Raw genomic sequence first — 72,089 nt, 5'->3', positions numbered from 1 at the left:
TATTGTAATTACAACCAGCTTCTCAAGACCAAGAAATGATGAAAAAAAGACCATCACATTTAAACACTTGAAACAAGTTATTCAAAGAATAAACCAAGCATCTTTTTTCTAAAATCGGTTATAATTTTTTTTTCGGTTATAATTTTTGAAGTTTAAATGATTGACTGTATTTACATCACAAAACAATTTAACACAGTAATTTAAATATCATACATTTCTGACTAATATGGTGATGCCTTACTTGGTACTGAATTATTTTTAAAATCTTGCTATTTCTTCTAATGTCATGTTTCTTGGATTCAGTACTCCCAATTCTTTGCCAAAGCTATCATGCCAGCCCTCTCCAGGATACCAGTAAATAAAGTGGACAAGCAACTCTACATGAATAATTCTTTCTCATGTTAAAAATTACATAGGAACAGCTCATTCCAAATTACTGCAATTTATGACTGCCGGGGCTAACACAAACCAAAAGGAATTGATGTATCATTTCCCCTCCTTGCAATGATCATCTGCAAAGAAGTAAGCTGCCATTGGTGATGTAAAAGGTGACATTTTCAGCAGTTAATATGAATATTAATATTAGAAAATAAGTATGCTAGTCTCTCTACTTCTCCACATTATTGTTCTATGGGTTTCCATGCATTAGCATAATAGGAAAAAAATAAGGGAGCCTAACTAATTGTGAGAAAAGAGAGATATAAGAGTAAAATAATTAAATTTAATTCATAACTGATTGTGTAACACAGATTAACATAAGCATATTACATATATTACATACTGAATTCTTGAACTAGACAAAGCATTTAATGTTATACTCCTCTTTTCTTGTTAAGGAAATGGAGACTTTGATCTAGCAAAGACAACCATGTTGTAAGTAGCAAAACTCATACCCAAACTATAGTGTGACTCCAAATTCTATGCTTGACCACAGTTTTAATCGGTTGTAAGAAGGTAAATATTTAACAAACTTCTTAGGGAAGAGCCCTGATTTCCAGAATGTCCTAATTGTGCATATCCCTTCACCTTCATTGATTTTAAGCTACCAATGAGTCATTAGTAAATATGATATTGGAAAGAGATACAATTGCTCTGGGAGCCAGTGCAAGCAGGGTCCAAAATACTTAATAAATAGTTGTTGCAGTCCATCAGGATTGAATTTCTTAACCCCTCAACTTAGTGTAAATGATTTGTTTTAATATTTGAAATTAGGGTAGCATTTTTTCCATTTTATTTTATTTTATTTCTTTGCAGTGTTCCAGTAAGTATTCATTGTTTATGCATCACACTCAGTGCTCCATGCAATATGTGTCTTCCACAATACCCACCACCAGTCTCACCCAACCCCCCACTGCCCTCTCCTCCAAAACCCCCAGTTTGTTTCTCAGAATCCACAGTCTCCCATGGTTTGTCTCCCCCTCTGATTTTCCCCAAATCACTTCTCCTCTCCATCTCCCAATGTCCTCTGTGTTATTCCTTATGCTCCACAAGTAAGTGAAACCATATGATACTGGACTCTCTCTGCTTGACTTATTTCACTCAGCATAATCTCTTCCAGTCCCATCCATGTTGATATAAAAGTTGGGTATTCATCCTTTCTGATGGAGGCATAACACTCCATTGTATATATGTACCATATCTTCTTTATTCATTTGTCCATTGAAAGGCATCTTGGCTCTTTCCACAGTTTGGTGACTGTGGCCATTGCTGCTATGAACATTGGGGCACAGACAGCCCTTCTTGTCACTACAGTATCTTTGGGGTAAATGCCCAATAATGCAATTGAAGTGTTATAGGGAAGCTCTATTTTTAATTTCTTAAGGAATCTCTGCACTGTTTTCCATAGTTGCTGCACCAATTTGCTTTCTCACTAACAGTGTAAGAGTGTTCCCTTTCTCCACATCCTCTCCAACAAATTAAGTAGCATTTAAAATGAATGTTTCATATAAATCTGGTGGCAACATTTAATAAAGTCTTCATTCCTTATCCTATTAATTTACTGAAACTGACACTTATCTTTGAACGTGGACTAACATTTTCACCAAAAAGCAAACTGTTTTGTTCACATTTTTCAACAATCTACTTTGGGACTTACTTAAGTATCTATGCCATCCTTCTTATATGTTTGAGAGCTATTCAGCTTATGAATGATAATTCAACAAATGCATATTAATGATAATAGTAGTTTTAAATAAACTGTTTCATAATCAAACTGTTATTTTATCTGATATATAAATATAAAAATGAATAACTTCTGTTTCATAATCAAACAGTTATTTTATCTGATATATAAATATAAAAATGAATAACTTCCTGGTCATTTTTTGATGTAAAGTATTTTTGACAAACTATAACTCTAAGCCTTGTATAACTTATAGACATTTCAATAAAAACGTATTCCTTGATTTTCTCATGTGCCTATATGTCCCCAGGCACATTCTTAAAGTCATTATGGTTTAAGAATATGCATATGGAATCTTCCAAAAATTTCACGCATCTGCCAATACATTTAATCTTTTCAAAAATGGAATCTAATTGTATAGAGCTAGAAAATGATACCATGACTTATTAATAACTGTGGAAACTGTCACATAAGTCCTCTATCAAATAGATGGGTTACAAATTAGCTAACCAGTTCCTCACTGATTAAGTTAAGTTGTTGAAATGTTAATAACATGGAAAACTGTCTAAAATCATAAAACTTCTAGAAGAAAACATGGAAAGAAATCACAATGGCATTGACCTTGACAATGGTATTTTTCGAGTATGACACCAAAAGCACAACCAACAAAGGCAAAAAATAAACAGATGGGACTACATCAAACTAAAAATCATCTGCATAACACAAGAAAGAGTCAAAAAAATTGAACAAAGGCAGACAACCTACACAATGGAAGAAAATATTTGCAAACCATACATCTGATAAGAGGTTAATATCCAAAATATATAAAGAATTCATACAACCCAATGACAAACAAGCAAAAAATCTAATTAAAAAATGGTCAGAAGAACTGAATAGATATTTTTCCAAATAAGACACACAAATGGCCAAGTACATGAAAAGATGTTCAACACCACTAATCACCAGGGAAATACAAATCAAAAGCACAATGAGGTATCACTTCACACCTGTTAGAATGGCTAACATCAAGAAGACAGAGAAATTTTGGCAAGAATGTAGAGAAAAGACTGCTGATAAGAACATAAATTGATACAGCCACTATAGAAAACAGTAAGGGGTTCCTCCAAAAAATAAAAATAGAACTGCCATATGATCCAGCAATCTCTCCTCTGGGCATATATCCAAAGTAAATGAAAAGAGGATATTGAAAATATATCTGCATGCCTATGTTTATTGCAGCATTATTTACAATAGCCAAGATACAAAAACATGTAAGTGCTCACCAATGGATGAATAGACTAAAAAAGATGTGATAGGTATAGAATACACACACACACACACACACACACACACACACTCACTTATAGAAGATTATTCAGCCATCAGAAAGAACGATATCCTTCCATTTGCAACAACATGGACAGAACTTGAGGACACTATATCGAGTGAAATAATTCAGAGAAAGACAAATAGTGTATTATTTGTTTTCCTTCGGCTATTTGTTGGTTTTTTATAAGAGGCAAAAATGTGAAGACTTAGGTAAAGTCAGGCAGATGAGCAACCCCATAGTGTAGATAAACCAAATAAGGTTTTGGTGGTCTCATAAAGCTAATGATAGACGATAAATAGGTAGTTGGGTAACTAGATAGGTAGGTAAGTAGGTAGGTAGGTAAATAAACAGGTAACAAGAATGCCAAATTCTTGGTGAGAAAAAGTGTTAGAGAAACCAACACTGCCACTGATACATTTCCCAAATTCTGAGATCATTAGGGAAGAAGATTCAAAAATTCTACTTCGTTTTCAAATGCCTAGAAGAACACCCAAAAGTTGTCACTTCAGTTATTACTTTTGGAGAGCAAAGCCCTCAGAGAAGTGACAAACTGGTATCAGAAGTGTCAAAACACTAATCATTTCGGACTCTGATTGGATTAAGATGGTTATCTGCCACCTTAACTACTTAAGCAAAAACAGAATAAACTGTCTACAAAACTGTGAAATCAACAGCCTCTAAGTTTTTTCAGTTTCCTATAATACAGGAAAAAATCTGCAGGAATGTGAGGAATCATGATCAAATACATGAAAATCAAGCATTTAATTGATTAATAGGATTTTTAAAAATATGATGAATGTGATCAAGGAAATAAAAAGAAAAGATAGATAATAAATGAAAGGGTTGAGATTTTAATCAGAATAATCTGTAAAAAGAATGATGGTCTAGTCTTAGGCCATCCAAGACTAGTCTTAGACCAACCATTTCATTCTTTTTACAGATTATTCTGATTAAATACACAACTGAATTTGATAAGCCAACTGATAGATTTAACAGCAGGTTATGCATAGAAAAAAGAGGAATGATAAGCAAGGATAAGGTTAAATACAAAATATGGAGACAAAAGAAAAGAAAATTGGAAATAGGGAACAGATTATTTTAAAAAAATTACTCAGCACAAAAGTCTAGCCTATATGTAATTTGAATCTCCAAAGGAGAAATGAGAAATGAAGCAGAAATAATGTTACAAGTAACAACTGTTTATAATATTCCATGACAAAAGATACCAATCCATAGATTTCTTTTTTTATTGTGTGAGAATACATCATTAATTTTTGATGTAGTGCTCTAAGATTCATTGTTTACATAAAACACCCAGTGCTCCGTGTAATACATGCCCTCCTTAATACCCACCACCAGGTTCACCCATAGATTTCAAGAACTCTGCAACTCCACACAGTATGCATCTTTTTATTTATTTATTTATTTTTTTAAGGAACAAAAAAATAAAGAGGAGAGAGAGGGGAAGGAACAGGTGCACCTATGCATCTTTTTTTTTTTTTTTTTTTTTGCACCTATGCATCTTATAACCACTGAAAAGAAAGAAAACAAAAAGCCTGAAAGCAACCAGGGAAAAAAGAAAGAAACATACATTATTTTCAAAGGAACAACAGTAAAACTTAAAACCAATATTTCAACAGTCAAAGAAAACTAGAAGATGATAAAAGGAATTACATAAAGATGTAAAAGAAAAATTTTTGGAAAAAAGTTCTCTACCCAGTCACAGTGCTTATGAAAAATGAGGTTGAAATTAAAATACTTGCAAAATAAATGAAACCTAAAGATCTATCATCTACATTAGAAGGATAAGAGAGAGTTTTTCTAGCAAAAGAGAATACAGACAGAAGCTTAGACAGGACACTGGAAGACCAATGGAAAGGCTAACTAAGATTCTATAAAGTTGTTTTTCTCTTATGATGACATGCACCTCACCTTTATGGCACTTATTTAACTAATTGTCCATCTGGTCCACAGAATTATAACTTCTATTAACACAGGGGCTGTCTGTGTTTTGTTTTGTTTTCTAATTTATGTAACCATTTGGCAACCTTTGTTCATAATTTAGACATTAATGTTCTTTATCACAGTTTCCTCATTTATGCCATGATATGGCAAACGCAGTTAAAGCTAACCAAATACCCAGGTGTTTATATTGTCAGCCTGTTTTGGAATGAGACTGAGATCATGTGACTGATGAGGATCAGTGAACTCTGAGCCGTTATGATATGTTCCATATTCTGGTCAGAGGCAGTTAATAGTTTATTTGTCTACTCAATACCCCTCTCCCGACTGAAAACCTGAGGACCATGGGTTCCAGATGGCATAAATTTGAGATGAGTGAGCAGTGTATAGCTCACCTCAGAATTCCCTTGGCTAAGAAATAAATCTCTAGTATGTTATATTGCTAAGATATGAGTTTGTTAATAATAACAGCACCACCTAACTTAAACTAATAAAAAGGAACATATCATCTCTCTCTTTCTGTCTGAAACTCCACTTCAGAAGTTTAAATAATGGCACCTTCTGAACATAGGAGAATGTTTTCTTCAAAGTATATTATTCTTATATTCTATAAATATTGAAGTAACAATAGCTATTTGCGTACTAAGTAGTCATTAGTAATTATCCCAAGATTTTATGTGTGTGTGTATGTATGTATGTGTATATATATATATATATATATATATATATATATATATCTTTTCTTTAGATTTATTGTATGTTAATACATCTTCAACTGCAAACTTGTTATGATATGGTAAACAGAAAAAAATCCACAATACTATGTTGAAATGAAAGTTTCTACACCACAATAAGAAAAAAGGTAATTATTTTTTGTGAGTTGAGTAGGAGATGACATTTTAGGCATATTATTAACTATATAAATAATTCTGTAGTAAATGAAGTATAAATAGATTCTATATTCAAACTCTTCATGATAGTTTAAGAAGTATGGCTATAAAGTAAGGACATTGATTTTACATATTGCCGTGGAAGCAGAGTTAATGAGTATTAATTACCTATCCATCTATTTATGTATAAATATCTATAGATATGCTAATTTTTGTTAGTCAATAAAATACAAAGGTTTATACACTATAATATGAGGCATAGCAACATATCTGAATCCATAGAAAGAAGTTTTAAAAAGTGTAGAAATAATAAATGTACACTGAGTACTACAAATGTTGACTCCTTCAACAACAAATAGTTCCATTGCCCTCCTTTATTTTATAAAAGGAAAGAAGGTAAATGGTGATAAAATAGTACCATTGTAAAGTGTCACAAAACATGCATAAGCTGCAAGGTCATCACTGTTAGAAAGTTCAAAGAACATTTACTTAGAATTCTTTATATTCCCAATGATATGCTAAATATTTTCCTGGATGCTGAAAGGGATAATGTGAAAGAAAAAAAAATACAGTTTTTAAAAAATTTTTAAAATTTCTTTTCAGTGTACCAGAATTCATTGTTTATGTACCACACCCAGTATTCCATGCAATACGTGCCCTTTATAATTCCCACCACCAGGCTCACCCAACCTCCTACCCACTGCCCCTTTAAAACCCTTAGATTGTTTTTCAGAGTCCATAGTCTCTCGTGGTTCATCTCCCCCTCCAGTTTCCCCCAACGTCCTCTGTGTTATTCCTTATGCTCCACAAATAAGTGAAACCATATGATAATTGACTCTCTCTGCTTGACTTATTTCACTCAGCATAATCTCTTCCAGTCCCATCCATGTTGATACAAAAGTTGGGTATTCATCCTTTCTGATGGAGGCACAACACTCCATAGTATATATGGACCACATCTTCTTTATCCATTTGTCCATTGAAGGGCATCTTGGCTCTTTCCACAGTTTGGTGACTGTGGCCATTGCTGCTGTGAACATTGGGATACAGGTGGCCCTTCTTTCACTACCTCTGTATTTTTTGGGTAAATACCCAGTAGTGAAATTTCAGGGCCATAGGGAAGCTGTATTTTTAATTTTGTAAGGAATCTCCATACTGTTTTCCAAAGTGGCTGCACCAACTTGCATTCCCATCAACAGTATAAGAGGATTCCCCTTTCTCCATATCTTCTCCAACACTTGTTGTTTCTTTCTTATTAATTTTGGCCATTCTAACTGGTGTAAGGTGGTGACTCAGTGTGGTTTTGATTTGAATCTCCCTGATGGCTAGGGATGATGAACATTCTTTCATGTGTCTGTTAGCCATCTGTACGTCTTCATTGCTTCTGTTCATGTATTCCACTCATTTTTTTGACATGATGATCTGTTTTGTGTGTGTTGAGTTTGAGTTCTTTATAGATCCTGGATATCAGTCCTTTGTCTGGATTGTAATTTGCGAATATCTTCTCCCATTCCGTGGGTTGCCTCTTTGTTTTGTTGATTGTTTCCTTTGCTGTGCAGAAGCTTTTGATCTTGATGAAGTCCCAAAAATTCATTTTCACTTTTGTTTCCTGTGCCTTTGGAGACATATATTGAAAGAAGTTGTTGTGGCTGATATCAAAGAGGTTACTGTCTATGTTCTCCTCTATGATTCTGATGGATTCCTGCCTCTATGATTCTGATGGATTCCTGCCTCACATTGATGTCTTTTATCCATTTTGAGTTTATCTTTGTGTATGCTGTAAAAGGATGGTCGAGTTTCATTCTTCTACATATAGTTGTCCAATTTTCCCAGCACCATTTATTGAAGAGACTGTCTTTTTTCCACTGTATATTTTTTCCTGCTTTGTCAAAGACTATTTCACCACAGAGTTGAGGGTCCATGTCTGGACTCTCTACTCTATTCCACTGGTCTATGTGTCTTTTTATACCAGTACCATGCTGTCTTGGTGATCACAGCTTTGTTGTTAATCTTGAAATCAGGCAATGTGGTACCCCCAGTTTTGTTTTTCTTTTTAACATTTCCTTAGCAATTCGGGGTCTCTTATGATTCCATGTAAATTTTAGGATTATTTGCTCCAGCTCTTTGAAAAATGCTGATGCAATTTTGATCAGAATGGCATTGAAAGTATAGATTGCTCTAGGAAGTATAGACATTTTAACAATGTTAATTCTTCTGATCCATGGGCATGAAATGGTCTTCCATCTTTTTGTGTCTTCTTCAGTTTTTTTCATGAGTGTTCTGTAGTTCCTCAAGTACAGATCCTTTACCTCCTTGGTTAGTTTTATTCCCAGGTATCTTATGGTTCTTGATCCTATAGTAAATGGGATGGATTCTCTCATTTCCCTTTCTGTATTTTCATTGTTAGTGTATAAGAAAACAACTGATTTCTGTACATTGACTTTGTATCCTGCCCCATTACTGAATTGATGTATGAGTTCTAGTAGTTTGGGGGTGGAGTCTTTTGGGTTTTCCATATAAAGTATTATGTCATCTGCAAGGAGAGAGAGTCTGACTTCTTCATTGCCAATTTGAATACATTTTATTTCTCTCTGTGGTCTGATTGCTGTTGCTAGGACTTCTAATACTATGTTGAAGAAGAGTGGTGAGAGTAGGCATCCTTGTCGTGTTCCTGATCTCAAAGGGAAGGCTGTCAGTTTTTTTTTCATTGAGGATGATATTCATTGTGGGTTTTTCATAGATAGATTTTATGAAATTGAGGAATGTTCCTCTAGCCCTACACTTTGAAGCATTTTAATCAGGAACGGATGCTGGATTTTGTCAAATGCTTTTTTTTCTGCATCAATTGAGAGGACCATGTGGTTCTTCTCTCTCCTTTTATTGATTTGTTCTATCACATTGATTGATTTGTGAATGTTGAACCACTCTTGCAACTCAGGGATGAATCCCACCTGGTCATAGTGGATAATCTTTTTAATGTGTTGTTGCATCCTATTAGCTAGGATCTTGTTGAGAATCTTAGCATCCATATTCATCAGCAATATTGGTCTGAAATTCTCCTTTTTGGTGCAGTCTTTGCCTGGCTTGGGGATCAGGGTAATGCTGGCTTCATAAAAGAGTCTGGAATTTTTCCTTCTGCTTCAATTTTTGAAACAGCTTCAGGAGACTATGTGTTATTTCTTTAAAAATTTGATAGAATTCCCCAGGGGATCTGTCAGGTCCTGGGCTCTTGTTTTTTGGGAGGTTTTTGATCACTGCTTCAATCTCATTACTAGTTATCAGTTTATTCAGGTTGTCAATTTCTTCCTGGTTCAGTTTTGGAAGTTTATAGTTTTCCAGGAATGCATCCATTTCATCTAGGTTGCTTAAATTATTGGCATATAACTGTTGATAATAATTTCTGAATATCGTTTCTATTTCCTTGCTGTTAGTTGTGATCTCTGATCTCTCCCTTTTCATTCATAATTTTATTAATTTGGGCCTTCTCTCTTTTATTTTGGAGTAGTTTGGCCAATGGTTTATCAACTGTATTGATTCTTTCAAAAAACCAGCTTCTAGTCTCATTGATGCATTCTATTATATCTCTAGTTTCTATCTCATTGATCTCTGCTCTAATCTTGCTCATTTCCCTTCTTGTGTATGGAGTTGGCTTAATTTGCTGCTGATTATCCAGTTCTTTAAGGTATAAAAACAGCTGGTGTATTCTGGATTTTTCCATTTTTTTGAGGGGGGCTTGGATGGTTATGTGTTTCCTCCTTAGGACCACCTTTGCTGTTATCCCACAGGTTTTGGACTGAAGTGCCTTCATTCTCACTGGTTTCCATGAAATGTTTAAGTTCTTCTTTGATTTCTTGGTTGATCCAAGCCTTCTTAAGCAAGGGGGTCTTTAGGTTCCAAGTCTCTGAATTCCTTTCAAACTTTTTTTTTTTTTTCAATTTATTTATTTTCAGAAAAACAGTATTCATTATTTTTTCACCACACCCAGTGCTCCATGCAAGCTGTGCTCTCTATAATACCCACCACCTGGTACCCCAACCTCCCACCCCCCCCGCCACTTCAAACCCCTCAGATTGTTTTCAGAGTCCATAGTCTCTCATGGTTCATCTCCCCTTCCAATTTATCCAAAAGCACATACCCTCCCCAATGTCCATAACCCTACCCCCCTTCTTCCAACCCCCTCCCCCCAGCAACCCACAGTTTGTTTCGTGAGATTAAGAGTCACTTATGGTTTGTCTCCCTCCCTATCCCATCTTGTTTCATGGATTCCTCTCCTACCCACTTAAGCCCCCATGTTGCATCACCACTCCCTCATATCAGGGAGATCATATGATAGTTGTCTTTCTCTGCTTGACTTATTTCGCTAAGCATGATACGCTCTAGTTCCATCCATGTTGTCGCAAATGGCAAGATTTCGTTTCTTTTGATGGCTGCATAGCATTCCATTGTGTATATATACCACATCTTCTTTATCCATTCATCTCTTGATGGACATCTAGGTTCTTTCCATAGTTTGGCTATTGTGGACATTGCTGCTATAAACATTCGGGTGCACGTGCCTCTTTGGATCACTACGTTTGTATCTTTAGGGTAAATTCCCAGTAGTGCAATTGCTGGGTCATAGGGCAGTTCTATTTTCAACATTTTGAGGAACCTCCATGCTGTTTTCCAGAGTGGTTGCACCAGCTTGCATTCCCACCAACAGTGTAGGAGGGTTCCCCTTTCTCCGCATCCTCGCCAGCATCTGTCATTTCCTGACTTGTTGATTTTAGCCATTCTGACTGGTGGTGAGGTGATATCTCATTGTGGTTTTGATTTGTATTTCCCTGATGCCGAGTGATATGGAGCACTTTTTCATGTGTCTGTTGGCCATCTGGATGTCTTCTTTGCAGAAACGTCTGTTCATGTCCTCTGCCCATTTCTTGATTGGATTATTTGTTCTTTGGGTGTTGAGTTTGTTAAGTTCTTTATAGATTTTGGACACTAGTCCTTTATCTGATATGTCGTTTGCAAATATCTTCTCCCATTCTGTCAGTTGTCTTTTGGTTTTGTAACTGTTTCCTTTGCTGTGCAAAAGCTTTTGATTTTGATGAAATCCCAAAAGTTCATTTTTGCCCTTGCTTCCCTTGCCTTTGGCGATGTTCCTAGGAAGATGTTGCTGCGGCTGAGGTCAAAGAGGTTGCTGCCTGTGTTCTCAAGGATTTTGATGGATTCCTTTCTCACATTGAGGTCCTTAATCCATTTTGAATCTATTTTTGTGTGTGGTGTAAGGAAATGGTCCAATTTCATTTTTCTGCACGTGGCTGTCCAATTTTCCCAACACCATTTATTGAAGAGGCTGTCTTTTTTCCATTGGACATTCTTTCCTGCTTTGTCGAAGATTAGTTGACCATAGAGTTGAGGGTCTATTTCTGGGCTCTCTACTGTTCCATTGGTCTATGTGTCTGTTTTTGTGCCAGTACCATGCTGTCTTGATGATGACAGTTTTGTAATAAAGCTTGAAGTCCGGAATTGTGATGCCACCAACTTTGGCTTTGTTTTTCAATATCCCTTTGGCTATTCGAGGTCTTTTCTGGTTCCATATAAATTTTAAAATTATTTGTTCCATTTCTTTGAAAAAGATGGATGGTACTTTGATAGGAATTGCATTAAATGTGTAGATTGCTTTAGGTAGCATAGACATTTTCACAATATTTATTCTTCCAATCCAGGAGCATGGAATATTTTTCCATTTCTTTGTGTCTTCCTCAATTTCTTTCATGAGTACTTTATAGTTTTCTGAGTATAGATTCTGTGCCTCTTTGGTTAGGTTTATTCCTAGGTATCTTATGGTTTGGGGTGCAATTGTAAATGGTATTGACTCCTTAATTTCTCTTTCTTCTGTCTTGTTGTTGGTGTAGAGAAATGCAACTGATTTCTGTGCATTGATCTTATATCCTGACACTTTACTGAATTCCTGTATAAGTTCTAGCAGTTTTGGAGTGGAGTCTTTTGGGTTTTCCACATAGAGTATCATATCATCTGCGAAGAGTGTTAATTTGACTTCTTCTTTGCCGATTTGGATGCCTTTAATTTCCTTTTGTTGTCTGATTGCTGAGGCTAGGACTTCTAGTACTATGTTGAATAGCAGTGGTGATAATGGACATCCCTGCCGTGTTCCTGACCTTAGTGGAAAAACTTTCAGTTTTTCTCCATTGAGAATGATATTTGCAGTGGGTTTTTCATAGATGGCTTTGATGATATTGAGGTATGTGCCCTCTATCCCTACACTTTGAAGGGTTTTGATCAGGAAGGGATGCTGTACTTTGTCAAATGCTTTTTCAGCATCTATTGAGAGTATCATATGGTTCTTGTTCTTTCTTTTATTGATGTGTTGTATCACATTGACTGATTTGCGGATGTTGAACCAACCTTGCAGCCCTGGGATAAATCCCACTTGGTCGTGGTGAATAATCCTTTTAATGTACTGTTGAATCCTATTGGCTAGTATTTTGGTGAGAATTTTTGCATCTGTGTTCATCAAGGATATTGGTCTATAGCTCTCTTTTTTGATGGGATCCTTGTCTGGTTTTGGGATCAAGGTGATGCTGGCCTCATAAAATGAGTTTGGGAGTTTTCCTTCCATTTCTATTTTTTGGAACAGTTTCAGGAGAATAGGAATTAGTTCTTCTTTAAATGTTTGGTAGAATTCCCCCGGGAAGCCATCTGGCCCTGGGCTTTTGTTTGTTTGGAGATTTTTAATGACTGTTTCAATCTCCTTACTGGTTATGGGTCTGTTCAGGCTTTCTATTTCTTCCTGGTTCAATTTTGGTAGTTTATATGTTTCTAGTTAAAAAACGTTAAAAAAGAAAAGGGTAAAAGTTATAAAAAATTTTAGCAGAAGAAGAGAAAAAAAATGAAAAAGAAAAAAAAATAAATTAACTGCAAGACTAAAAAATCACAGGCAGAAAGCCATGAGTTCTGTGGTTTGTTTTCTCCTCCTCTGGAATTCTGCTGCTCTCTCCTTGGTATTGAAACTGCACTCCTTGGTAGGTGAACTTGGTCTTGCCTGGATTTCTTGTTGATCTTCTGGGGGAGGGGCCTGGTGTAGTGATTCTCAAGTGTCTTTGCCCCAGGTGGAATTACATCGCCCTTACCAGGGGCCGGGCTGAGTGATCTGCTCGGCTTTGCTTTCAGGAGCTTTATTTCCCTGAGCGCTTTCCGTAGAGTTCCGGAGGACGGGAATACAAATGGCGGCCTCCTGGTCTCCGGCCCGGAGGAGCCGAGAGCCCGGGGCCCCGCTCCCCTGTGCGCCCTCAGCGAACAGCTCCTAGTAACTCGCGTCTGCCTGACCTCCGGCCGCGCTCCAAGCCCACCGAGCTTGCGACCGGTTCAAGGCAACTCCGAGCTGCGAGCTTACTGTCGGCTCTGTCTCTGCAGCCGGCTTTCCCGTTCCAATATCCGCAAGCTCTGCGACACTCAGACACCCCCGATCCTTCTGTGACCCCGCGGGACCTGAGGTCACGCCGACCCCGTGTGGGCTTCGCCCCGGTTTAGCCTCCGGAGCGATGTCCCTCAGCGGAACAGACTTTTAAAAGTCCTGATTTTGTGCTCCGTTGCTCCGCTGCTTGCCGGGAGCCGGCCCCTCCCCCAGGGGTCTGTCTTCCCGTCGCTTTGGATTCACTTCTCCGCCAGTCCTACCTCAGAAAGTGGTTGTTTTTCTGTTTCTAGAATTGCTGTTCTTCTTCTCTTCGATCTGCCGATGGATTTGCAGGTCTCCTTTCAAACTTTTCCTTGTGGTTGAGCTCCAGGTTCAAAACATTGTGATATGAGAATATGCAGGGAATAAAAATATAATTTAAAAAGTCATCAGGAATACAAGATGCAGAAAATTTTAATAGCTTTTGTTTTAATTTGAATTATTTTAAAATAATACATTCTTAAAAAATAAAAATTATTGACATGCATAAAATAATAGGGTTTCCCTCCCTTGACTAATATTATATCCCAGGACCTCAGAATAAACACTGTTGACAATATAGCACTAATTCTTTGGACCTTTTGCAATGCACCTAAAGTATAAATGGAGACATAGTTAATTAAAAGACACTACACTGAATGATGGGCACCTGAGTGGCTCAGTCTGTTAAGCATCTAACTCTTTATTTTGGCTTAGGTCCTGATCTCAAGGTTGTGAGATTGAGTCCCATGTGGAGTCTGCTTAAGATTCTCTCTCTCCCTCTCCCTCCTCCCTTCCCCCCACCTCTCTAAAAAATTAGAGAAAAAAAAAGACACAACATTGAATGCTATAATTATATTTTCAGTTAAAAATATATCATGAATACTTTTCCTATTTTAGAATATACCTATCTATTTTGTGCTTGATAAACACTGAATATTTCCCATAGCCTGGTCTTATTATGATTTAAGGATTCCTCAGATGGTCGACATTTAAAAAGCCTGTAATTTATTTCTCTTGAAAATACCATAGTATACAGTTATAGTCATTTATTTGCCTACTTATATATTTCTGAAAAGTGTTTTGAGATCAAACTCATGTTCAAGTTTTGATATACATTGGCAAAACACCTTTCAAAAAAACTCAACTCTATATAGGTCATTTCCAGGATCTTCCAGCACTCTTTTGCTTAATCTATGGGACCAATTTCTAGGATAGAGTAGTGCCACAGTATATCACTTACCTCAGCTATCTTGTAGGAAAGTCCTCATTTTTATTTTTCAAAATAATTTGTGCATCAAACTTTATAATAATTTTATCATACCCACAAAACTTCTCAGTGGAACACCAGTTCCAAACCAGTTTTTAACGTTGACAAATAGAAAATTTCACTCAAAAATTTCTTACTTAAAGAGTAGGTATTTTCTCCATATAAAGTGGACAATCATGATAAAGAAAGTAAAAATGATGAGAACAGAGGAGAAAAACTGTCATAATTCTCTTGGGGTGCTTGGGTGGCTCAGTTGTTAAGCATCTGCCTTTGGCCCAGGTCCTGATCCAAGCATCCTGGGTCAGGCCCATATTGTATCTAGCTCCCTGTGCAGCAGGGAATCTGCTTCTCCCTCTCTCATTCCCCTCCCCACCTCTTGTATTCCCTCTCTTGCTGTCTCTCTCTCTCTCTGTGTGTGGCAAATAAATAAATAAAACCTAAAAAAAAAAAAAAAAAGAATTCACTTTACGTGAGAAAAATCCTCCTTGCTCTTTCTGATAATTGAGTTGTTATATTTCTGTTTTAATTTGAAATCAAACATATTCTTAGCTGATAGAAATGTTAATAAATATCTTTCTGAAGTGGAGGAATTTGAACTAGCAACTTGAATAAAAGAACAGAAAAAGATATGCAAATATCGACAGAGGGTGAATACAAATACTCCAGGTAGGAATGAACTGAATGTCTTCAGTGTCTTTAGTGTCTTTAGAGCAACAAGAAGGCCTTTGGGAGAGAGAAGTAGTAACTAAGGAACTATACAGGAAGAATAAGACAGGCAAAAACCAAATCAGGTAGCCATTTCATGTAGATTTTAATTGGTTAGAAACCTTTGGGAGGTTTTGAGCAGGTAAGAAATTGATTAGATTTTTATTTTTACAGTTTTATCGTGATTTTCTGGTAACTGCTCTCTTAATTATATAGAAATAGAAACAAGAGATCAATTTACAAGGCTTTTTGAGTAATCTCTACCAGAGATAATGGTGCATCAACCAGCATATCTGCTGAGATTGTGAGACATTCTTCAATAGGGCAAGATGAGGAATTAGATTAAGAGTAGTGACCAAAGTACTGGCTGGCTGCACTGAAAGTCTAGAATTTTAGTTTCAAACAAATAAATAAATGGTGAGAAAACCCTGGAAATATATTTGGTAGGAGTCCGAAAGAAAGTAATGTGGTGCTTACAAAAACATGGAGAAGTTTGAATTAGCTATTTGACAATCAAGTGACAATATAAGTAGACTGCTGAATATACTAGTCTGGAATTCAGGAGGACCCTTAAAGCCATGGGCTTTGCCTATATCTGACAGGCAGGAGTGTTGGATACAGACTAGAAGCAAGCACAGCCCAAGAGATAGCCATTGTTTAGAGGTCAGGAAAAAAGAGAAAGAGAGAATAAGAAAGAGCAACAGGGGAAAGAAAAAGATGTAATTAAAAAAAAAAATACAACCAACCACTTTAAATAACATTTACTTATAGGACACACAAAACAACAACAATAACAACAACAACAACAATAAAGTTCTCCAATCATTGCCTCCATTTTGTAACATAGTCCAAATATTTAATTGTTTACAAAAGACAACTTATGGGTCTAATGCCATTGGTTTGATCCAACATCAAACCCCCAACAACACTAGATTTCTATGTATGAATTAAATATTTTCTTTCTCAATTTCAAATAGCTGAAGCGTTAAGAAAAAGAAGAACAAAATAGCTTAAAGGGAGATATATTTGGAAATTAGACAGTGGCTACAAAAATATTTGATAAAATATGCAAAGAAGTTTGGAGATACCTGAAGCGGGTGTTTAAAAACATGACAGTGTATGACTTGTAAAGTAATAGGTGATGTTATATAACTCCAAATGCCTAATCTTTTCCCAAGGAGTGACAATTTCAGTTTACTAAGTTTCCAAATAGCAACATAAAATTTGAAAAGAATAACAAAAATTTTTTTTTTCCTGTAGAAGACAAAGGAAAAATGAATAGTTAAAATAGACTAATTCATTCTTAAGGTATGTCTCAAATAAAAAGAGTTTTTTAAAATAGACTTTATTTATTTGAGAGAGTAAGAGAGAGGATGAGAGAGGTGAAGGGCAAGGGGAGAAGGAGATTCCCTTCTGAGCAGGGAGCCCCACGTAGGGCTTTATCACAGGACCCTGGAATCATGACCTGAGCTAAAGGCACGTGTTTAACCAACTGAGCCACCCAGGTGCCCAATTAAAAAGAATTCTTAAAATAAGCAGTCTCAGTCAAAGTTCTTGAGTACAAGAAACCTTGTTCTGGATGCATTTAACAACAACAACAACAACAACAAAAGTACATATAATAATTATTACAACAATTGTTTATAAGAAAGCTCTTGGGAGCCATCACAATCTTCAGAAAACTCAAGATCTAAAACATATGGTGGGGGAAAAAAAGATTCTGAGCTTTTCATAAGCAGCTGTTATTACAAACAGCGACCTGTAAAACAGCTTAATTCACCATAACTTAAAATCCAAAATTTCCAGAACTGTTTCTAATTGTTTGAGACTTAAACATTCATCCATCTTCCAGGCTGTGCCAGGGCAGGAAAAGCATTAATCATCCCTAAGCATTGCTATAGTGCAAGGCAATGCTCTTCTCCTAAAAATACCATTCCATTCAAATAGAATAAAGGGTGGTATAGGAAGGGTCTTGGGATTTGATTGATTGATAGTCAAAATATAATAAATGTCCTTTACAATCATTTGGAGAGATGAGAGAGAAGTGTATACTTCAGTGTCAGGGAAGGCTGAGTTGTAATATAGTAACAACAACAGCAACAAAGCCTGTCTCTAAGTGCTTTATTTCTTATCCATTGTTTTACAGAGGTTTTCCTCGAAGAACTTAAGCTCATGCAGTGCTTACCGTGTGAAATATCACCATTCAGCAAAGAACACTGTATAATGACTGTAAAAGATTGACAGCTAGTAAAAGTAAATAATGTATTATCATATTTTAAAGTGGTAGAGACAAGAAATCTTTTGAATGCTTTATTTTGTTCCTCTCAGTAATGTCTTAGAAGAGTAAATACAGGGTCTTAAAATTCAACATTATAAAGGAATTAAAGATTTTAGTGTCCATTTTATCTTTCTCTTTTGATATTTCATAAAGGCAAAGTTCTAAGTTAAAGACTGTTAAAGTTCAGCTGTGAAAATAGGAAATCTCTAATGATATTTTAAAAATCATTATGGTAGCCCTGTTTCTTACGGTATCATCCATAGATCACCTGCTTCACAATTACCTTTTATCATTTTGACATGCATATTCATGAGCCCAATTCTAAAACTAGTTAATCATACTCTGCATTTTAACAGGCTGTCCAGATGATTCTTAAACTGATTGAAATGGAGGAATCCCTTTAGGTGGTTCATTTAATTAAAAAATTGATAATATGAGTTATGGAGTATTTATACATGCCAAATGAAAGAGGAATCAAGAAATGATGTTTGCTACCAATGCCATCATTTTCTTTTTAAGACTCTTATTTTTAGAACAGTTTTAGATTCATAGCAAAATTCAGAGAAAAATACAGAGATTTCCCAAACACTCCCTGCTTCCACACACACAGAGATCTCCCATTATCAACATTCCCCTGGGGTGGTACATTTGTTACAACTGATGAACCTATATTGACATATCATTATCACCAAAGTCCATAGTTTACTTTAGAGTTCACTCTTAGTGTAATACAGTCTATGTGTTTGGACAGTTATATAATGGCGTGTGTTCAACATTATAGTACCGCATAGCATATCTTCACTATCCTAAAAGTCCTGTATTTTTGCTTATTCATCCATGCCCCAGAACTCAACCTCTGACAATCACTAATCATTTTGCCTTTTCCAGAGGATACTATGATTGGAATCATACAAAAATATTTAGCCTTTTCAGATTGACTTCTTTAATTTAGCATTACATATTTAAGTTTTCTCCATGCACAGCCACCTACTAAAGGACAGCTTGGCTGCTTCCAAATTCCATCATGTTTTCATGAACAACAGAGGTATGTGTGGAAGCAGAGGTGACATGGAAATTCCCTGGGTATTAGATTTCTAAGCTCCAGCAAAAGCAGCCACAGTGCAATTGTTAGAAGTTCAGATTAATAGTCATCATAACTCTGTTCAAACTTGGTTCTGCAAAAATTAATAAAAAGAAGCCTCACTAAAATAGAAGTCAGAAGTTTCAACAGGCAGATCGCTCACTGTCGAGCCACTCACTGGCAACTCTATATCCAACAGGAAGAGATGGGCCTTCTATATATATATGACTTTACCACTCCAGCAGGAGAAAGAACAGCTTTCCTCCTTCCTTAACAATAGCCTAATCAATGAAAGACAGTCAGAACTCAGCCAGTAAGAAGCCACTATACTAGGAGCTCCCAGTTTACTCCAATGGACTTTTATTTTACTTATTTATTTATTTTTTATACAGATTTGTTCTGCAGATTTGCCTATGGTTTTTGCTGGAGCTTGGATATCTTGGATGCAATTTAGTGATACTCCAAGTAAATAAGTAAACCCCTCCTTGCTGATAAAATAACTCATAGTTTTACTTTTAAGATTAATAGTTCCCATATTTACTAGCTTATTATCTTGGAAAATTTGTTTAACCTATTTTGAGTCTTGATTCTTCATCTGCAAAATGCAGGAAATATTAATATTTTATCTAATGTGATCCTTTAAGAATTAAGTAAGACTATCACTTTCAAGACTGCCATAACATCTTATGTCTTTGTTAATGTCTTTTTTATATAGTTATTAACATTTTTATCAAATATAGCTCATAATAGCTAACTATAAGTTCTACCTTTATGAGAAAGATTTTCATAAACACTGATCCAAGGGCCAAAAATGGATATCTGTAACCATTTAAGCCAGAAAAAACCTATTAGATCCTGTGAATTGGAGTTAGTCCTAGGTTCCTATTCTTTCTGCTATTATTTTACTATTTCATCTTTTAATATCCACCTTCAGCAGATCAAGTTTTTAGCTTTTAACTGCTTTATTTCCCGCATAAACTGGAGATTATTCTCTGCTGAGAATATTCTCACGCAGCTGTGTAATACGTTTCCTAATACACATAACTTTAAAAGGATTAATTATCATTATGTCACCAATTATATGATGTTGCTGATGATATCTGATACAATTATTAAAGGAAAATAACTGCATGTTCAATGAAAAGATAAAAAGCTCATGACTATATAACTACTGGAAATTCTTTTTTCTTACCAGCTTCATTTTAAAGGAACAATATCTATATTGAACTTTCAGACAATTTTCTAAGCTAATCTTTTAATAGATGCTGAATTCAAAGTCATTTCATTAACATGAGTTCAGGTGAAAATCTGGAATTCGTTTTAGTAGAAAAATACTTTTTACTTAACCATGGGAAATATTCTAGAATACAGAGTCCTTCAGGATATGGGTCACGTAAGCAGTTTTAATCCTTGTATTTTCAGTCATCAGGGCTGTTAAACAAAAACTATTATGAATTCTATCATAGTAAATAATTTTAATAATCATCCACTTGATGAATCTATTTTAAAAGATACTAGTGACCTGCCCCTACATCTGTATTACAGCTGCCATATTCTTGTACTGCACAATGAAACATGATGGACTTCTGTACTTTCAAGAGTACTTCATCATGTATGTTGACAATTATGTGCAATAAAGTAGTATAGCAAACAATGACATAGAGTTCACAGATGCTTATCACTCCAAACAAGACAGGTTTTATGGCAATAGGCCCCTTAGAAGCCAGTGAAAACCATTTGAAGTGTCAAAATATATATACTGTTCAATAATGAAATACTCCTTTGCAATCAGTTCGCATGAAAGTAATCCCTAGGAAGGTAACAATTTAAAGGGCAAACTCTGTAATGGAGCAGTGAAGCTGCTTCCGCTGTGATATTCTAGAGGATTTCATTGTAACTGAGGGGCATGAGTCTGACAGACCACAATCTTCAAGTACCTCCATATTGCATAGCCATACTTTTTCCCAGGAAATCATGATAAAATGTATGTTTTCCATAGGTAACATAACCTTCAGGTTATGCCAGCAATATTTCTTTGAATCTGAAAAATTTTAAATTATGTGTTTTAAAAACTGAATTCAAATAGTTGACTCTTGATCAGTTGCTGCTTACCCAGGGGTGAGTTGGTAGCCATTCTACTGTACAAAAATGAATTTGCACCTCAGTGAAGATTCACACCTGGTTAGGTAGTCTGGCCAGGTTAAATGGATTTTGCCCCAGGGAAGAAAAGAGAGTTATCACCTTGCTGAATCTGTTTCCACTGTTGAATCTGAATCTAATTCAGGGAACTACTCAGAAACAACTGGGAATGCCCACCAAATAACTAATTAGTTCTTTTTCCCATATATATTTACACTAGAATTTAAAATGAGCAACTATATATTCAATCGCATTTAATATAGTACAATTAGGGGCACCTGGGTGGCTCAGTCAGGTAAGTGACTGCTTTCAGCTCAGGTCATGATCCTGGAGTCTGGGTATCAAGTCTTACGTCAGGCTTCTTGCTCTAAGGGGAGTCTACTTTTCCCTCTGACCCTCCCCTTTCTCATGCTCTCTCTCTCAAATAAATAAATAATATCTTTAAAAAATAATATAGTACAATGAATTAAAACCATATTTATAGATGAGCTTTTCTTTCCTTTCCCTCTCCCCATAATGTTAACTTAAGTTGTTAACAATGATACTCCCTTTTTAAAAAATATTTTTACTTATTTATTTAAGAGAGAGAGAATGAGAGAGCATGAGAGGGGGTAATGTAGGAGGAAGAAGCAGATTCCATGTGGGACTTGATTCTAGGACTCCAGGATGATGACCCTGAGCCAAAGGTAGTCACTCAACCAACTGAGCCACCCAGGCACCCAACAATGATATTCCTAATAGAGAAGAACTTATACATAAAGTTAATTTATAGATATAAAGTCCCAAAGAAGAATGTTTTGTTTTTCCTATGTCACAAAAAATAAAAAATAAAATCCAGACTCAGAGACTTTATTTGAAAGGATTATTGCAAAAAGGGGAGTGAGGCTATGCAATCTGACCTTGAGATCTATAATTATCTACAGGGAGGAAAGGATTCTTCTTTTATAGGGAGCACTAAACGAGGTAAGCAAGAACAGGGCTCAGACAAAAGATCAGGAGATCTCTTTCTCTGTGTCTGCCTATTCTAGGGAGGGGTCATGAAAGAAGAGTTGTTCTACCTTTGCTGCTTGTTCAGACTTAGTGTGAGCCAAAGTTCAGGGGCCTGGAAGAAGAAAAGTTTGGTCAAATCATGTTAGTGGACAATTTAGTGAGGACGAACAGTTCAGTTAACAATTTATAGGGCAAAGAATGGGAATGTGAAGGGACTGTGTCTGGCCTTTTATAAGTAAATAAGGGAAGGGCAGGGGCATCCATTAGTCTTATATAAATGACAGAAAAAATGGTGGTTCTTTGCAGCCATTTCCAGAACACAAAAGGGCTGGTGAATTTAACAGTCATTATATAATAGAAGCTCAGAGCTCACGTGAAGTTTAACATTGTCACTCCCAGTGTTCCATGTTTCTCAATCACAGTCCCTATTCCAATTAGAGTATGTAATCTATACACTAAAGCTAATATAAATTGTAATCTCTATATTATAGTATTTTAATGTAACTTTTATCATTTAGTCATATAATTAGTCTTCTTTCTGAAAATGTTTTAAAAACACTAGTAAAATGGTAAAATCTACTTCTTAATTTTCTCCAGGCCCCTCCTCTTTTTTCATCCTCGACCCTGTGTTTTCGATTCAACCATCAATTAATTCCCTCACTAGTTTTGCTGCCATGGGCTTATTCATTGCTCTGTCCCCCTTAATCCTTTTCATTCCATGTATCCCAGTTATATTTCTTGGGAAAATTGGGATACATTCCATGTATCCCAAAATTATATTTCTGAAATGCAAAAACTTCCATGTATTATCATGATCTAAAACAACCTGATGGCTCCTGAACATGACTGGATAAAATCCAAACTCTCCTGACTTAGTAATTGCCTATTCCAGATGTGGTCCAATTCAAGTTTTATACCCTCTTTTCTTATTATTACAAGCCATTTGCATTCTAAGTGTCATCATAATAAAATGCCTTAATCTTTATACATGCCCAAACTTAATTTTGCATGTAGTAGTCACTTGCTTTATTATGACCTCTTCTCTCATGGATAATTTCAGTGCTTCTTTAAAGTCAGCTGAAGCTTCAACTCATTTTCTAAAGAGTTCAATGAGATTTAGAGGTTTCCTCTGTTCTTTTATGATATTTTTATTTATTTATTTATTTATTTAAAGATTGTATTTATTTGTTTGAGAGAGTGAGTGAGCACCAGCAGGTGGAGTTAATGGCCCGAGTTTCAGCCAAGGACCAGGAAGGGGGGATGAGAGAATCACAAGCAGGCTATGTGCTCTATTTGGGCTCCATCCCAGAACACTCAGATAATAACCTGAGTGGAAAAAAAGAGTCAGCTGCTCAACTGACAGAGCCACCCAGATGCTCCTCTCATGATACTTTTAGACATACAATCATTAAACCAATTATTAGTCTATACTGTAATATTTCAACAAATTCAGAAGCCATGCCTTTTCATTTATTTCTATAGGCTAAGAGAATTGTCAACACATAACTGAAAATTAATTAGTATGTTTTTTTTTGTTTTCAATGAAAGATATAAGCCTCTCTTTTAATATAGGAAAGTCATCTAAAATAAATGTCTATATTTTCCCTTCTGATTACCAGAAACAGATCTTTTATGACTTCTCTTCTCCTTTTATAACATTTTTATAATGCAAAAATGAGGGACGCCTGGGTGGCTCAGTTGGTTAAAGTAGCTGCCTTCGGCTCAGGTCATGATCCCAGCATCCTTGGATGGAGCCCCACATAGGGCTCCTTGCTCGGCAGGGAGCCTGCTTCTCCCTCTGCCTCTGTCTGCCATTCTGTCTGCCTGTGCTTGCTCTCTACCCCCCTCTCTCTCTGATAAATAAATAAAATTTAAAAAAAAATTAAAATAGCGATCTGAATGATGTCCAAAATATTTCCCTCTTTAATTCTCTACTGTTCACTTATATTAAGATGGGCAGTAGCTATGGTGAATGCTCATATTTAGAAATATAAATGAACTGCACAAGATTTTAGTTTTTTTATATTTTTTATTCTATGCTAACTTGTATTTCTCATTCTTTACAATTTTTTGACTACTGTTTTAAACTTTTTGGTGTTCATATACTCAAGTGCTTTTTTTTTGTAAAACCCAGATGCAGCACATTTGTATGATTTTGACTAATGAAGAATGATTCAAGAAGATTAGTGTCAAATCTTTGAAATGTCATGAAGGTCATTTTTTTCATGACTACAAAATGATAATAATCTTCTTTCACAATATTACATTTTTTTCTTTACTTATGTTTCAAGTAAATTGGTATTCTACTTTGACCTCTCTATTTTTTTCATGTCATGCATAAATTATATTTTGCTCCTGAATTCTATCAATTTTCACTTGTCATGCTGAAATTGCATACTGACTTAAGTACTTTTGTTCATGGAATTTATCTTATAAATATGAAATTTCATTTTCTGATGCAGAGTCTAATCAACTTTATTTTCAACCATATGCAAGTTTGAGAATATATGCTTACCATTAAGAAATATGAAGACACTGATTATTAATAAGAAAATACATATATAGATTCTTTCAATGTAAGGATGTATTAATTGTGTGATTTATATTAACAGTGAAAATGGAACATATACTAAATTGATAAAAATATCATGTAGATTAGTCTCATAGACATTAAAATTATGTTTTCTCTACAATAGTTTTATGGTTATTTGATTAATTAGTTAATCTGATGTAATGAGTAAAGTGTCATATTAATATTTAGAGGAGAAATCCAAGCCATCAAAACGTGAGCTTTCTCTTTATAACTTACTTTATAACTTTCTCTTTAGATCAAGACTAGTAATTGACAGTACAAGAGAAAAATAATTATTTTCTTTGTACCTCATTTATCTTAAGTTAAGACCAGAGATATATAATCACAGCTTACTTAATAAACTTTTACCTTATTGGTCTCTGACACTAAATATGAAATATGAATATATTCTTAAAACTAGTGTTTCAGCATAACCATTTCCTTTACACACTTGAAACTGGTTATAAGTATGTGCACGGTAGAGAATAAGTTGCTTAGGAAGATGTATTATGCTTTTAGAAACAATAAACTTTTTGACATTGTACAAAGATAGAAATAATTTTTATAACAGAAAAGGAAAGCTATGTAGTATGTCTGAAAGTAGTCAAGATTGCAAAATGTGTTTTTTCATACTTGCAGTATCGTTTGTTTTATTCTGTATTTACCTTCAACACAGATTGGCAAATATTTTCCCATATGAATAAATTTGAACGACAGGTGTATGAAAGCAGTAGCTGTAAATTGCTTTTTAAAATAGCAGCATCTATGACACACACAAAAGATAAGAATAAATCAAGGAAGTAAACTATCCATCCCTATTGTTATGTATTCAACATGCATTTATTTTGTGTCTTCTATATTCTGAGTAGTGTGCTGGACAGCATACATAAAAGTTGAATAATGTAAGGAATTATGCACACAAGTTGTTATGGTAACATAAAACAAATAAGCTACCCTATTGAGAGGTCAGAGAAAAGTTCACAGAAACAGTTTTCTGGAACTCAGGCATGAAGTATCAGAAGGAGACAGCTATATATATATAGAATAGAAAATCATTCAGAGCAAGAGGACAGAATGTACAAATTCTTGATAATATAAAATATATCCTGTTGAAGGTTAGGGATTCAGCAGTTACCTATCACTGGAGTGCAGTGGAGGAATGGGGCAAAATGTAGCTAAGGACCAGAGTATGGAAAACATTAGCTGCAAGTTAATGTATCCAAAACTTATTCTTAAAATTGTTAGTATATTTTAAGCAAAAAAGATTGATGATCAAATTAACATTTTAGAAGAACCACACAGCATTATTTAGGATATAGGCTTGAGAAAAAATAATTTGGAAGTAGGGAGACAATTTAGGAAGCTATTGCAATAATATATACTTCTCATGGGGAGAAAGGGAGAAAGGATGGGAGAGAGAAATGACCTGTTGAACTTGACCGAGTGGTTAGGGGGTTTGTGATTGAGAGAGTAAGTCACATTTGGATTGGCTTTTACTTTTCTGGAGCTGGTGACTGGGCAAGTAGGTTATTCACAAGTACACAGAACAAAAAAAGAGAGAATAGGACTTACAGAACAGGTCATTTTTAGATGAAAGCATTTTTGTGATATCAAGTTGAAAATTACTCTTGATCATACACAAGTCTATTATAATAACACTGGGTAGATTATAGTGAGCTTCATGTTATCATTTTGAATTTAAAATTGAAAATGTGCATTCATGTTAACTTATTTTTAAAAACATGGCTTAAAACATTTAAACATTCTAAAAATTGTGTGGATTCCATGTATTTAGTCCATGAGAGAAAGTAGAAATGAATAAAAGGTCAAATTGTAGGCTAAAAGACATAATATTAACATATAAACTGGAGAATTTTAACCCAGTCATTATAATTAACAGCATTAAGTATTCATATTTCCAATTAAATTTGGGGGAAATGAGAGGTAATAATTACCTCTCATTTGACCCAGAAAACTATAATTATTTTGAATCAAAAGTTCCTAGGGTATAATTTACCTATTATGTTGGTCAGCTGGTGCTTGAACTAAGCATTGAAAATGTCTCTGAAAAACAAGTTACTGTCTTAATGTTTCTAAATTCCACAGTTATTGATAGAACTGGTAGAATTGGAAGGAATGCCTAAGGGTATTAACATTTTGGAGGAGAAAATATGCTTGAGCAATATACCTACCAGTCAAGATATTTTGTCTACAAATAACTAACACTTAAATACCTATAGCTTAGGGGCACCTGGGTGGCTCAGTGGGTTAAGCCTCTGCCTTCGGCTCATGATCTCAGGGTCCTGGGATCGAGTCCCATATAAGGCTCTCTGCTCAGCGGAGAGCCTGCTTCCCCCTCTCTCTCTGTCTGCCTCTCTGCCTACTTGTGATCTCTCTCTGTCAAATAAATAAATAAAATCTTTAAAAAAAAAATTAAATACCTGTAGCTTAGATAATGAATACAATAGATATTTATTAAAATCTTTTTAAATTAGGCAACTTTTTAGCAGTCCACTGTTCTATTCTCAGAATCTTTACTTTTATCAAATTTTTTTCTCTGAATTTAAAATGGCTGCCACAGCTTCAACTTTGTATGGTCCCAAATGAAGACAGCAAAAAAGGATTCTTTTTCTTTACCTGTCCCTCTCTTTATTTTATAGTTAAAACTCCTTTTCTGGAGCTCCCGCAGCATCATCTTCCTGTGTCAATTTCTAGGTTTGCATCATACACATACCATTAAATGTATTTCTATCAAAGAAGAGTAAGCTCTGGGATGGGAGAAACGGCATTCCTTTGGAGAAACAAGCATGAACCAATCTTGGGTTCTGTTACTAATGACTACTGGGTGGGCAACCAAATGTGTCTACCATAATTTTCTAAGTTAATTTATTGGGGGACATGGATATAGACAACTGTAAAATGCTTTTGGGACAAAGTTTCCCCTAATATACGTGAAATTTCTATAGAGGACATCTTAGTTTACTTTGTTTCAGTTTCTCTAGAACCTGGCAGAAGACATGGTTCATAACAAGTAGTGAGAACAGTTTGATAGAATGAATAAATACATCTATTACTTAATTTTCTTATTATTGATGGAAGATTATTTCATATGATTGTTTATTCTACATCCATCCACTAGAGACAAAAACAGCACATCTACAAATTGCTCAATGAAAATAACCACAGTGCTTCCTAATGTCTTTTGCAAGCATACCACTCTCAAACCTCAATACCCTAAAATTTTTAATTTATTCTCTACATCATCTCATTTCTTATTAAATAGGAACATTATTTTAATGTGTAAGAACATTGTGCCTTACCATCCTTAACCATTCTTCTCACTTTACAACTTTTCTAATAGCTCCCAACCCCTTTGTATCGTTATTTTCAGCTGCTGAGATTTTCTTGTAAATCTGTTCATGGAATATAAACTATTTTCTTTCATTCAACAAATATTTATTTAATTCCTAATGAATGTTAGATGCATTAGAGTTGAAACACACTAATAAATAGTTCCTCACTCAGCATACATTCTAGAAAACATGTTGAAGGTGACAAATACATAGATTATGAGTAAAATAAGTACTGGTTGTAGTAACTTATTTTAACATAAAAAGAAATGGGAATATAAAGAGAATAATGGGAAAATACATAGTACAGATAAGCTGTCAGGAACACTGTTCTGAAGAATTGATATTTAATCTGAGGTTTAAAGGGAGAGTATTGTTGAACTTCAGGTCAAAAAACATTTGAAAAGAAATAATGTCTGGAAACGCAAGGATTGGGATCTGTTTAAGGATTTTAAAGAAAACCAGTGTAAGTAAAAAGGGAAAAAGGTAGAATATTTGATAAAAGCAGGGATATTCCATTAAATGACTTTGCAGACCAAAGTAAGGGTTTTGTTGTTGTTGTTGTTGTTTGTAGTTGTTGTTGTTTTTTTTTTTTTGGTTTTTTTTTTTTTTTTTTTTTTTTGGTACAATGGTAAGCCACAAGGAAATTTAATATTACTGTGATTTGATATATTATATATTTATGGTCATCTGTTGATACATAACAATTTTTATATATAGTAAAGTAGATAACAAAAGAAGTTGGGTAAGGTGGCTTTCAATATAGTAGAATAAAGAAAATTACAGAAAACTGAGGATAAACATTAGAGACAACACTTAGATAAAAAATAAACTCAGCAAAAAGCCAGATAATGTATCAAGAAGACATTCTTCAAGTTTAGACTGCCTATGAATATAAGTAAAAGTAGAGGAAAAGGTGACGGAACATCCTAAATAGGAAGTTTAATGTTAGACCAACTGAATTAGAGTCTAGAATTGACTAATCATTTAGTCAAAACAAGTAATTTCTAAACCAGAAGTGATTGATCTTGAAACAGCATTGTTCTCCCCTGAAATAGATGGTATGAGGACTAATAAACTTGCTAAGATTAGTCAGAGACAATGAATCTGTGTAGCAGTATACAAATTTATACCAATTCCCATGACAAATGAATATTGCGATTGAAAAGCAACTGGCAAAATATGAAGCTTGTCAATAACGTAATCTATGATAAAACTATCAAGTATCCAAAGACATTAAGTAAATATCCCAATGTAAGATGGATAAATTGAAATCAGAAATACACAAAAAGATATTCTAAAAACTTTCCAGTGACCTTTTATCAAAATATATTAAATAGTTCATGGAATTCAAAGAACACCCTCAACCATGACAGTATTTTAAAAAGTAACATCACTTACATCACTGCACAGATTATTTTAAAATATTTTCCATAAAAATGCTATGCAAAAATTATCTGAATACACTGGACATTAAAATTAGTCAAAAAATTATTATCTCTAAAATTCTCATAAGTAAATTTTCCTCATTAACCAAGAGGAAGTATAGAATGAAACTATATATGTTATCATTCTTCCTTATCTAAAAAAGTTTACATTTATTTCTGATTTAGCTTTCATTGGTATATCTTCTCTTACTATTCCCTAAATCCATTCCCAATTCTCCTTTTTACATAAGAGATGAAACAAGGTAATGATGGTTAGTCTGAGATGGTTGTATTTCTGTAAAAAAGAAGGGATTTTTTTGCTTATAACTGAGATTTCTAACATAAATCATACTAGTTTTATCTTAATGGTAAAACTCCTCTCAATCTCTTCCTGTCTGTAAATATAACATTTTTACTTCATTGAGGTTTTTTCACCTCATACCTACACACACATAATACTTTCTTATACTTTTTAAAAATGATTTTATTTATTTATTTGACGGAGATCACAAGCAGACAGAGAGGCAGGCAGAGAGAGGGAAGGAAGCAGGCTCCCCACTGAGCAGAGAGCCCGATGTAGGCCTGGATCCCAAAACTCTGGGATCATGACCTGAGCCAAAGGTAGAAGCTTTAACCCACTGAGCCACCCAGGTGCCCCACTGTTTTATACTATAGAAGTGATTATGACTCCTTAAAATCCTAACAGGAGATCCATTTTTCCTCCGTTCTAATTTTCAGAATATGTTTCTTATTCTGAATATTTCAGAATGAATGAATTAGGATGTGAATCTAATATGATCAAATTAAACCAGGAGAGAGTTTCTTCAATAAAATATAAGATAGATTGTATTATTATTTTCTATTGAGCAAAGAGCCTATTTTGAATTTTTTAGAATTGAATGTCTCTGATGAAAAACATTGGAAGAAAGTGAAACTTTTAATGTAGTATATAAGATATTATGAAGTAATGAAAAAACAGATACATACTTTTAGTAAAAATAATAGCATTAAGGAAAATGGCATGGAAATATTAATAAATAAAACTGTTGCAGAAATTAGCAAATGTTCTTTTATAAATCTCATGATAACATTTCTCATTTCATTTTAATGAGAACATAGTAATTTAATTTATTTTAATGAAATGTTAGAGAATAAATTAAGCAAAATCAGACTTATAATGAGTGAATTTAGGAGGGAACACATAGAACATTTTGATGAATTGCTAAATGCTTAGAAAGTAATTATTGAAATTACTGGATAATAGATCTAAATTTCAGTACAAAACGGGAGATATTACAAGGAACAAAGGCAGCTTTTGAAAGTTTACTCATTAATCTAGAATAACAAAAAAGTTTGTCATTCAGTATCAATTTAATGTTGTTGCTTCCCTAATGTGTGTCCTCCTTTCTAACCCAATGTGAGCTCAACTTCTTTGCCTCAGATTCACTCACTCTGTCTCATCAAATCCTTCTCCTGGGTGTGTGTGTCAGGGTTTGAAAGACTGGATTGATGTCAGATTATGTGACATGATAAAAAATGAGCAAAGAAAATGACAATGACAGAACACAGGAGGCATTTGTCCTGCTCAGTCTCTGCGACTTGCAGCACTAAGGTGTCCTGCATCTTTTACCAAACAACGCAAAGCAGTTGGATTGTCCTGTTTGCTGACTAGGATAACAACATATGCTAAAAATAAAGATGAGCGTGAATGTCGCGGAATAACAAAAATCAGGGCACTTTTGAGAATTGCCAAAATGATGTTCCCTACTGAACTGAGGAAACAGAGGATATGAGTTTGGCTGTCATACACTTCTTCATATACTTTGTGAACCACGTGGATTTCAACAAAAACCAGCATTCTAAAATTAGTGGCTACAATTGATGAAAACCAAAAGCTGTCTGACATATATTATTTCTGATATTACTCGCTGAGACCTTGTGTGTTGGAGCTTGGCAGATATGTCTACCATCATCACTCTCCATTTGAGGGGCTTAGATAACTAATGAGGCAGCAAGTCTTTTGAATGATTCAGTTGATTCACAAAGGGAGAGACCACAAATCTTTTCAGCTGTGCTTTCCTCACTCTGGTCACTCTGGTCATTGCATCCGCATTAGAGTGAGTACACAATGACAACTCTATAAACATATGAATGGGTCACGACAACCCTGAGGAAATATGGCATCAAGGTTGGATGATGTAGTAGGATAGCCAAAGGCAAATGTAAGATTCTTTACTAAAGAATGTTAAAATATCTTTACCATGGTTAATCATACACCTGTCATCCTCTCTTATTTCTCTTTCAGAGACAAATATGTCTTCCATACTGGGATAAATATATTTGTCAAAAGTATGGTTTTGTCACTCTCTGGGGCAATTAATTTGCCATTCTTTCTTCCACGTGCCTCTATTAGTACGTAGGGTCAACTGCCCACCTGTACCACGTAGGTCTTGCATTATTAGGTACACGAATGAGGACAGCAGTGTTTAGCCAGTCCTCCTTCCCAGTCTGTTGACTCAAAGCAACAAATATGTCTCTTCTCACCATTCACTTACTTGTGAGTATACTGGGTTTATTTTATTTACAAACTTGTCAATTAAAAAAGCTCCTATCCAAAGTCAACAATAAATATGTATTATTAATTCAAATAAATCTTTCAGAGATATATCAATTTCTACCTGCATCCAAAATCATCTCTTCCTCCGTATTCTGACTGCTTCTCCATTCTCTTTGTAGGAAACATATTCTTTCGCGTAGTCCTTAAATATTATTTTATAGTGTTTGACTCCAACTTTTCTCCTCATACACTCTTTGGGTGATCCTATACGTTTCCAAAGCTCAATGGTTTTGAGCTTTGGTTGGTCAAAACCAAAAGCTGATGGTTTTTGATATCTTTTAAATATCTTGATATCTTTTAAATATCTGATATCTTTTAAATATCTTGTTCCCAAATGAGTCTCTTAAACTTGGACAAATATATTAACCTTATACCAGACAGAAACACGTATAAAATTTTACATAAGTTTCTTTCTCTAAGATTACATAGTTTGGGAAGAGCAATTTTCATTTATGTTCGGTTTTCCTTTCAGAAAAATAAAAGCCATCTCTAATGTTTTACTCCTACTGCAACTCATATGCAATGATAAAGCCCTGTAAAACTGTTATTCGATCTGCCTATCATCACCACTACTAACCTTCTAATTCATCACACCATCGTCTGGTGCTTGGACTCTGCCTACAGATTCCTTCTGAAGCAGAAGTGACTGACTGATCTTCACAGGACATTTTTTTTTTTTTTTAACCTGCCAGAGACAGTGAGTGCTAGCGAGCTAAGATCAGTACAGAACAGCAATCAAGAGGAACAGTGTGCAAATTTTAAACCTCTACCTGTGACAAAATAACTATTGTAACTGTAAAGCAGTCAGCAAACTATGTTTCTTCAATAATAATTGAGAACATTTATATGGCTGATAAACTGACCTCAAAACCAATAATAAGCCACAGCATAAGTGATGTAGGTAGAATTAGACTGAAATACAATTATTGTTAAGACCCATTAACATAGCAAAATCTAGTGAATTAGATAACAGGAAGAAAAAGGAAAAGGTGGCTGGTAATATCAGTATCTATTAGGTTTTTATCCAGGTGTACCACATATAATTTTCCAACATTTTATTAACTCTAAATTTAAACATAATGCATATAAAAACTCCTCACAATCTCCACATCTACCACTCTAGTTTAAGCCAGCATCTTTTTTACTGCTGCACCATACTTAGAACTTGGCAAACTTATTTATAAAGGGAGAAGTAGTAAATATTTTAAGCTTTGCTCTTCAGGGGGCACAACTGAGACTATTATGTATGTACAGATAATTCTTGTGATTTATAATAGTTATGTTCTATGCAGTCTCTCCAAACACTAAGTTAGCAAATACTGAACCATGTTCCTAAGGGAAATACAAGTTTAGGCACCTGTGAGCCTGATAACATTTTTATCAATCATTCCATACTTACTTGTTTTATGTGTGTTCCTATTTAAAGACACCTTATTGATTGCATTGATCAGACATATGGTTGATTCATTAATATGAAACTCACAGCCAACAACAATGTAATTCATGCCTGAACAGATCTAATCTGAAACATGCACTTTCTCCATTAACGCGTCATAGCCTTCCTGCACTTTGGAAAGTGAAACAGCACATTAGCAATAATTTGGAGCCCATTTTAAATGGCAAAATCACACGCACACACACAAAATGCACAAAAATCTGAAAAATGTGGCACTAAGTAGACATATTAAAAAACACTTGTTGACGATGTAAGAAGAGCTGATTCAAGAAGGTAGATTGTGGTCTTGTTTCAACTCAGCCGGGAATGTGTTTATCAAGTTTACTCAAATCTTCTGTTGCTCTGTATGTGTGCACATGTGCGAAGACTGATCAAGGGCCTTGAGGACTGATTCAGAGTTACAAATATGTTTTGGCAAGTAGACAAATTTGCAAATACAGACTCTGTGAATAATGGGGATTGACTGTGCTTCTGTAATAGACATTTGGAAGTAAAAAAACAACTTTCTGTTCATGGCCTTTTTAAAAATTAGCTGTGGGTTGGATTTGGCTAGTTGTCTGTAGTTTGTTGACACATAATTTGGGCTACTCCTGGGCTCCCCCTTTAATTTACTCTGTTCTTCCCAGAGTCTCCAGTCAGACAATAAACAACGGTCTCCAACACAAAACAATTCATGACATTTTTTTGTTCAAACGTATCCAAAGAATTCCCATTATTTCTATAATAACATTCTAACTTCTTGTGTCCCACAAATTCCCTGCAAGTCTTCAACTTTTACCCTCCACTCGCTCACAGTATGCCACTCAAACGGACTTTCTTGATGTTATGAGAATACATCAAATTTATTTCTAGTCCAAGGTCTTGTATAACATGGAACAGTTAGTTGTATGTCAGATTTTTGCAGAAAATTCTTTGTATCATACAGGTGCTGCTTACTATTCCTGATAAAGAAAAGGCTATTCTGTAAAATGACTACTCCTTTACTTTTTCTTGTTTTCATGCTGAATTTTTTTTAATATAATTAATTACTGCCTGATACCATAGTACATATTCACTTCCTTGTTTTCATCCACTGTTTAACCACAAGGGCAGGGATTTCTTTGGGTTTGCTCAACACATGTCTAACATATCTTTATATATAGTAGATCTCAGTAAGTATTTGCTTAATGAGTGAATGATGAAATATTGTGCTGTATCTGTTATGATTTCCTTCTACATAATGCACCGTGTGGACATTTACACAAATCATAAAAATAGAGCTATACTTTTATTGAATTCCATCCATACCTTATAATCTGCCTCTTTAACTCCTCCTTAAAATTGCATAGTAATTGCCCAAATCCTATAAATCTCCCAAATAGTTCCTCAAGTGTGAATCTTCCTTTGCAGCAAGCTAAATAAACTTAATTTTTTCTTTTTTTTTTTTTTTTGGTACTTTTGTTGTTTTTTTAAAATTTAATTTTATTTTTTCAGTGTTTCAAGATTCATTGTTTCTGCACCATACCCAGTGCTCCATGCAATACATACCCTCCTTAATACCTACCACCAGGCTCACCCTGATCATCTGCTGGTTCTTGGTGGCCATTGGTCTTTGGCATTATCAGGCCATCTAATATCTTTTAAATCATTTTTTCCATTTATTCACTAGCTATTAATATTCTTCACCTCTTATCTTCATAAATCACTCAGTGATTAATAATTTAATAACATCTATTGCCTTGCTACTAAAATTGTGTTCCACAGACCGGTGGTATCAACATAATAGAAGCGGAGAATTTCAGTTCACATCTCAGAAATACTCTATCAGAATTTGCATTTTTATATGATCTCAAGATGATTTATATGCTTACTAAATTTAAGAAGCACTGACAGTGGACTAAGATGGTGGAATACTAATCTGAAAACTAACCACATGCCTGTTAAGTGTTGACTCAATCCAACTGGAGAACTAAGTAAAATAATAGAAAACAATGATTATTATTCAGTGTTCAGAGAGTATGCTCTTTGATCATTTTGGAGGACCACAAACTCATCTCAGGGGAGTCAGAAAAGACTCCCCAAAGGCACTGAACTCTGAAACTGAGTTAAGACTTAAATGAAGAGAATAATGCAATTAATCAGTATCATGTGAACATTTGATACATGAAAGAAGGGATATTCTTAAGAACAGATGGAGATCACATTCATCTTTTATTCCCAATAGTTGTTGGTCCTTAGTAAATATTATTTGGATAAATAAATACGTGGATGAATAAATCCACTTCATACTCAATGCTTCTTTCCACCACAAAATATTTGTTAAGCTCATTGTCACAAATGGGGAAAAATTCCTTTATTAGCAATGTATATTATATATCTTATATGTGGAACAAGACTAGTCTTCTTCATCTATAAATATTTTTCTTGATTTCCAGAATAACTAATTTATCATTTGAACTGTTATTTCTTCAGTATCAGTCTGATGACTTTGAACATCAAAATGTTTTGTAATTGTATAAATGTTAGTGTGTTCTTGATGGGCTAACCTGTTCTATATCATACCATACAATGCTGGCTAACTTACATGATTTAATATATTGAGTAAGTATTTGGTCTTGGGCATGAATTAAAAACAAGAAAAAAAGAAGCTGCAAAATAATAGCAAGATGTCCAAATCTACACAGTATACTTATGATGTCAAAAACTCTGAAAAGGAAGAACACTTCTTTTTTTCTTCAAACCATATATATTTTTTTAAATTCTCAACTATAAATGAATATTTAGTTCAGTAAATTTATTTGCTGTTTTGGGACACATATGCATAATGATTGGTGCTTTATTATCCATTACATTTAAACAAATGTTTTCCTCTATTTTTTAGAAAAAAAATTATCAGTAATATAAAAAATAATTTTTTCATATCATACTTGTCAACTACATATAATATATCAATTCAACAGAGATCACTTAAGACTGTAAAAAGAATAGGTGCATTACTTACTAAAATATTTCTCCTTTAATCATTTCGTTACAGCACTGACAACGAATGTTTCTTTGGATTTAATGTCCTCTTTGGACTTCTTAATATATTCTGTGCATAAAGCAGCTAAAAAGTAGGAAAAGTCACCTTTATCAATTACAGTATTACACTGACTAATAGAGACCTGGTGTTTGTGAATTGATCTAGGCATGTGCAATGCTTTGTGATGCAAACTGCCTTGATTTTTCTTTTTTTTAAAATTCAAGTTGGTAAACATATGGTATATTATTAAGTTCAGGGTAATGTTTAGTGATTCATCAGTTGCATCTAACACTAGTGCTCACTACGTCAAGTGCCCTCCTTAATGCCCCATCCCCTAACTCTCCTCTCCTGCAGCAACCCTCAGTCTGTTCCCTAGAGTTAAGAGTCTCTTGGGTTTGCCACTCTCCTGTTTTTAACTCATTTTATTTTTCCTTTCCTTTCTTATGTTCAGCTGTTTTGTTTCTCAAATTTTACTTGATTTAGTAAACTTTATGTGCCAAGGTTCATTTTCTTTGAGCACATATAAAAATATTTATCTCCATGTTTTAAACTATCTTTAATATGGCAGGTATATCAATAATCAGGAATCAATGCTATTTCTAATTTCATTAATCACATTAAATTACTTTACCAAGTTAAAGCTAACAGTCATTCGGGGCGGCGGGGGTACTTATACTATATTTGGAGCAACGGTTTCTTACCTACAAGCTGTAATCTTCACCAATATTTCAAAATCAATACATATTAGAGAAAAGAGCTATAACAAGTATAGTGTCACAAGTTTTATTGGGCTTTCCTTGCACTATAATCAGGCCTGCAAGTAACAACTCAGGCTTCAGTCCACATTTGAAGAAAGATTTTGATATATACTCGTGTCAAATATAGGGTTGCAGTTTATATTTTTCATCTAGAAAAGAAATTGCTATTTCAAAAATTGTTTTCTTTCTTCCAATACTTCTATTGCTTCTCTTCCACTTTAGAGTTATCTAGATATACAGATGCCATCATAAGTGCTTTATCTGCAGTAAGTTATAGCCATAAAATTAATGATATAATCACATATTTCAAAACTATACAGAACACAGGGTAGATTTGTAATATTTAAAAAGCTATTTTATATCTATTCAATTCACTTATTTTTTGTTTAGCAATGATTTTTTTAAAAAAACTCTCATAGGATGTCCTGTTTCTTGAGTCTTACATATGTATAACAAGCATGTTTTATTACTAGTTGACATTTAAAACACAATTCTGTCTTTTTTTTTCTGCTTGGAAAAATTGCTAGCTAATATGATAACATTTTTTTTTCCTATCTCAACCTTGTTGAATTTCATTGGGTATATACAGAAACTGTCAGAAAATGAAAGTAAGAAAAATAGCACTCAGCAGATTGGAGGATAAGTGGCAAGAAACCTGTTCATGGACGAGATGAAATATTTTAAAATACCTTTGGTTTAAAAACTGTCCGTCCTTGGCTTCTTACTGAATTATGTGATTCTTTAAAGGGTTTAAGGTCACAATTACAAATGAATTACATCAGCTCTGAAGAGATAATTCTATACTCCAATCGTGACATTCAAGTTAAAATGAGTAAATATGCTAAAAAGAAAAGAAAAAACATGTATATACGTGCTTGTATTTAAGAGGTTAAGATCTCAGATACTAGAAAATGCAAACTTTTAATTGCATTTATTGATTGGAAATTGAGAGAAGCATAAATATGAAAAACTCGTGGTGTTAATAATAAGATCTATAACTAACATCTCCTAATACTGAATTAAATTGCTTGAGAAACGAAAAAAAAAAAATAATAGGTTTATACACAGGGCTATTCAAATTCTAATTTTTATATAGAAAATAGATTAGGTTTGCTATCTGTATACTGATTACAAAGTAAGGGCAGAAATCTGAAATATTGGCCAAGTCAAGATAGATCAAAGCTAGGTTTTACTGGTAATTAAAGCAAGCCATCAGATGAGATGATGTTGAAAGCAGAAGCCAGTGTTCCTATTATACTAGAGATTCATACCAAGTTTTTCATGTTTTCAAGTTTGTCCTCCAAAAGACAGCTTAATTTCAGAAAAGTCACATAGCCAACTTCTTTGCAATCTCTGCATATACTTTTTTTTTCTTTTAATGCTCTAAAAGAAAAATATAATTTCAGAGAGGGTTTCATGTTGGAGGGTGTGTATGTGTGTATGTGTTTCATTTTGTTGTTGTTGTTGTTGTTTTTTCTATATGGAAGCTTGTCAGATTTTTCCCTTAATTGATGTTACCAGGATATTTATGGACAACTTCTTTTCTTCTTATGATTCTGACCTGGAATTCTGTGGATGTTTAGTTTGCCAACTAAGGTCTGCAGTTCAGGGAATTTTTTTTTTTTCCTATTGATTTTTAATTACTGCCTTTCCTCCAAACGTAGTACAGTTTGAATGAGAACTTAGAAAGTTCACTCCTCCTGTAGAGCCCACAAATCTCTCGGCCCATATTTTCTCTAGAATCTGCTATATGGTTGGTCTTCACTGGAGTACTCTAAACTAGTTCTTCAAGATTCTGCCCATCCCATAAAGGAGAAAAACCTGCCACTGGTTTTTCTCTGCCAGGGCACAGATGAAGTACTAGATTGCCTTTGATCTAGTTGACCAAAGGTATATGGGGAAGTTTGAGGATTTACTTGAAAATCAAAAGGAATATTTTAAAAGATGTTGTTCTTGTTGTTGTTGTTATTGTTTGGTGGTCTAGGGAGTGGAGTAAGAAGAAATGTTAAAGTATTGAGATTTCAATTCCAGTCTTTTTCTTCTAAAATAAGCCTTGATATTTTGAAGCCACAGCTTAAACATCCAAGACAGAACTATTAGCTCAAACTAGCTAAATTTCTTACCTGAAACAATGTAGCCTGATCATTCCAATTCCTAGTAAGAAGAAAATGGAATTACAGATGATAAAATATTCCTAACTCTCCTATTTCCAAAGGGAAGTTTTCCTTGCTTTCTTTTCTCCCTACTTCTTCCTTTGTCTCTCTCCTTCTCTCCTTTCATCCTTCTTTCTTTATAAATTATATACAATGAATCAGAAAATCTAGGCACAAGTTCATATGATCATTTATAACTATGAATTAAAATGTTACTATTCTACAATTTGTATTGTAGGATTCAAATTTTTTACTTCTTTTTTTGTCTTCCTCTTGACTAACTTACCAGCGTAACTAATTATAACATTTCTGACAAAGGCTTAGAAAATGTAGACACCAACTGAATAGTCCTTTTTCAGAAACAATTTTACATTAAGGAAGGAAGACCCAAATCTTTGGTGGTCAGTTTTTATTTCCACATCAAGGAAGGACCATGGTACATTTATTACATTAAGACTTAACTGAAGTACAATACAAATAAAGTATTTAAGCTACATTTCTCATTATTCAACTAAATTGATCTTCTTTGCATTAATCTTTGTCAGGGTGTTTATAAATCATTGATCTCTTACTAATTGAATAATATGTGTTGGATATTAAGTTGAAATCCATGACCTTGATTGAAATTTTAAATATGAGATGGAAGTTTTGTTGATTGCTATTTATTTTTGTGAAACAAGGAGGACATACCGCATCTGCTTCATTCATTTTCTTTGAAAGGATATAGTCTGAATACACGTTTTAACTTGCTTATTCAAACACACTTCCTATGTGGCTGCTGTGCAAAAACAAGTAAAATGCCCACTTTCAGAATTATATATAGGATTTAAAAACTTGCAGGATATCTGACTTGCAGGATGAAGTTATTCTAACTTTCTATCTTTACTAATGTCACTAGAAAGCATAATACATCTTAAGTATATTGCAACAGAATTCTGAAAAAGTTATGTGAGTTCTGCAGCATAAGGAGAAATGCCAACGCCTAATTGAGTTTTTTCTCAAGTTCTCATTTATCTCCTGATTGATTTACTATGACATTTATTTCCAATTCAAACATTTGAAAACACCACATATATTTTACCAGTCTCCCATCCTAGTTCTATTGTAAGCAGCATTTGGTATAGCAATGATTCTTATAGAACATGAACTTTATTTCACATTCCTTCCTGCTCAGCAATATAGACAACTAGTATCAATTTATCCCATTTGGAATGGTAGATAAAATTAGTTTTCTACTCCATTCTTCAGTTATTTGGCCCACAGTATTGCAGTGCTTGGATTCATGCACACACATACTCATGTACATACACACACTACCCAATAGTCCATCTCTCTGTGCTTGTTAAAAATTTCACAACTGTTTTTAGTAAGCATGATTTTCTAGGAAATCATGAACAAGAGTACAAGCTAGACTAACATTCTCAAAAAATGTGTGGTTTAAATAACAGAGTTTGCTTTTCTTTCACAATATTAACTACAGGAAAGATTGCTGAACATTAGCAAAGTGCATCAAGTGAACCAAGATGACATGCTCTAATTTCCCCAACATTTTGTTTTCCCCTGAGTTCAAGGCAGCAGTGTCGTCATCTCTTAACCAGCAGGCATGGGGGAAAATGCTATCCAGGATATGAGACTCATCTTCAAAGTGATGACCAGAACTTTCACAGATTTCTGTAAAGGAGGATGATAAACTCTCCTTTGGGTAGGCAACAATGTGCCCAGATAACCTGGGGACTTCTATTAGTAAGATGAAGAAAGAATAGATGGATGCTAGGAATAATTGAGATACTTTGCCTCATGGTAGGAATAGTAGGTTGATTATGATTATAATGTGGTGAAAGTTTTTTTCTTCTTCTTCTTTTTTTTTTTTTTTAGATTTTTATTTATTTATTTATTTGAGAGAGAGAGACAATGAGAGAGAACATGAGCAAGGAGAAGATCAGAGAGAGAAGCAGACTCCCCGTGGAGTTGGGAGCCCGATGCAGGACTTGATCCCAGGACTCTGGGATCATGACCTGAGCCGAAGGCAGTTGTCCAAACAACTGAGCCACCCAAGCGTCCCTTTTTCCTTCTTTTATATCAGTTATCTTCACTGTAGACTTTACTGAAAAGAGGAAAATACATCTATACTATATTTGTGGAAATCGATAATCTTAAAATGAACAATAATGATGATACTTCTAGTATCCCAAATTTGTGTGTATGTGTGTGTGTGTTTTCCATTTTAGTAAATGACAATTGCACACATCCAGTTGCCCAAGAGGGAAAAAAAAATCATTTTTGTTACTTCTGTTTCCTTCCTTCAAATCCAGCTTTGATATCCACTTCCAAAATATATCTTGAATTTGTTTCCTTTCTGTTCTATAGTCCAACTGATTTTAGCAATTGTTTAGCAATAATCTTTTAACTGGTTACTTTAGTTTTTCTATTATCTTTCTTATGATTCCCAGTTAAGCATTATGATCTTTTAAAAAATATGTCATTTTACCTTTAATAACTCTCTAGTAGCTTTTCCTTTGCAATTTGAATGTTACCCAAACTCCTTATTATAAAGTGCTTTTCAGTAACACTCCCATATTTATCTCCCTTCCCATCTAGATCCACAAACTCACCTGCTCAAAAAACCTTAGGCGTATTGGCCTTGTTGCTTTGAGCTGCCTCTGCAAACTCAGTCTAAGCCTGAGGGGCTATGTAATTGTGATTCCTTCAGCCTGCATCATGCATCCCCAAGAAATTTCCATGACAAGGCTATCCTTATTTTTCAGATTCCAACAAAGCCATCATCTTTCAAATAATATTTTCTTCCTAACCATTCTATTTATAATCATCCCTAACCTACCATTACTCCTGTATTAGCATGTAGAAATATTTGCTATGTAAAACATGTGATTTATTGATTTTTTTTTTTACCTTCACAGAATGTAAAGTCCATGAGAGAATAAGTAACAACTATTTTTTTTTTCTTTTATCATTATAGGTCCAGAATATGTAGAACATGTTAGGTATTCAGAACATTTTCTTGATTTAATAATTTGGTGTATCCATCTCAGTATCTCTGATCCCATGGAACTAATTCTCTAGTTCTTTTTCTTTTTTTTAAAGATTTTTATTTATTTATTTGACAGATCACAAGTAGGCAGAGAGGCAGGCAGAGAAAGAGGGGGAAGCAGGCTCCCCACCGTGCAGAGAGCCCGATGAGGGGCTCAATCCCAGGACCCTGAGATCACGACCTGAGATGAAGGCAGAGGCTTTAACCCACTAACCACCCAGGTGCACCCCCCTTTTTAAGATTTCTATTTAAAAGATTTTATTTATTTATATGTCAGAGTGAGCATAGACAGACAGAGTGGCAGGCAGAGGCAGATGGAGAAGCAGGCTCCCGCTGAGCAAGGAGCCCGAAGTAGGACTCCATCCCAGGATGCTGGGATCATGACCTGAGCCGAAGGCAGGGGCTTAACCAACTGAGTCACCCAGGCATCCCTAATTCTCTAGTTCTTACCAGCTTTTTCAGAATACAAGTTTCATCTTTCTTTTCTTTCTTTTTTTTTTTTTTTAAGATTTTATTGATTTGACAGAGATATATAGAGAGAGAACAAGCAGGGGGAGCTGCAGACAGAGGGAGAGGGAGAATCAGGCTCCCAGCTGTGCAGGGAGCCGTGCAGGGCTTGATCCCAGAAGAAGGGATCATGACCTCAGCTGAAGGCAGATGCTTAACTGACTGAGGCATCCCAGCATCCCTCAAAGTTTCACTTTTTCATCGTAAAGTTGAACAACGTACAACTACTGTCAGTCAGCCAGTAACTACTGCTCCTATTTCGTTTATCCCCTCTCCTCCCTCTCATCATTCCCCTCTCCTCCCTCTCATTAAATGCATATTATTTGGTCCATTCTCTTAATATTTCTTCATACACAAGTTTGAGAAAATATTTAATAAAAAGTCGTGATTGTTCATTTTTCCACATATACATGCTATGTAAGAGCATATTTAGGCATAACACAAAGGAGCGACATATGGTTTATATGTAACATTTTCCATCGTAATTTTTCCATGTTCATTAAATGTGCACCCGGGATTGACTTACTAACATGGCTACAAAAAGCACCTTTTCATCAACTCTATCAGCAAGTAGACATATGTTTAATTTCCTCATTAAGGAGGTTTTTTACTGAACCAAATTTTATTTTTTAAATTTATAAATCTGCATTCTTATTCTCTTTTTTAAAAGATTTCTTTATTTATTTTAGAGAGAGAGAGAGAGAGAACAAGTGATGAGGGGAGAGGAGGAAAAAGAGAATTTCAAGCAGACCCCTGCTGAGTGTGGAGCCCGACACTGAAATCATAGCTGAAACCAAGGTTGGATGCTTTATGCAGTCAAATGCTCTACCACTGAGCTATACCCCCGTGGATGCTTTATGGACTGAGTCAGCCAGGTGTCCTTGTATCATTCTTCTTTTTTTTTTTTTTTTTAAGATTTTATTTATTTATTTGAAGCACAAGTAGACAGAGAGGCAGTCAGAGAGAGGAGGAAGCAGACTCCCTGCTGAACAGAGAGCCCGATGTGGGGCTCAATCCCAGGACCCTGGGATCATGACCTGAGCCAAAGGCAGAGGCTTTAACCCACTGAGCCACCCAGGTGCTCCTTTGTATCATTATTCTTAACAGATATTTATTTTTTAATTTAGGAAAGAGAGTTTATAACGTGTTTAAAATTTTTAGAAATAGTAGAAAAGATAATTTCTTAGATTTTATTGAATTTCAGATTTAATATTGTATATCACATGAGACACTTTCAACTACTAGTAAGAAAATTACTAACTCAGACTTACTTAAATAAACTGTCATTTTTTTGCCTGAAAATGGGTTCAGGAAAAAGACTAACTCCGGAATGATTTAACAGAGTTCTTAGACTCTTCTTAGAGTATGACATCTCCCATAAACTAGTTTGGGCACATATTATATTCATTTTTGAAAATGTCCAGACATAGCTAAATTATCATCTGTTTATTTGTCTTTATTGATAAGCAGGGAATCCATTTGCAAAAACTTCTCAGAAGACTTGCCTGTGGTCAAACATGCCAAGAGAATGCCAATAACTGGCAAATAAATAGAATTTTTGCCCCATTACTGGTTTAGATGAATTGTTTATGGATCATATGAAATCCAATAAGTATTTTCTGGTATTTACATATTTAGCAAATGCAGCTTAACAACACATATGCATCTGAAAATAAAGAATATTATTGAAGTGTAGCATTAGTCTTTGGGATTTATAACACAATGACATCTGCATCCCAGTGATTCTCAGCAGGAATCAGAACTGCTGTACAAAGGGGCATTTGAACATATGGGTGGCAGTATTTTTGTCATAAACATCAAGGTGTATAGTGGTCATAAGCCAAGGATCATAAATACTCAAAAACACATAAGTTAGTCTTACACATTTAGACATATTAAGAAACACGGATCAGCTTATATTTAGGTAGATACATATAAATAGCCATGTCAATACCAAAACTAATAAAGAAATAGTAAGATAAGCAGATTTTTATATAGTCATATATATCACATTAAATATACTATAACAAACAAGCATTTAATTATTCTTTTTGGGGGTGTTATATCTTTTTTTTTTTTTTCTTCTTCCAAGATTTTACTTATTTGACAGACAGAGATCACAAGCAGGCAGAGAGGCGGGCGGGGTAGGGGGAGCAGGATCCCTGCTGAGCAGAGAGCCCGATGCAGGGCTCAATCCCAGGAGCCCAGGATCACGACCTGAGCCGAAGGCAGAGGTTTTAACTCACTGAGCCACCCAGGTGCACCGGTGGTGTTATACATTACATGAAGCCTGTATTCTTAGAAGGCAGCAATGGGGGGCGCCTGGGTGGCTCAGTCGTTAAACGTCTGCCCTCAGCTCAGGTCATGATCCCAGCCTCCTGGGATCCAGCCCCTCATCGGGCACCCTGCTTGGTGGGAAGCCTGCTTCTCCCTCTCCCACTCCCCCTGCTTCTGTTCCATCTCTCTCTGTGTGTCTCTCTCTGTCAAAGAGACAGTTTGAGAGAGCACGAGCGAGGAGAAGGTCAGAGAAGGAGAAGCAGACTCCCCGCGGAGCCGGGAGCCTGATGCAGGACTTGATCCCGGGACTGCAGGACTCGATCCCGAGACTGAGGGACTCGATCCCGGGACTCCGGGATCATGACCTGAGCCGAAGGCAGTCATCCAACCAACTGAGCCACCCAAAAAAAGCAAGCAAGCAGCCATGGTTAGGAAATCATCACACCATTTTACATTCCAAGAAATGGCTTATGGCAAGGAATCATCCTTTTCCATATAATTCAGGTATGATTTAAAAATACCTCCATCATTTACCTATAACAAGGTCAGATACAGACTTCCCAAACTCCACTGTGTCCTTATAAATTATTAGTTCCTTGTACCAACTGACCAATATGTTATTTGACTTGACCAAGTTTAGTTAATTTTCTCTCTGTATTCCAAGACTCTGAACTTTGAACTGCCATCAGCCTGTGCCAGTATCTGAATAGCGAGCAACCAGTCTGAGAATCTGGTCATCTCAAGGAAAGACATTTCCTATTCAACTGTGCTATCAGGCCGCCTTTCAACTAACTCCCCAATACTTACTGCCTTCTTTACCCCTCCCTATATAAGAAATTCTCTACTGCCCGACTTATGAAATGCTTGCACTTCATATGATATCAAGGTTTCCCCTACTGCACAGCCTTTCTGAAAAAAAGTTTCTTTGTATCCATGTCCAGATTTATCACTCATCCTTCAATAAATGTTTATTGAGTGTCTACCATAAGCTAGCCACTAAGAACACATGAGGTACAAAATTGCCTTAATAAACCAGGTGTTAAACAGAGTTGGAAATAATTTTTTTTTAATGATTTTACTTATTTATTTGAGAGAGAGAGAGAGAGAGAGAATGAGAGGAAAGAGATCAGCGGGAGAAGCAGACTCCCGGCCCAGCAGACTCTGATGCAGGACTCAATCCCAGGACTCCAGGATCATGACCTGAGCCGAAGGCAGTCGCCCAACCAACTGAGCCACCCAGGTGCCCCCAGGATTGGATTGTTTTAAACTGAATGGTTCAGGAAGGTTCTTCTGAGAAAGTAATATTATAGTTCAGTGCTAAAAGAGGAAAAGGAGTTACTTTTTGAATAGTGGCATGGAGTGTTCAGAAGAGAAGGAATAAAATGTATGAAAGGATATAAAACAATAACACATTCACTTTTAAAATCCAATCTCATGTAATTATTTAAACAAATTTCCCCCATTAATTGCATATTATTTAAATGTTTACAATTTTAGATGTAAATTGTCACTGAAAATCAGTGAACAGAATTTTACAGGAGTGGTTGGGATTATTGCTTGTCTGAAAAAAAATCAAGACATACACATTTTTGATTATATGCTTTGTTCCTCTGTGGAAAAAAATTGATTAAATAATAAATTTCTGAATTGATATTGACAATTTAATATGAGAAAGTTTCTGACATACTACATTGTACTCCAGGTAATATCAAACTAAGGTACACACTCAATCAGCTATCATAACAGAGTACAAACTCCTCTGTGTCAAATTCTTTTTCAGAATTCTTTTTTTTTTTTTCTTCTGGGGTGCAAGCTTAGTTCCTTTAGTAACATTTGTAATGAATTCAAATTAGTATGTCAAATATTTATTGAAGTATTTCCTGGCACTGCATTATTAACGTTCCTTGGATAGCCATGGTTTTTGCTATAAAATTGCACCTCGTGTTGCTATTAGATCACCTTTACCTTTTATTTCCCCTTTCTGAAGTAGTGTCAGTCTGCTCATAATGAAGTTGCAAAATCTTAAACTTCAGATTCTGCTGCAATTCATACAGTTTTGATTTTCCTTATGTAAAACATGCTGTGTCCTCTATAATATCCCACTATGTTCAATAAAAATGACCTAATTTAAACAATATATTTTAATGTTTAATGTATATATAACTATTAATTGCCCTTTTAAAAATATATTAATACCCATTCTAAGCATTAAGAAAGATCAGTTACTCCATGTGAAAGCTTATAGGCTGTAACAGATTTATGATGAATACTCCAAATTCCTTCTTTGATAAGCAATCAAATATTGAATGGAACATCCATCAATTTTAATCAAGTCTTACAGCTCCCAGAAATGTTTTTTTTTACTTCCATTCGCAACAAAGGATATGTACTGACAAATCTATTTGTTCTCACACACTCAATGAAGTTACATGGTTATAATACATAAAATAATTTGATATAAAAATTTTTAAAATAAAATCATGTTGATACATTTCATATTTTAACCTTCCTATACCGATAAACCTGTTAAGACCAGGTTTCCAAGGTCTTGGGGAAATACACAATTCTCCCTTTCCCTGCATTGGAGCATTGCAAATTAGAGGTGAAAAAGCCAAAATGAAACCTAAATGCTCTGCTATCTTTCTTCCTGAGCTTAAACTCCTCGACTTTCTCTCTTTTGAGCTTCAAGTTGTTAGAAAATGAGACACAGAACATAAAATATAGGCCACTGGACTTGACAGACCCACAGGGCACAACTAAAATGTATGCTGCCTTTATCCCCCTCATCTTTCTTCCCAAATGAACATTCCTCCCACCTGAACCCCCACTTTTTTTTGGAAGCTTCTGTCTGAAAGTGATAGTATCTCTCTTTCCATCTGGCATATAGCTGTCAGGTTCTACTAACTTTTGAAAATTTTCCTGTTCTAATTAGTTTCATTTTTGAATCATTATTCTAACACTTTTATATTCTTTGGTAGATTTTCTTTACCGAGTTGCCCTTCATCCTTGCCTGGATTCCTTCATTAGGATATTGAGTTGGTCAAAATATGACATAAAACTAACAAGTAAAGGGAAATTAAATTAAAATTTTTATATCTATAAACACTAAAATGTTATATAATGGGCAACCAATGTGGTTAATTTATAACATCACATATTACCATAAAAAAATTCCAAAAAAATAGTATAGTCTAAATCAAGATTTTGAAAGATATTTCAGAACACTAAATGTACTATTAATATTTATATATACCAAAATTTAGGTCATTGTATTGAAAGATGTTGATTGTTAATCTTACATCTTTTCTAGAATAAAGTAGGCTATAAACTAAATGGATTAAGGATCCTCAAATTATGTAGCAATACATTCATTTTCTTTCAGATTTAAGCCAGTTTACAATAGTGAATTATGGTGAACCCTAAGAAAACAAACTTAAAAACAGTGGCTGCTAACCCTAATTAATGAAGCAATGAGATTGTGGTGAATATGCCTTCATGGGTCCATGTATATATTTTGTCTTCCTTTTTGGAGAAAGCTGGTGACAAATGGAAATGATTTCCTTACTCTATCATAAAGTTTATCATATGCTTACATGATGATTATTCAGTAAGTGCAGGTTCAGCACATATAAGCACAAGCTAAATGTAATTTAGCACCATACCTTTGAGGAAAAATACCTTGATTAAATGATTATGATACGTCAGAGTCATTTGTTTTCTTCCAAAGAAAGTAAATTGGCATCTATAAGAATTGGGGAAATAATAAAAGTATGTGTAACTGTGTGACCTTACAGTATGTGATGAGGATAAATGACATAAAGGAGACAGAAAACACACATTCAATGTGCTTACTAGTATCATGAAGAAATCTTGGAATTTATATGTAATTATACTATCAATAACTCTTTGGGTTAAGTGGGTACATACATCTGATTTTAATTATTTTGATCTTTCCTTATAATACACTTGGTATGTGATTTCATACTTAATAAGATGGGGTTAGTGTGTGTCTGTGTCTGTGCATGTGTTTGTGTGTATCCTTGTTTATCCCATCAGTGCTCTCCCTTGTTTTAAACAAAATTTTAACAGTATAATCCAATTTCGAGTTTATAATCACAAACAAAATATTTACTCAAAGTGTTTAAAGGAATCTCTATATATACATTTTTAAAGATTTTATTTATTTATTTGACAGAGATCACAAGTGGGCAGAGAGGCAGACAGAGAGAGAGGAAGGGAAGCAGCTTCCCTGTGAGCAGAGAGCCTGATGTGGGGCTCCATCTCAGGACCCTGGGATCATGACCTGAGCTGAAAGCAGAGGCTTTAACCCACTGAGCCACCCAGGCGCCCCTGGAATCTAGATTTTTGAAAGAGCCACTCTAAATTAGTTTGGTTGATACTTCCACATTTACATTAATCAGAGTGATTCATACTTTTTTTTTGTTTCTTTCTCAAATAAAAATAAAACTACTGATTAATTTATTTATTCTTTAACCCCATTTTTTAATTGAATATGTACTATGGACAATCAAAATTCAAAATATACTAATTCTTTCCAATTTAGATTTAAATATAATTTTGTTCTTGTTTTTATGAAAAACACAAATGTTCCTGACTTGCTTATCACTACTAGTTCCTCTATCTCTGCAGTAATATTCTTGAACTAGTTCTTCTCCAAATACTGATGATTGGATGATGAAATGGATGTGATGTATTTTTTAAATTTACCATTGCATCATTATACCAGAGGAACTGATATGTAATTTGTCTCCACAGTCTCTGTTAACTAAACCTATTATTTGATGGAAAATGAAAAGATCCTGTGCAGAGAAGAATGGAATGGGAAAATAGAACAAATGGTTAGACAAGTATCAAAATATAAGATATATTTGGAATTGATCATAGTACAGTTCATTCCCTTAATCCAGTGATCATAAATTGGGTGATTTTTCTAGGCTCCTTAGCATCACAAACCATTTAGTTGACAAGAGTTGAAATTTTTTGTGTTCTCTGTTTATTGATTTCCAATACAATTCTCATCTAAATTGATGAATGTGAATCCACATTAAGGAAAGATGTTTTTTGTTTTCTCCCCTTTCTAAGGTGAATTTAATAATAGAGTTTTTTTTCCCAAAAATATAAGTCAAGAATGAAGAGGAGGAGACAGTCTTTACACTTATATAAAATACAGTTAATAATATAAATGAGGCAACTACATAGATTCATAGGTGATCATAATAACAGCAACAAAAATGTTGAGTCTATTATTCCATAGTCATGGAAAATTCTTGCCTCATAATAACTTTATACCTCATGTGTCTCAGAAGACTTGTATCCATATTTACTAATTGGATATACTTTTTCTAAAAATATTTCACAAGTGCGGAGAGATTTTTGTGCTTTTTTTTTCCAGAGGTTTTACAGAAAGTTGGCACATATTAAAAAACAAAAATCTTTCCTTTTTTTTTTTTTATTTTTATTTTTATTTTTTTAAGATTTTATTTATTTATTTGACAGAGAGAAATCACAAGTAGGCAGAGAGGCAGGCAGAGAGAGAGAGGGGGAAGCAGGCTCCCTGCTGAGCAGAGAGCCCGATGCGGGACTCGATCCCAGGACCCTGAGATCATGACCTGAGCCGAAGGCAGCGGCTTAACCCACTGAGCCACCCAGGCGCCCAAACAAAATCTTTCCTTAAACAAATTCTTGGAAGAATGAATATGTAGGAAAACAATTTTATCTTTATTTCAAAAAAACTCCTGTAATTCAAACCTGCCTCATAAATCCAACATAATCGGAAATATTTTGCATAGACCTATGGATTCTTACCTTTTCAAAAGCATGTAATGGGAGCAAAGAGCAAAACAGGTAGAAAGACAAAAGTAGCAACAGAAAACCAAGAAGTGTCCATCAAATCACAGAGTATTTCGCTGGTCAGGAAATGTAGAATAAACATGGATTCGCCATAAAGATACTTGAGTGAAATAACCAAAATAATATTTCACTCATACTAGTTTCCCTGACATCCTCTGACAAAATTTGTCAGAAATAACTTTCATATAAAATGTACCAGATTAATTTGTATAGTAAACAATATTCTGCTAAATTAATTTTCTTAAAAATATTTTAACTTTCCTGTATGTCTACATAAGACAGGATACAATTGAAAATAAAATTTTACTGGTACACACATTTGTCTAAGTAATTGGAATCATGTTAAATTTGAAGAAGTAGTTTTAAACATACTTTGATTTTGATTAGACCACCTGCAGGGCTGGCTTCATAAGCATGAGAACTGTGCAGTGGTACAGGGATTCATGCTCTGAAGGGTCCTGCTCCATCTCTAATACTCTGCTGTTTCCTTCTTGGAATTCTTAATAATTTAATCTTTGAAATTTTGTGCTGTAGGTTCACTGGGACAATGGAGCATGTGTGAGAGCAAAGAAGATACACATATTATATGTCTGTTGCTGTTATTTGCTGCCCTATTCACATAGAGAATGTCCAATGTCCCAAGATCATAGAATTACATTATATTCGTGATGTATCAAGGTTCAATGAGACTTGAAACAAGTGCAAAAGAAGCTTGTTTAAATTGACTGTTGATTAAATGAAGACAATGACAGCCTTAAGAGGTTACAACTTTCAATTTGAACAAGAACTTCAAATAAAAAAAAAATCATTGGTTTTCTAAGAAACATAACCAATCAAGAACCCTCTCATATGATTTATTTATTGTATTACCCCTGTATTATCCAACCACTTACACAGAAAATGATAATACAAAATGAAAGGGAAATATGAGGTAGCCCACATTTCCTTTTCCTTTCAATTCTTATTCATCAGTAAGCCACAAGCTGAGAGTGTTAGTAGAATGTGCACATGTCTAAAAGAATAATCAAATGAGTTAGCTTTGTAGTGTTTCCACTGTCTGTTGTGCCTGGGTGGCTCAGTGGGTTGGGCCACTGCATTTGGCTCGGGTCATGGTCTCGGAATCCTGGGATCGAGCCCCGCGTCGGGCTCTCTGCTCGGCGGAGAGCCTGCTTCCTCCTCTCTCTCTGCCTCTCTGCCTGCTTGTTATCTCCATCTGTCAAATAAATAAATAAAATCTTTAAAAAAAAAAAAAAAAGAACAGAATACAAATGTGTGTGTGAAGGGCAAAAAAACAAATTGTGTAATTTCATATGTGATTCACATGCTCTTATATTTGAATTTTAATCCAGTATTGTACATATGAAGATGAATGGGAAAATGTATGCTAAAATATTTAATTTTTTTCTTTAATTAGATGAAACCTCAAATAGAACCCACCATGTCCAGTTGTGAAAGACAGAGTGGGAAAAAAAAAAAAAGGAATGCACTTCAAACTATAGTACTTTAACGGTAGTATTTTGTTTATTTTGTTTTGTTAGTTTTTTTCCTTACTTTTTGAACAAGGAGTCCAGCACCTTCATTTTATACTGGGCCCTGTAAATTATGTGGCCCGCACTTATGACCTCATCTCTTAGCCTCCATTGTCAGGGCTCAAATGAGAATCCCCCATGCTTGAAGTAAGACAAGTCCTCCCTTGACTTCCATGTTTTCTTTGACCGAATCAAGGGAAATCCAAAATGCTTCAAATGGGGAAGAGGCAAAAAGTCAACTACTACTTAGCTGGACTCCACATAGCCAATGTAAGTGTTCTGTGAACCTCACAATTTCCCCATCTTGAATGACCACCACTCGTTGTCCCCTCCCTTACACTAACAGTTCCCCTGTATGATCTGCCTTTTGGACATCAGTAGTAACTCCTATTGGTTATAATTCATGTTTAAAACTTAATTTTAGGGCCCCTTTCTTATCCCCCAATTCCAATTCCTACAATGGTCTATACCATCTTTCTTTTCTAATCCCAACTACCCCTCTCCATAACTACTGAGCTTAACTGCTATAACTACTAAAACTGAAAACTAGAGCTCGTGTTCTGTAACTGAACATTTTTCTCCTTCCTCAAATTCTTCTCACAATATTCCCTTTACTTTCTTGTCCTGGAAATTGGATCTTTTCAGAAGATACTGTCTTCCATTAATTACTGTAAGTAATTTGTTTCCGTAACCCTTTGTACCAGTAGGACTATAAATGGAGTAGTTTGTCTTAGACAATTCTCTTCTGGTCTTCCCTACTGACCTAACATGTAATTAGAGCATTCCCACCACTTTCCGTCCTTTTTGCGGTACTCTACAGATCTCTCGCCTGCTTTATCCTTTGAAGATTTCAGCTCTAGGATCACTTTCATCTTCTCTAACACAACAACACTTCTGTACTAATTGCTGGTTATTTAATCTATGTTGTCAGTGAGGAGCTTTTCTAATAAGCTTGTTCTCCTTCCACTTTAGCCACTCATCTTCCCCATGGTCCTACACAAGGCATTGTTATTACAGGTATGGTAATTTCACTTCCGATATAATATAGATTTAAAGTGTCTCATTCCAAAGCCACTACCTTCTGTTTTTCAAACTCACTCACTCTAAAAAAACTTTTAATTTTCCTGGTCACTACCTGCAATCTGTTGATCTAACAACCTTTTCTTTCTTACCTACCTCCTCAACCAGCCTGAATTCCTTAATACTTAAAATTTCTAATACTTGATTATTAGCTCCCTAACATAATTCCTGAACATCCTTGCTCCAAATATTACATGTTATGGAGATATAAAGTCATTTTATTTTGAATCAATGAATGTCTATGACCAAATAATTTTCAACAAAATTTTGATGTGTTTTAAAAACACAATTTATGACTTGATCTTTTAAAAAGTTGTAAGGAAACTAGAAGCTCTGAAAAGAGTAAGTATGTAGGATTTAGTTATGAATTAACCCATTTATAAAATTGTATTCAATTGGTATTCAAATTATATCAATGGGAGATTTTTATAGCTAAAATCAAATAAACCAAATAATCTTCAAAGATAAATTATGGAGCAAATGAGCATGTTCAACAATAAGATCATCATCTGGAATTCTTTGTTAACTTAGGAAAATTCACATATTTCTCTTTCCAATTAAGCGGCATACGTACAAGACAAGCCTAAGGCCATGATCCCCTTAGCAGCTCATTCCACTCAGAGCAGCAAGAAAACAGACAGGCTGTTCATTCCTTTTCACATCTCTTGTATAGACCGTAGCAGCTGCTGCTGTGACAGGCTGTCTGTCTTGTCATTTCTTTACATATTCATTTTTTACAGCTGCAAACAGAGTCTATTCTTGTAAGAATTTGCATAGAAATTCATCTTAATAAAGCAGGTCTCAAATATTTATATTAATCCATATACTTATACCAAGATTTTACATTACTTTGTTTTTGAAGAAGTATTTTGTTTTTGAAAGTTAGTTATTTTGTGCAGTGATCACATGCAGTGTAAATTAAAAAAAAAACTTATGAGTTACAAAATATTTATAAAATTAACTGAATAAGAAATATTATCAAAGATTATACAGTACTTTAATTTATATATATGTATATATATATATAAAGTGTATACTATATATTAAATATATTAAACATATTGTTGTTAGGAAAAAACATTTTTTTAAATATTTTTATTTATTTATTTGACAGAGATCACAAGTAGGCAGAGAGGCAGGCAGAGAGAGAGGAAGGGAATCAGGCTCCCTGCTGAGCAGAGAGCCCAACGCAGGGCTTGATCCCAGGACCCTGAGATCATGACCTGAGCCGAAGGCAGAGGCTTTAACCCACTGAGCCACCCAGGTGCCCCAGGAAAAAAAATTTAAAGGTAGATTTTATCTAATTAAAAGAACAAGAAAATAAATGGGCACAAATAGATAACGAAGCAAAATTATTTTTACTATCAAAAAAGCAAACTTAGCAAACTTGAAGGCTTAGTAAGTGTACTAAAGTGTTCTAACTCTCATTTAGAGAACTATCTCCATTAGAAATCTAATAATACACTATTAAGTGTCTTTATTATAGCTAGAATTCAATAAAATTTAATTAATGACCAATATCCCACCATTTAGTGGTGCCATGTTGTAAGAGCAAATTAGTTAAGAATATATAAGTTTGAGAGAAGTCATCAATATTTTAAATTATTTTCTTAAAAGAAATAAAAGGTCTCAGTAAAATGTGTATGAAATTAAAATGCTGCTGTGACAAAAACTGTTACTTCTGCATTAAGGTCTGCACAGTGAATCATTTGTCAAATTCATCATGCAGAGAGTAGTGTGATCTAATCAGAAGAGTGCTGGATTTCAAGTCAGTAGACATTGATGCTACCACAAGCTTTGGGCTTAAAAATACTGATCTGAAGCACCTAGGTGGCTCAGTGGGTTAAAGCCTCTGCCTTCCGCTCAGGTCATGATCCCAGGGTCTTGGGATCGAGCTCCACATTGGGCTCTCTGCTCAGGAAGGAGCCTGCTTCCCCCTCTGTCTGTCTCTGCCTGCATCTCTGCCTACTTGTGATCTCTCTCTGTCAAATAAGTAAAATCTGAAAAAAAAAAACACACAAAAAAAAACTGATCTTTAAAAATTATATACTCATTTTATACTCACCTTTTATACTCCTTTTATACTCATTTTATACTCATCACCTTTTATACTCATTTTAAAAATAAATTGTATATTTTGTATACTATACTATTGAATATACTATACTATTGTAGAAGTAATTGCATATTTATTATTTAGTATTCAATTTTAGAATGGGAAGAAATAATCTGGGATCACTAATCCATTTATCTTAAGACAATACATATTAGTTGGATGGGGACTGGAGGTTAAAGTAGGGGGAAAAGGAGGGACAGGATCTAAATTTTGTCAATCAAATCCTGGAGCATTCTCTATTTTATACCATTATTTATACTATTATCTCTTGCAATGTAGAAGTTACACCTTGGAACTAAAAAGAAAGAAATGATTATAGAAGAGTAATTCCTAGAAGATGGAACTATAACCTGGAAACACATTCATGAGTGGATTTAATTTTATGCACTTTAAAATTATAAAAATTGACAATAAGTATGATATCTGAGACCTGACAAGTTAGGATGAAATCACCAGGTCATAATCACAAATTATGATGACATGTGATGATTAGTTGTGGTACATAACCCAGTGCAGCAGATTTAGAACAGGATTGAGTAACTTTTTTTCCCAAATATCTTAACACATTCAGACTAAAGAGAATGAGTCAGTGAAATTAATAATTTGTTGCACAGTGAAGATTATGAAGATGATGACCCCTACATTAGACAAAGACATGTATTCTAAATCTGAACGCATGCTTGAAAAGCTCAGCGTCCTTGAGAGTACACAGGAGAAATTTTCTAAAAACATTACCCATTAAATACCTGTAAAGTCCATAGTATCTAACAATGTATAATGATTAACAACAAACTACACAAATCTTCCCTTTCTTGAATTCTAGGCAATATCACTTCTTTCCCCAAAATCTTATAGCTTAGAATGTATACAAAATGATGCTATATAAAGGTATATTTATAACCAAAATTATTATTAGATCAGTGGTACTAGGGATTGCTTCTTATACCTGGTAAGGTATCTGGTATCTTAAAATGATACAGTTATTTGCCTGGTTTAATAGTTTTCTATGACATCAAGATGTCTGGCAGTATTCCGTTACATGACCCCATGGTCCTGCATTGTCATATAAGGGTTTTATATTCCTTTAAGATATCTTATTTTAAATAATACAATGATAAAGAAAAATAGAAAAATAATAACTGCAATTAATATTTTCCATTACTTAAATAATATTTTTATGAATTTAACCTGAGGAAAATTACTAAAATTTTAAAAAGGAAGGAAAGAGCAAAGGAAAAAAGAGAAAAAAACATATAAAATAATAATTCCAACGATACTTCCTTTGTGGAAATTGGAAAAACTCCAAATTTGGAGCAAGAATAGAATGGAGAAGTAAATTTTAGGGTTTCTTTACAGTAAAATACAATGCAGCTTTTAAAAATAACCATTATTAAATATTGTTGAATAGTAAATCTATTAGTACTAAAGTTAAATTGTATATGTTTTGTATATTAGTATTAAAGTTATATATATATTATTTATATACTATTATTAAAGTTCAATATATATATGTATATATGTGAATATATGTATGTATGTGTGTGTGTGTGTGTGTATGTGTGTGTAGTTTTTGGCCTGGCACAGCTGTTCCTCTTTCTACGTTTCCCTACTAAAATTTTTTTAAACTTTAATTTTCCTCCAGTGTAAAATTATTTTAAATTTACCTGCAGTTTACTTCTAGTCATTTGTTTACAATTGGATTACTGGATCAATCTCAACCAGTTATTAATTAGAATAATACCATCTGCAGCAACACTATACATCTTACAGTAAAGAATAGAGTGTTTTAGCTTCTCTAATAAAATTAAGATTTTCTAGTTGTGATAATAAAAGAATTTATATGCACTTAATATATATATACATTAATTTTCTAAAATCCAGTCTAAAGAAACTGTAAAAACCTATAGTATTTTAAAAGACTAAAGAATTTTCATAACTATCTTGAGTTAATTTCAGATAAAATAATAGAAGGTTTTAATGTATGGAAATATTTAAGATTCAAAGATAAATAAGAATTTATTTAGTTGATCCTAGCCTCCAAAGTTACCAATTAATTTCAATTACTCATTAAAATTTTACTCCTAACAATGAACTAGATTCTTCCATTGGCATTAACTTCCTTTTTTTATAGGCTTGGGAGACCCACTCTGTTCCACCTTCTCATTCCAAAAATCTGTCATTTCTGCTTAGTCCAAGAGGCTATGTGCCAAGAAGTTCATTTTGGTTGTGGGTCATATATTTTCTGCATATTAAATGTTCCAACTCTTAGAAGAGAGAGAGCATGCTCCTAGGCTCACTTCTCAATGCTTAAGGTAAATTGCTTTATGCTCCACCTAAAAAATGTAGCCCATGTTAAAAGAAATATAGGAGAATCAGTATATATTTAAAAATCTTTTTTCTTCTCCACTGGAATTTCAGAGGGCAACATAAAGAAAAAGGAAAAAAAGGAAAAATAAAATTCTGAGTTCCTTCTCTGTACATTATCACAGACAATTCAAATTCAATACTTAATACTTAGTTCTCAAAATCACAATATGAAGCACAGAGCTGTACATTATAGATAGAAAATCTAAGGCCCAAAGAATTTATGAATTCTGTCTAGATGACACAGCTAGTATATGTTACACTATAATAATTACACTAAATAGATATAATATCCTAATAGGTGTAGTAACAAGATATCATCAAAGTACAATATACTATTAATTATATATAAGATGTAATGTGCAATTAACTTATACCTTACTAATTGGAATGAAACATTTTGACATGTCCATGGTATCTTAAATTAGTTTTCAGTGTTTCTTCATGTGAACCCAAGTAACTATAAGCTAACCTCTGAATTATTTGATAAGGTCAGAATTCACTAAAAATGTGCATTTCTCCTGAATGAAAAAAATAGGAGGGTATGTAAACTTCAAAATTATCACAAGTAGGTGTCACTGTTAAAAATTACATTTTTGGGGGTGCCTGGGTGGCTCAGTGGGTTAAGCCTCCACCTTCGGCTCAGGTCGTGATCTCAGGGTCCTGGGATCGAGCTCCGCATGGAGCTTTCTGCTCAGCAGGGAGCCTGCTTCTCCCCTCTCTCTCTGCCTGCCTCTCTGCCTACTTGTGATCTCTCTCTCTCTCTGTGTCAAATAAATAAATAAAATATTTTTTTTAAAAATTACGTTTTTGTAGAAGAAACAATTTATAACATATTTTAGGAAATTTGAAGACTTTTCCCAATTAGCTATGATGTGTTCTTTCACTGCACTTGATCATGCAAAGAATGAAGAACAGGTACAAGTTGTATAAATTGGTTTCTGTGAAAGGATGGTCAGCCAAAGGGTTTAGTAATAGGTCTTCTTGTGAAATTATGTGGTGTTACGTCCATAAAGAAAGGCCACTTTTTAAAAAATCATTTACAAAAGGTCACATTTTGCAAATATGTACCTACAAAGCCTGAAACAATCTAAACAGTTTGATTTTTTTTTTTTTTCTAATTTCAATGAGCCACCGTAGGGCTTTAAAACAAATTCAACAAAAAATTGTATTTTTCATGAGTTCTTTTATGAAAACTATAGAATTGGAGTATTTAAAATCATGGAGATTTTCTTAGTAAGTTACCCCTGTGTGTGCAAGGAATTGCTGTTGTGGTCATCTTGTACCAAGTCGCCTGAGTAAGCCCTTCACTAACTAACTGAAAATGGCGGTAAAATATATTGCAAAATCTTTTTTACTGAAACACTGAGAACACCAGAAAGCAAGAAAAACTCAGGGCCAAATATGAAGTGAAGTGTTAATCTAAAGAGGCAAACTAAAATTTAAACCAATGTTGGCCCTGGAGGCATACAACAGGCCTGGTGATATTGAGATTCTATTTCTTATGGACAAAATGCAGGGGAAAAAAAGACAAAACCCAGTCCTCACCCAAGTTGGGCGAGTTGAAGCAATCCCAAGTATAAATCTGGAATCAAATGGACCTATCATATCAGAATAACCTAGCCGTGAAAAGATTTGTGAGTTTCAAGCTTGTTGCTCAGTCATAGAAAAAACAAAAACAAAAACTCTGAAAAGCATTGCCACAAGCCAACCCGTCCACATTTTTGAAGCCTAAATTCCCATTACCTGTATAGCTTAAATAATCTCAACTGAAATTTTATTTTGGGTAATCTACAGTTACATGGCTGAAACAAATGAGAATTTTCATTTGAATGTACCTTTAACTCAGATAACATTTCAAATAAAATAAATTCAAAGACAAAAATTAAAATCAGAATTTTGTAGGGAAGGAAAACAAGAGAGACCATAATCATACACTTTTTTTATTAATACTGGAATTTTTAGAAACAATGCAACTCAAATATAATGCTTTATTATTTTATTTTTACAGATATAAAATTAAGCAAGTTAATCTCAAAAAATAATTGAATAAATCTAGAAATACAGCATTGAAATGAATAACTCAGATGATGGTTAACACATTACTTTAGACACAGAAAAATTTAAAACAATGAACTAGTATTTAGAACTGACAAAATTACTCAAAATGCAAGAGACCAATGAAAAACAGGCAGCTGTAAGAGACACAAAGGGCAGGCAAGAAGTCTAAGATACATTGAATTGGATTTCTAGAAATCATGGAACATTTCTTCAAATTAAGAAAAGATTTTGATTTTCATATTCAGGAAGGATAATGACATTGACTTAGAAAAATTAGAAGATATTTGTAGTTCAAATAAAATTTCAAGCCATAGAGTATAAAAGCACTCAGAGAACAAAAAATAGATTTCCTAAAGTAATAATAATAATAATAATAATAAATAAATAAATAAATAATAAATAAATAAAAAACATTGGCCAATACCAACAAGAGAAATTTTAAGACAAGAGAATGTTTAAAATTTACAAAGAAAATAATGACCAAGAATCACATGTCACACACATTATATCTTTTTAAATATAACAAAATAAAAACATTTTCAGAAAACAGTGCTTTTGTCAAAAGGTCAATAAAATTCTAACAGTTGTGATTTAGACAAAAGGAAATAACACCAGAAATAAGTTCTATGATGCAAATAATAACGAAAATAAAATAGACTAGAACAGAATAAAATAAAATATAAAAAAATATAAGAAGTCTGTCACTAATGAAATATAAAATTATAATAATATAAATATAAAATTATAAGTATAAAATAATATAAAATAAAATTTTATATTATGTGATGTTATGATAAAATGACAATTGTTTTTCCATCTAATTTCTAAGTTCAACAAAAAGATTAATGAAAAATACTCAACCTGATATAATTTACATTTAAGTATAGTGTATTGAATTAAATGACTGGATGTTTTTTGCTACCCTGAGAAGAAACAAATTTTAATCGTTCTTAAGCTGATTGTACATTTTAAAAATATAGGTACTAAAAACAGAAAAATTGGTATAAATATTAACTGGTTGGAGGAAAAAACTGGGATGAGAAAAAATCAAGAGCCCAGAAAAAGATTAATCACAGTGATAGAAATCACCAGCATTTGCTTAGATGTTGGGGGAAGTGGGGATTGCCTGGGAAGGGAAGGGGCAAGAGATCTGTTTTGTGTGTGATGTAAATCGTAGAGACAATTTCATGGGTGTATACATTTGTCAAAATTCAGAACTGAACACTTAAATTGAATTTTGTGGTTCATAAGTTAAATTTTGATATAATAATTTTCTAAAAGCCCACTGAATAAGCTGAGAAGCTGAATGGACAATGCTAAGAATTGCACATACTAATTTAAAAAAAATATTTTTAGATATCGTTTAGAACGGAAAAGCTAAAAGAAATCTTTCCATTCCTCCTGCATATCTCTTTCTTGAAAAAAAAAGCATCAGTAGTCAGTTGAGTAAGTCTTCAGAGACACTGGGTTCTGAACAAATCTAAACTATAATAATAACAATAAATAAACTTTCTACTAACACTTCCCCTATGGCCCAGGGGAATATAGTAATTCAACTCTATAAGTTCTTTTGCACAACTTCTGTTTCACTTCCCCCGGGAGTTGCCCCTCTGTATTCGTTCCAAAAGCACTCCATACTGGCAGCCTCCATCTTATGAATGTCCCTTCTACCAGATAGAACTGATTCACTGATTCATTGATTCTATTGCTTAGGCAGCAATTTCAAAAATTCAGCTTCTTATTCTATCTTACAAATTCTTCCCTGCCATAATTATTTTAGCTTTCTATTGCATGTGTCAGGCACCAGTCAAAGTACTCTTAAATTTGGGGACATATATCAAGCACTCCAAGAAAGAAGCTGACAATCCCAAACTTTCTGTGAATGGTTAAAGTCTAGTACAGCTCATCCCTGACCGATTTTGGAGAGGAACATTAAGAATCCCAGCATGTACTTATTCACAAAAATCTCTGTAAATCCTCCCTCTCTCTCTCCTATCTCTCAAAGGAGATTGAAGAGTCCTTGAATTGGTTCTAGGATATGTACTTTGTCAATTTCACTTAAAGTGCTCTGTCACACATTCACATTTCAGTTATCATGTTGTTACCAAAATTGAAAGTAAGGCAGGTAGATACGTGAGGATAAAATTAAATCTATTCCATTAACCAGTAAGTCAAAAATATACTTCTTTCTTACATACAAATTCCTGTTTGTATTACTTAAAAAAAAAGGGGGAGGAGGGAGACAGCTAATGCTGGCTAGTAAATTGGAAAAAGTTTCACAGAAAAGGCTATATTGTAAATATACCTTGGAAAAAATAGTTTACAAGAATAAATGGGAAAGAATGTTTTAGACAAAAGAAGGATACAAAAAGCATGATATTATTCTTGGAAGAGCAAAGAACTTTAGGTAGATGGAATACAATTTTGTGGGAAATTCAGAAATTGTAATACAGAAAATTAAAATGGGAAAACATGTTGAAGTGTGTTTATTGTTATTCTAGAAATTTTAGATCATGTCATATAAAAATGAAGGTTCATAGACAACCCATTGGTGACACTTAAAACATGGGCTGTCATTTTGTAAGTACTCAAATATGTGTGATTTATTGTGATTACAATAATTATACAAAATTTTAAATCACCATATTACAACTTTAAATGCATATTTTGAAACATAATTGTGACATCACTGTCAAAAAATATGAATTGAAGAAACCAGAGACCGAGATGTCAGAAAATCATTTCAGTGGATTATATGAAATGGTGAGAGTCTGAATTTGGATGGTGTCCAATCATTAGGAGAAAAGATAAATTATATGAACACTAGTGTATGGGGACATGTGAAATGCAAAAATGGCACCTATCCTTTGTGGGCAATTTGTGGAGAAGCAAAGCCCACAGCATGTTCTTTTTGTAAAAGAACAATAGGGTGAAAAATAAGAGTGAATTTAAAGAGGTAAAATATTGCACTGACTTACATGTACAGACAAGTTTGGTACATCAAAAACCCTCGTGTTTTCTGTGGCCCACGAAGAAACTGCAAACAGTAGAAACATCCATGGGTAGCTTGCCAGCTGTTATAAGAGCCCTCAGCTAAAAATAAGATGGACCAACTCTCTGACCTCCCAGCAGACCTTAATGGAGTGATTTTGATTCCAGAAGAGATGGAAAAAAGCTATTTTCCTTTATGAGGAAGGCCATAAGAGAGAACACAGAGCACACAAAACAATCAAATCCATTGCCCTCAAAGGCTTTTGTTGATTCCTAACCACATAAGAATAACATCCCTGAGTTAGATTAGCAGCAAGCCCAACTGTTTTGCAGAGTATGTGTTATAGAACAAAAAAAGAGATGACCCACTCTCTAGCCCAAACAAAAAAAGAGATGACCCACTCTCTAGCCCACTAGAATATGTCCAACCATAATCATTATTAAACTTCTTTTTTTATTTTTTGTGGCAAGTCTTGAGTTTAGAAACAGGACATTTTAGATGGAAGGGAGTACTTACAAGGAGAGGGAAACTGGAGAAAACTTTGAAGATCACTGTCCTGCTAATTTCTGTTGGAATATATGTTTTCCAAATGAATATATTTCTACATATACACATACTCGTGCATAAATATATACTTATATTTATTCTACCCATACAAATGTGTATATATACATAATGTCCTACTACACAAAATAAGGAATTTTAAACTAGTATATGCATATAAGAACACTTTGGGTGTCTGGGAAGCACAGTTGGTTAAGTGTCCAACTCTTGGTTTCCACACAGGCTGTAATCTCAGGGCTATGAGATCATGCCCCAAGTCAGGCTCCACACTCAGTGTGGAGTCTTCTTGAGATTCTCTCTTCCTCTCCCTCTGCCCCTCCCACTTGTGCTCTTTCTCTCTCTCTCTCAAATAAATAAATAAATAAATAATTTAAAAACCACACATTTATACATTATCTTATAAAAAATATTGCCATTTTCAATGACATGGATGGAACCAGAAGGTATCATGCTAAGGGAAATAGGCCAAACAGAGAAAGACAATTACCATATGATCTCACTGATATGAGGAATTTGAGAAACAAGACAGAGGATCACAGGGGAAGGGAGGTAAAAATGAAACAAGATGAAACCAGAGAGGGAGACAAACTATAATAGACTCAATCTTGGGAAAGAAACTGAGGGTTGATGGAGGGGAGGGAGGGTGGCAGGGATGAGGTAGCTGAATGATGGACATTGGGAAGAGTATGTGCTATAGGGAGTGCTGTGAATTGCATAAGACTGATCAATTACAGACCTGTATCCCTGAAAAAATTATATAGGTATAGATATCTATCTATCTATCTATCTATTCGTTATTCACTTTTGTATTTGTGAATTTGTCTACTGGCTAAAATTTGTTTGTTACTCCAAAACCGATACTCACTGAGCTTTGTTGGTCATTCATAGACATACACAGAACAGCAAAAAATAGAAGTTGCCCAAAGGGGCACAATCCCAATTGAAGTCTTAAAAAAGCAATGGTCTGCCTTCTTGTTTCAGTTCTTACACAGAAACAACCAGATGATGGAGACAATAAGCGTAATGCAGTATAGTATATGAAAATCTGGTTATGGATACAGTTGGACAGGTCTCAACCTCATTTTCTCTTTTGTAAGATAGAAAACAATTCTATCAGGATTAGTTGTTTTCAGGATATAAGATTATAATCAATGTGGCTTAAAAGTTGGCATGGAAAAATGTTTGATTTTAACTATAAGAAAAATAAAGTAGGGGTGCCTGGGTGGCTCAGTGGGTTAAAGCCTCTGCCTTTGGCTCAGGTCATGATCCCAGGGTCCTGGGATTGAGCCCCGTATCGGGCTCTCTGCTCGGCAGAAGCCTGCTTCCCCCCACCTCTCTGTCTGCTTGTAATCTCTGTCTGTCAAATAAATAAATAAAATCTCTAAAAATATATATATATATATATTTAAAAAAAGAAAAAAATATTACAATTCTATATACTTCTGATCCAAAAATACCAAATTAATACTAAATAGATTAGCTTGCCAGTTGCTTTTAGGAATGCTTTCAATAGAGTTTAATCTGTTTTTCATAGGTTGAAGGAGAACCAGAAAAAAATATTTGTAGTTAGCATAGACTATTCTTTTATGATGTTTAATAATGAAGGAAAAGGAGAATCATTAAAAAATGAGGTTAAGGAAGGATTTAGGGCTGAAATAAGTAAAGTAAAAATCTATATGGGCACTGAGTGGCTCAGTCAGTTAAATGTCTGCCTTCAGCTCAGGTTGTGGTCCCAGGATCCGGGATCAAGTCCCTCATCTGCCTTCCTGTGCTTTGCAGGAGTCTGCTTTTCCCTCTGCTACTCCCTCCTGCTCCTGCTCATGTTCACACACTCTCTCTCTCCCTCTCTCACAATAAATAAATAAATAAATTTCTTTAAAAAACCTATATGAAAGTCAGGAATCGGGGTGAGGGGGGATAACTAGGATCTGAAAATATTCAAAAGGTGACCCAGAGCATCGGGGAGGTGTTAAGAAACCTCACTGCTGAATACTTTTATTTTCTATGTTCATTATAAAGCAAACAATCTATAAAAATGCTAGCAGTTAGGTTAGAGGAAATGAAGATAAAGCATATCACAGAAAGCACCATACTGAAAGACTAAGTGATACAACTGGTGATTTTAGTGTAAAAGTTCCCGCAAGTTTGGAGTTTGAATCAATAACTATGACTTGGTGCTAATCAGATCAGTAATGTAATTTTCTCCAACATATTCCAAGAGTTTGAGGACAGGGACAGAGAACACAGATGGTTAGATTCACTATGTGAGGAGTATTAACAAGGCATGCGCAGTGGAAGAAAGGAAAGCTAAGGAAATTAATCTTGCTTAAAGTGAAACCAGAAACCTAGGAAAAGAAGAATTGAAGAGGGAAGCCCAGGTTTCGTAAGGGAATATATCTTTGGAGATAGTGATCAAATGATTAACCGATTCTAAGCTTTTGGAATCAGAAAAATTCCAGTAAGAAATACACTTTGTAGTTTCTACCAAAGTGACTTTATGTGAAAATTAAAACAAAACAAATAAACCAAAACTAAAGAAATGGAACCCTTCCAAGAAAAGAAAAATAGAAAAACATGTGTTACCTGGCCATGATAAGTTAAGGTGGCAGTAAATCAGCAGGAATCATGATTAAGGATAAATTAGCAAGTAACGTATCTTTAGCAGTTATGAGGAGAGACATGGAAACCAGTGTTACATACCTTTTTCCACTTATATTTTCCTTACTCTTCAGAAAGTTTTGACTTTGTCTGCAGATGGGTTTTTAAAAGTTTATCATGTTTATCAGGTATGATATACATGGTACTAAGTACAAGTCTCAGAAGGGTAAACCATGGTAATTTCTATATTCATTCACAGAATGAAATTTTTGGACACTGAACACATTTTTTTAGTAATTTTCTAGTACACTTTTATGCAATAAATATTTTCAGTAAAGTTCTTGCTCATTTAATTATATTCAAACTTCCTTCTCTGAATTGGTTATTTCTCATATATCCATACCTTAGAAATGATCCCATTGTTTTGTTCTACACAGCTTGTAATTATAGTGGGTGGCAGTTTCTACTAATATAAAATAAGTTATTTTTTTGCCTCAGTGGCTCCCTGAGTGCCTGTATCCCTCCTACTTGTTTTAAACTTTTATCTAGTCATTGACCATTACTGAGAACATATCCACAACATGTGTGTTCAATCTATAAGCCTCATCATGAATTCCCCTACTTTATCCCTTGCTTCCTTTCCATGTTGATCCAGTTATATTAGAATTACTCAATTAGAATGTTTCCACATTGCAAAAGCTACCCAGTCCTTCAAAGGCATTTGTCCATAGGCCTTTGCTCTGCTCCTTCCCTGCCCTACATACATCAAAAAAGGTGACATCACTATAGAACCTAGAGCTATTAAAGAATATTAACAGAAAGTTTCAAGCAATTCTATGTTCATAAATTCAATAGCTTTCATGAAATGGGCAAATTCCTGTAAAAACACAAGCTACTAAATCTTATTCCAAGTAAATTAAAACTAGTAAAACTTACTTTAAAAAATTAACCTAAGCATCATATATCTTTTAAGATACTGAATTTGTAACAAATGGCTTTTCAAAAAAGATTTCCCCAGAACCAGATGTATTTACTGATGAATGATTCTATTTATTTAAGAAGATACAATAACAATTCAACAGAAATTCTTTGAGAATATGGAATAAAAGGGAACTCTTATTGATTCATTTTATGAGGCCAAAAATACACTGATACCAGACACAGGACAGTATACAAGAACAAAACCACCAAGCAATAAGTGTTATGAATTAAAAAGAAATTAATGAAAAAAATCTAAAATAAAAAAAACTAGCAAAACAAATCTGTGATTATTTATTACAATATCTAAAAGAATACATAATATTTCAGAAGGATTAATCTTAGAATAAAAATCTGATTCAACACTAGAAAATCAATTAAATTATTCATATTAACAAAATAAAGGGGGAAATACTATATTTTAATCTGGATACAGAACAAAAATTGATTAAAAGTCAATATGACTTATGATAATAATTCTCTATACCCTAGCAACAGAGTGAAATGCCCACACTATAACATCATAATTAATTCTGAGAAGTTCAATATTTCCCCTATGATCAGAAATAAGACAATGATGTTTACTTTCGTCATTTACATTTTAAAACCCATTTTACAACTAGCTAGGCCAAAAAGGCAAGCAATAGATATAAAAGTCAAACAAACATGGAAGACAGGAAGAAAATTGCCTCTTCCCAGCTTCCATGAATCTCTGCATAAAAACACACAAAGAATTTATGAAAATCTTAGGGAAATACAAAATGTGTTTAGCAAAATTACAAGCCCAGTGTATAAAATTCAATCATAATTCTCCATTATAGCAATAAAAAATTAAAAAGTGAATTCTCAAATAGTTCATTTTATCACAGTATTAAAGGATAAACTGAGTCATAGTAAAAATATATATATATATAAGCTTTTATTTGAGGGAAGATCAATTCCAGTACAGGAGTACCAAACTAGAAGTTGTTAGGAATGCTTTATGGGCAGGAACTAGGGGCAAAACTATTCTAGAGAAAAGGTAGAAACACAGAAATAAAATTATTTGATTGACTGTAACTTAATAGTTGGAAAAGGCTTGTTGGCTCTTTGTGATTAGCTGTCCTTAAGTTTTGGTTTCTTAATTTTGAGGCATTTCAGGTTTTAGGACTTGGTTGTCTTATATAGGCCAATAAGGCATGAAAGCCAGTTTAGTCTAATGATTTCTTTGTCTGATTAATTTACCAATAGCACTGCAAATATAAAATATTTACAGATAAGCCATATGATATAGATAATATCTGTATTCTTAAAACTGTGAAATACTGATTAAAAAAAAAAAAATCTCAGATGACCTAAATGAATAGGCAGATAGAACATGTCCATGGATTAGAATATTCCATATTGGTAAGATGTCAGTTCTCTACAAATGTCTTTATAGATTCAGCACAACTGTAATCAAAATCTCAGATGATTGTTTTGTATAAACTAGCACTGATCAAAAAAGTCATAAGAGAAGAAAACAGAATGAGGATGATCAAAAGAACAACAACAACAAAAAGTTGGAAGATTGACTTCATGATTCCCAGGAACAATATAAAGCTATACTGGTGAAGACAGGTGTTTATTTATAAAGGATAGACATACAGATCAATAGAAAAGAACAGAGACTCCAGAAGTAGAGCCATGTAATGCAGTCAATTGATATGGAAAATGAGAAAGGTCATTCAAAGGAGAAGAAAGAACAGACATTTTTTTTTTTAAACAGATTATACTGGAATAACTAGATATACAAATGAAAAAAAAATAACCTTGATTCTTATTTCACTTAGTACATAAACCAAAGTCCAAAATTAAAACTACAAAATTTGTAGAAGAAAACAAATGAAAAACTCTTTATAATCCTTGGCTATGCCAAGACTGCTTATGTATCACACCAAAAGCACAACTCATAATTTTTCACTATATAGGACTTTATTAAAATTAAAGTCTTTTACTCCTCTAAAAAAATGATAAGAGGATGAAAATACAATCTGAGGATAGAAAGAGAAAACATTTGCAAATCATTTATTTGATCAAGAGCTTGTTCTAAGAATATATAAAGTACTCACAAAATTTCATATAAAATGAACAATGTGATTTTAATAAGTGAGAATATTTTGATTGTCATTTCAACAAAGATACATGGATGGAAATATGCATATAAGAAGATATCGTCCTTTAAGGAAATGCAAATTAAAATCAGAATAATATACTGCTATACAGATAAAATGGCTAAAAATCTTGATACTATTAAATGCTAAGAAGGAAATCTCCCACATTGTTAATAGTAAAGCAAAATAGAATAGCCAGTTTAGAAAACAGTTTCTTAGTATGTTGAAGTCACACATACACTTAACCATGTAACCCAGAAAACCAATATCCAGGAATTTGTCTAAATGAAATGGAAAAAACATATATTCACATGAAAACTTATGCATGAATACTTACAGAGACTTTATTTTTAAACCGTAAAGAGAAGAAATGTGGAACATGAAATGGTAAATCCATACAATGGAATATCATTCAACAATAAAAAGTAACAAACTACTGGCACATGCCACAATGAGGATGAGTTACAAATGCATTATGATGAAACTCAAAAGTTTACCTACACAATATTCTTGGAAGATTAAACTGGAGAGCCAGAAAACAGATCAGTTGTTGCCAGGGACTGAGTTTGGAAGAGAAATTCACAACAAAGGGACCAAGGGAAACTTTTGATATGACTGAATTATTCTTTATGCTGATTTTGGTGGTTGTTATATGACTGTACATTTGTCAAAACTAGTACTGTACTCTAAAAAAGATAAATTTGTTTGAAATAAATGATTTAATTTAAAAATTGGGAAAGTCAATTGATAAAAAGTCAGTGACATACTTTATTTCTGATTCTTAACACTTTTAGAATAAGAGCAGAGACATATGCAACTTACAAATGACAAAATATATAAAGTTCCATTACCAAGTTTCATTAAATTTGTTAGACAAGTAAAGAAGAAGAACACTTGTCTTAGCCACAAGTTGGAAAAGAATCTCAAGGTGTGTTAAATGATTAGTACAGGCGAGCTGTCCAGGGTAAAAACAAGAGAAGAGAAATATTTTACAATATAGCATGTGATTTGCATTAGGAGACTTCCATTTTGCTTTACTTCAGAGTATGGACCACAGAATTTTAAGAGAGAAACCTTGGGAGTCAGGCAAAAACAAGGAATACATAGATAGATAGATAGATAGATGATAGATGATAGATATATTTTTGCTACATTAAAGATTTTTGTATTATATTCTGTAAGAAAAGGACTGGCATCAAAAGAGGTTACTATGGAATTATATGATTAAATATTCCTTTAAGAACAACTCTCCCCTTCTTACTTTCTTATTTTCCTTCTTTTGTTGCTTTGTTTTACATATATTTGACAGCACTATGTGCTAAGGATACAGTAATCAACAGCATAAAAAAAGGCCCTTTCTCTAATAGAGATTATACTGTGAAGCAGAAAAGAGACAAAATGCTACCTAATGAATAACACAATGCAATGCGATATGATATAATGTAACATAATATTACATAATTTCAGGAAATGATACACACAAAATATAATAAAGAGATGGGACTAATAGAATTTTTTAAGTTAGGTAACCCACAACAACCACCTTGAAATATGATATGTGAAGAGATAGTAGTAAAAGAAAAATTAAATATATGAATATTATGGGAAGAACATTTTAGGTAAAAGAAACAAATTCCAGAGACACTTAGACCAAATTGAACTTGTCTTGGTGGAGAAACAGAAAGAATAGTGGGTCAAAATTGCTAGGGGAACAGTGATAAGATGTGAGTTTAAAGAGTTTTTTAAGGGCCATGGTGAGGATTTCACCTCTATGGTAGGTAGAATTTTATTATGACCCCTTTAAGCTTCCCGATTGCTGGTATATGTATCTTATATAATCCCCTTCCTTTCTGTATGGAAGGAATCTGTAAATAAAATGCATGTCATTCTCATAATTCTGTTACATTTTATGGAAAAAGTAAAGGGACATTTTTGCAGAAAAAAATCGAAGGCTCAAATAGTTGACTTTACATTCAACAAAAGGGAGCTAATCCTTGGTAGACCTGACTTTATCATTCAAGCCCTTTAGAAAGGGACCTACAGGCAGGAAGCCTGAAGCAACAGAAACCCTCTCCATCTGGCATTAAAAAAAAACAATCCACTATGGATCCTAAAGCTATGATAAAGTTAATTCTGCTAACGTGAGTTTGAAAGAGCCGCCAAGTAAGACCACAGCCCTGCTAACACCTGAATATACATTTATGAGACTCTCAGCAGAGAATCCTGCTAAACTATGTCTGGAAGTCAGACTCATAGAAACTGAAAAATCAGTGTTTCCAGTGGTCAACTGCTAAGTATATCGTAATTTGTTATGTAGCAAAAGAAAATGAAACCCATTTCTCTGTCTGATGAAAAGTGACTGCAAGTTATAAAGAAGAATAGTGCTATGGGAATAGCTTTGCTTTCGTTAAGACGTGTAAAGGTAAATGTCAGTA

Source organism: Neovison vison, chromosome 5, assembly GCF_020171115.1.
Source record: "Neovison vison isolate M4711 chromosome 5, ASM_NN_V1, whole genome shotgun sequence".
Classification (NCBI taxonomy): Eukaryota; Metazoa; Chordata; class Mammalia; order Carnivora; family Mustelidae; genus Neogale; species Neogale vison.
The sequence above is the reverse complement of the archived record's forward strand: the minus strand, read 5'-3'. Positions refer to the sequence as shown.